The sequence below is a fragment of the Eublepharis macularius genome, chromosome 9, assembly GCF_028583425.1.
Source record: "Eublepharis macularius isolate TG4126 chromosome 9, MPM_Emac_v1.0, whole genome shotgun sequence".
Lineage (NCBI taxonomy): Eukaryota > Metazoa > Chordata > Lepidosauria > Squamata > Eublepharidae > Eublepharis > Eublepharis macularius.
The window spans coordinates 77,397,690-77,469,778 of record NC_072798.1 but is presented as its reverse complement, the minus strand read 5'-3'; the positions used below and the strand labels follow the sequence as shown (position 1 = coordinate 77,469,778).

Sequence of the window (72,089 nt, the reverse complement as noted above, 5' to 3'; positions counted from 1 at the left end):
CTCTTTTTGTTGAATTTAAATTGCCTTCATTTTCTCACTACTCTTTCCATTGGGAGTTCCCTTTTATTTACTTTGTTTCTCTTTTATGTTGATGACTCAGTGAATTCTAGCACCATGTAGTAAGAAAGAAAGGAAAACAAGTAGCCACTTTAGAGCAGAAACATGAGCTACCCTCTTACAGGAAGCCTCTTCTTTTTTATCTCTTTCTTCTTTCTTTATCTCTCCTGTCAGTTCTATTTTTCCAGACAACCAGGAAGAACCAGAGCTCTGATTGTGCTGCAGAATATTGTACATAAAATTATGATATATGGTTATTCCTGTATAAATAATGCCTGTCTCTGCTTTTGCACAAGGAAGTACAATGCCTTAAGTACAAGTATATTTTAAAAAGCTGTATTTACACTTTAAGCAACAGTGATATTTTGAACAGGAAATGGCAAAATGCTCAGTTTAAAATTTATGATTGTATGACCGCTATAAAATTGCGGAAAAGAAGAAATGTATTCACTAGAAACTTACCTCTCAAAACTTTTTGTTCAGAGTTTTGGCAGTGAGGCTGCAACTGGAGCCTCACTCACAAACAAAGCATGCATGTAGATCATGTTCCCACCGATGTTCATCAAACATATTGCTGACTGAGTTGGCAGTCCTGTCACATGTAAGCTACATATATTGTTGCTTTAATGTATTCTCTCACTACTTTGATAAAAAGCCTTAAGATGTTGCCACTAGTCCTTTGATATTTTCTTCTGATGTTAGTGTTCCTTTTTTCTTCACCTTCTTCCTCCAAAATTTCTATTTTACATAAACATGAGCTGGAGAGACAGTTCCAGTGAAGGGTAAAATCATCATGTTTTATCAGTCAGAAGACAAAAGATATGGAATATACTTTTCACTCATTTCACTAAGTCTATACAGGATAAGTAACATGCTTCTTGAAACTGTTTATACAATGTACAGCAAAAGTAATTATATATATATATATATATATATATATATATATATATATATATATATATATATATAATCACACACACTATTTATTTATTTTATTTTATTTATACCCCGCAGATGGGCTCAGGGTGGCTAACAACACACGCATGCACGCACGCACACACACAATCACATATATACACACACATACATATAATCATATTACCTGATTCTTGATGGTAGGGACAGAACTTATATGTATACAGGGGAGTCCAATTGTTTTGGTCCTTCTATAACAGATATGCATGCATGATGTTGCCTTATATTGAGTCAGGCTATTGGTCTACCAAGGTTAGCAGCATCTGCTCTGACTCGCAGTGACTCTGCAGTAGAGGTATTTCATATCAAGTCACATCATCATATCTGATTCTTGGTGATGGTTGGGACTGAACTTGAGATGGTTTGCATTCACTGACTGGGCAGGCCATGGGCCCCTGGCTCCCTGGACACTGCTGAGGGCACTGAGCCATCCAATGGGTCTCGGGTTGCCAGACTCTCCCTTCATGGGTGGGGCCCATCTCTATCTCCATGGCCATGTCAGCCACAGCCTCGCAATGCCACCCCATGCCAGTGTCGCACATTCCGCTAAACAGGGCCAGCCTCTCCCACCTTGCTGTGCACACATGGGCACAAAGGGGGTCACCTGCTCCCTGTTCCCACAAAGGATCTCTTTATACAGATGAGGGGGGTGCCCTGGTGAAAACTGCTCTTAGGCATGCCCTGCTGGGGAGCTGCTCACAGAGATCTTGCTCTGACAGTTGCTATGGCCACCCCGTGTCCTATCACCCCAGCTGCTCAGCCTTCTCTCTCTCCCCTGAAACAGCTGCATTGAGCAAGGCTCCTAGAGCAACTGCCTCTTTGGCAGGTATGTCCCGCACCCCCTGTGCTGGTGAGCCTCAATCACAGAGGCCACCATTAGGGGCCACTGGTGGGGGGAAGAGTGGGCTGGTGTGAATGAGCAAGCTAGGGCAGCCAGCTCTTCTGCTTCTTCTTACCTGTCAGTGCACCTTCACCCCTCCCTGAGCCAGGCCTTGGGATGACCTGAAAAGCAACTTGGGGCTGGTTATTAGTCAGACAGTCTGGACTTAGCTCTCATCCTGTGTGTACTCTCTGCTTCTCACAAAATCCCCCCAGCGCACTCTTGTCCTGCTGCTGTGTTCAATCTCCCACCTTGTGCTGTAAGTCCCCATGGCAGAGGGTTCTCAGGCACAGCCTCTGGCTGCATCCTTAGTTACCTGGGTTCGTGGGTGTGCCAGCCAGAGGTTATGTAGGGTGGGTGGGGGACTGATGGACTACCTGGGCGGGGGGTCAGCTGACACAGGGATGTGAGTGGATTGGTCACTGCAGTAGTTGGCATCTTATACTTTGCCAGGCCTACAATGGGAGCCTATGGGCTGTGCCATCATTTTTTGTGGCATAAGTTTCTGCTGCTGCAGGTGGTGTTCCCGTGCCCAGTATGGCTTAGGGAGTGGACTAACTCATGCATGTCCCCCAGTATATCCTCTGGCCTGCTGGCACAGGGACTTATACCCCAGTTATATCTGTGCCCAGCTGCCATAGCTAGGCATGACAGAAGACCTGGGCAGAGTGGTGCAAGGCTGCTGCTGCAGCATCAGTGGGGGGTTACGACAGTGTAAGTCCGAGATATGCTGACGTAACTCATAGTCAGCTTTCAGGGTGCTCCTCCCCCATTATGCTGCCTGTTTTCTCTACTAATTCCTAAAGCGGCCATCAAGCAGCAGCAAGCCAGCAGGAGAGCTTCAGCCAGCCACCAGCATGTAAGAAAACAAAGCCCTGTCTGCATTAATTTCATTTCTCTACTCTTACAGTGACTGATTTTTTTTTTATCTTTCCACTGAAAACTCTGCATTACCTTCCTTCCTTGATGTGGTTTGTTGTTTGTTTCCTTTCAGAAGGTGATGAAGGCTTCTGTTGCAAACTCTTTAGCCGTTATTGTACTTCCATTATTTTGTATCGGGAACTTCCATGGATGATGGAATTGTTTTTCACTCGAATGTCACCAAAATAGCAGAGGAGTGTCTTTTACCTGCCTTTAAAAAAATACCAAATTTCAAGCAAATTGGGCAAAGCATTTGAATTCTATGGGCCCCTGAGCAAGTGAAGGCTTTTCTACTTTTTCAAGGAAAAAAGGATAACAACAACAGCATTTGATTTATATACTGCCCATCAGGACAACTTAATGCCCACTCAGAGTGGTCTACAAAGTATGTTATTATTATCCCCACAACAACCATCCTGTGAGATGGGTGAGGCTGAGAGAGCTCTGAGAGAGCTGTGACTGACCCAAGGTCACCCAGCTTGCTTTAAGTGAAGGAGTGGGGAATCAAATCTGGTTCTGCAGATTAGAATCCTGCCACTCTTAACTACTACACCAAACTGGCTCTCAGTATCTCTCTCCAGCCCACAAGGATTGGTGAAGGAGTCAGGAGGGGGGGAAGGGGGCAAGCAGAATGGCAGCTCTCTACAATCGGATTGACTGGGAGTGTTCTTTTCTCCTCCCTTGCATCAATCTGATTGAAAGGAATAAATTGTCCAGAAAATAAATAAGATTCAAAGTGAAATGCGAGTTCATGCTGCATTGCTGGTGAATGCCAGTGCTTAGAAAAGAAAAAAAAAGGAAAATTATTTTTGTGATTTTATGGCTCATGATTTTCATTATGCACACACCTAGTTGTTATCCTATGGCTATCCCACAGAGGGTAAATCAGTGACACAAGACACCCATTGGTGAGGCTTATTGTATTTCATTAATGCACATATCTCCTTGTGCACATTGGTGTCATGGATGGGATCGGGAATGGGGATATAAGGTACCTGAAATCTGTGCAAAGTCTGGACATTTTAAAAGTGCAACAATAACAGACGGTGACTGTATTAATACTGCTCTGCAAACAAGACGTAGGCCTTTTCCATATGCTCAACTTTACAGCAGGTTTTCTGTGTAATCAGTTCAGGTGGATTGGATCTGCTTATCCATCAGTTCTGACCCTCATAAAGCTCCGCTTCTTTAATTTTGCACTTGAGGGAGTTGAACTAAAGTGGTGTCTGGTTTTTATTTCTGCATTAAAACCACCCCATTTCTGCTGCAGTCTTTCTGGGGGAAGACACATTAGCGGTTTTGTCAATGTGGGCTTTTGTTTTTTAGGCTATGTGTTGCAACACCCCGCTCCCCAATTTTACAACCTTTTACTTATTTTTTTGTTAAAACAGCAATATTGCAATGTTGTTCTTAATTTTTTTTTAAGGATAACCAATATGTCATCCTGATACCTTCTAGTGTTATGAGAATACGATTTACTACCAAGGTTAATTGCTGAGGTTAGCCTACACACACAAACAACAACATATTTTTTTAAAAAGGATTACTGTTGAGATTGGTGTGGGAAGGGAAGGAAAGGGTGTAGTTGCTGTTCAACCAATTAGGATGCAGGAGGATAAAGGGGAGGGCAAAAGGCAGGGCCAGGACTTAGGCAGGAAGAAAACATTCTGTGCTGCAAAAAAGCTGTCTCTATATTGTCACTTGATGTAAAAAAAACCCCAAACATTGGGATATGTGCTTGGGGGGAAAGACGCAGAAAACTTGCGGAAAGACCATTTCTGAATCGGAAGCAGCCTTTCACTGTGTAGAACACAAAAAAAGGCTGGGAAGCGGTTTGGAGACTGAATTGGGGTATTTTGACCATGCATGAAGAATTTGGAGGAGACATCAAAGCAGTATGGGGCCAGAACCTATGACAAAGCTCCGTGTGGAAAAGGTCATATTAAATCTACTAGAGCAAGATTATCTTCTCTGGAGCTTCACCTGGAGACATCAGTGTTAGCATTTAGATACCAGACAGATTCATGGGCTTTAGACATACCTGGTATAGAAGAGTATAAGATCTAGGAGACTCAAGTTTGAATACCCACTCAATTGTGGAAGCTTGGGCCAGTCACACACACTCAGACTAACCTCCCTTACAGAAAAGTTTTTGTGAGGATAAAATGGAGGATAAGAACCACTTTGGATCTCCATTGGGGAGAAAAGCGAGAAAAAATAGCCATTAGATTTAATATTATGGCTGCTGAAATAGGATTTTTAACGATGGTTTTTATAATGCTGATTAATTTAATGTATCAAATTTCTAACCTACCCTCCCTGTGAACAGGCTCAGGGTGGGTAACAACATTATTAAATAACAACAATAAATACAGTATAAATACAAGTACACAACTCAGTTTAAAAACCATAAAAACACACCCAACAGCAGCAAAGATGTTAAGATTATACACCTCTTCAGCAATCAGAGAGGGTAGGGCAGGCAGGTCATAGATGTTCAGATAGCAAGTTGCAACCGACCAAGGCCACACTGGTTGATTCCGCACCCGTTGGACAATGCACTTTCAATGCACTTTATCAATCATTTGAGGTGGATTTTTTGTTCCGCACACAAAAAATCTGTTCCAAATTATCTATAAAAAGGATTGGAAGTGCATTATCCAATGTGTAAAAAATTACTCCCTGATACCTTAATAGCTACGTGCTGGGTTTTTTGGACATCTTCTTAAAAAGTTTATAGATTGTAATTTTAATTAATGAGAGCTGCCCAAAAGTGAAAAGGTAGGACAGAAACACCAGTTAAAAATACTTCATTTCCCCATCCATGGAGAAATTCTGATGCAGAGTTTTTTATAAGCATGTTTAGTTTTTACCCATCACTTTTTTCTTACACAATTTCATAAAACATTCATGTCACTGATGCATGCTTGAGCCATTTGGAAACCAATGAGAGGGAACTCTGTTCAGCATTACAGCTTAAATCTTTATATTCACCATGAGTCAACACTTCCTTCTGTTTCTTTTCAAAATGGGTGATCAGGAAAGATTTTGCTGGCTGCAAATCTAAGACGGCTTAGAGTTTCCCATTTATATTGCTCTTCGTTTCATTCAAAGTTTATGAAGACTTTCTCCCAGGAAGAAAGTGAAGTGTTTTGGTGCGAGAGTTCATCTCAATCTATTCACTTGCTTGTCAAACACAAATGTCAAATCACTAGCACTAAAATGGTTTTTGAAAAGAGTATGTCTACAGCAATGTGAACAGAATCTTCGGAAGTGAAAATGAAACTTCAGTGGTTAACATGAAAGTTGTGCTTCAGGAATTGAAATTGTAGGTTAAATTTAGCTAACGTGGAGACTGAAGTGTTAACGTATAATGTGAAAAATTTTAATTTCTAACACAGGAGAACTAGACTTGCAAGTGTGGAAAGTTTGCAGTTCATATTAGTAAGGCTTCTTTATATTTTAGTATGTGTGCTATATTTTGAGTCTATGGGTATTCTTTATTTATCAGTCTCATTTGTATCTTAGCCTTTCTCTAAGACATTCGAGCATAGAGGGTTATACTGTTTCATCCTTACAAGGAACCTTGTATGGTAGGTTATGCTGAAAACTGATGACTTGACCAAGGTAATTTAGTCAGTTTTGCAGGTGACTAGAAATTAGAATCCAGGTTTTTCCAGTCCAAATCTTGTATTCTATCCATGGACCTTTCTCCCTGATAAGTTATGGGTTTTGTTTTTTCGGTCTGCAGGGAATTCTTATATGCAGGTAGGGCTGCCAACTCCAGGCTGGGAAATTCTTGAAGATTTGAAGGCAAAGTCTGGGAAGGGCAGAGTTTGGGGGGGGGGGTCAGCAGGGATTAGGGTTGTCAGGTCCCCTTACCCTCCCAGTGGGAAGGGGGAACCAGCACTCACCTTTTGCTTTCTTTTGTGCATGTGTTCCTGGAGTGGCACAATGATGTCACTTCCGGGAAATGATGCCATTGTACAGGGCTCAGGAGGAGCACTCCCACGCTTTGCAGCAGACCAATTTGGCTCCAAATTGGTCCACTGCAAAAGGCAAAAGTGCTCCCACAGTGGCACAATGACATCATTCCTAGGAGTGACATCATAGCACCACCCTTGGAGTGCACTCAGGGGGCCTGTTCCCCTGTCTTTTCCCCTGCAGGCCAGGTGAGTGGTGGGGGTGGTGGAGGGTGGGAGCAGGGGATCCCCACCCCCACTTGGAGACTTGGCATCCCTAACAGTGAGCTGATGCCAAAAGCAGAGTTACAACCTTCTAAGTCCAATTAAGTCAATTGATTTAGAAAGGTGTACCTTTGTTTAGGATTGCGCTACAGGTGTGCCAGAATATCATATACATTTTCAATAGGCACATCTATGTACATTTTCCATTATTTTGAAAACCGAAAATGACTGAAGCTGAACGTAAACCTAAGGAAGTTTTTAGAAAAGTTACTTACAAGTCCATTTTTAAAGAAATAAACTGAATTGTGTGCTAGATATTTGAAGCAGCCGATGAAAGGCTGTTTTTTAAACCTTAAGAGGATGCTTTGATAGGATGAAAATGTTTCTTCACAGAAATTTTTGTACCTCGTTCCATCACTCATTCTCCATCACACACATATAAGAAAGGAAACTGACCGAGCAATTAGGGTAACATCTTGGACTGTTTTGAAGGGTATGAATGAAAAAAAGAAAGGAAGGGAAGGAATTGTGAGGGGGTTAAACTGTGAGGAGAGTGGAAAGGCATTTGTAGTCTGTGGACCAGAAGTTAGAAAACAAAAATTGAAAGCTACTTTAAAATTAAAGCAACAACCTGTTCATTCCAGTCATTACGTTCTTCACTCCAGTGATCAGTTTTTACGTTTGTAACATGAGAAGTTTTTTCTCTTTGAAAAAGCTGAATCACTCCTTCTGCTTTATCCAAAATTCCAGCCAGGGTCCAGGAAGTCCTCTGAAGCCTTACTTCTCTTATTTTGCTCTCTCTTTCTAGATTTACACAAACTAATTAGCCATACATTATTCATTGTCAAATATTTAATACCCCGTTCCTTTCCCACTTGTTATTAGCAAGCTTTGCTTTCACTTCAAGAACAGGGTGTCTGTGAGGTGGTGCTGTTTTATAGGGGAGATTGTTTAAATTGCTGGAATCTAATCAATGCCGGTAGGTATCTGAAGAACCACTATTATATTTCCTCTGTCTACCAGTTAACTGATGCGACTAAACTCAGTTTAATTCCTTTTTTTAAAAAAAAATGCAGCATGTGTATCTCATATTGTTCACCTCTTATTTGGGAAATAATCTATTTTATGTCTCTCTAATTCATGTGTGTTACTCATAAAGCTGGCGAATTCTATTGCTAGATGTAGTCTGTGTTTGTGAGTATTATGCGTATTGTGAGCATATTATGTGTATTGTGAGCATATTTTGGCACATTTGCCTGTTCTGCTTACAGTAAAGGTTTAAGATGCAGTTTTGTAGTATATTACAGAAGTGTGATTTTTTAAAAAAAACACTACTAGAAAATACGGCTATTATGCATTCTTCTATTCAGATTAATTACTCCAAAATGTGTACCTAATGTCTTGATATTATATCGATCTACAGATTTGTCAGCAGAGAAATTCTTTGTTGTTTTAAAAAAATTATCCTAAAAATGTTAGCCGCATGTCATACCAACACTGAACCTTGAACTCTCATGTGTATTTTCATGTATTTTACTTACTAAGAACCAAACTTTCATATTTCTTTAAGATTAAGGGTAGTCTAATATTTAACTGTCGCTGGAAATGTGAAACATTTTTCAGTGTCCAAACTGAGAGATAGATCAAGATGGGTAGTCATGTCAGTCTGTCTGTAGCGGTAGAAAAGAGCAAGAGTCCAGTAGCACTTATCAAACTGAAAGATGTAAGCACTAATCACAGAGAACTGGTGTGTTGTAGTAGTTAGTGTTGGGCTATACTTTGGGAGGCTTGGGTTCAAATCCTCACTCTGCCCTGAAGCATGATGGGTAACTTGAACCTCTCTATTCCCTCTCACTCTGCTCTACCTTACACAACTGTTGTGTGGCTAAAATGGAGAGAGAACCATGTGATCTGAAAGCCCAGCATCCTGTGGCCCCTTCTTTTCAACATGAGTCACAGATTGAAAATCTGCAGCCCTCAGGTTCACTGACCACACCTTCCCAGCAATGCATCTGGACCATGGGTAAAACTGCTGCAGGAAGCTGCTTGACAGTCCACCTGGTTGATAGGACAGCCAGGGCTGGATCTACGGTTGCCGGCACCCAGGGCAACTGAAGACTGGCCACTTGCGCGCGTGCACAGTGCGCGTGCACAGTGCACGCTCTTCCGGCGCTGCGTGATGAGGGCATGCAGGGCGATGCACATGATGAGGGCACACAGGGTGATGCGTGCTGCCCCGTGGCAAGCCGGCTGTCCTGGCATGCCGTGGAGCTGGCGGCGACAGCATGAGTGGCTATGAGGCCACCCATGACATTTGCCTGCCCTGCAGGACAGGGGGTGGCTGGCTTGCCATGTGCCCCCTGTCCTGTGGGGTAGGTGAATGACATGGGCGGCCTCCCAACCACCTGCGCTGCCTTTTGCCTGGCCTGCAGGACCGCGTGCCCCCTGTCCTGCCACCCATGTGCTCCCAGGGCTGGCAGCTGCAGCTGGTGCCCCCTCTTTAGCGGCGCCGGGGGCAGACTACCCCCCTGCCCCCTGTCGATCTGGCCCTGAGGACAGCCAATCCTGGGCCCAAATACCCAATCATAGATGATTCTGCAGCTTAATGCTGGGATCTGGACATTCTTCCGTGCCCTTCTTGGGAGGTGGGATAAATGCACAATGTTCTTACACTGCAAGCACATTGACAAACACACTGTCAGTGCTATCATCTCCCACAACAATGGTCACCTATGAGAAAATATACTCTGTCCAAACTCCTCCCTACCCACCAAAAAGCTGACAAAAGCAAAGCTAACAGCAACAACAACAACAACAACAACAACAACAACAACAACAACAACAACAACAACAACAACAACAACTAGTGTGATTATCTACTACGTTTCTGGACAGATTAGTGTCACACTCAGAGCGGTGAACAAAGTCGCCCCGCAATTTCCTCTTTGTCTCACTGAAGGCTCTTTCAGTTATTAACAAACTCTCTGAGGAACGATCTTTGTCAGCTCTGTAGAGGGAGATGAAATTTAAAGTGTGCTTCACGGCTAACATTGTGTCCCTTTTCACTTGAGCATCCTTGTGTAATTCATCTCATGTGGTTTAGCTCTGAGAGGAGTAGCTTAACCAAGGACACCTGTAGAGTTCATGGCAGCTGTGGGAGTCGAATTATCAGAGTGCTGATTCGGAGCCTAGCCTGAAGGATGGTATATAAATCGGTTGTTGTTGTTGTTAACCACTATGCTACAACAACTCTTTTCTAAATCTAAAACTTTATTTCCCCTCAAAAGTTTCAGTTGCTTTAACAGGACCAGTTTATGTGCAATTCTCAAGTTTAAATTTTTAAATTCTAAAATCCTGGTCATGCTTTGACGATCATGTTGCTTTGCCACTTCTACTGGGAGTTTTGCTTTTAGATATTTTCATTGTTGATGCTTCCAGAAATGAAGCAGAAACTAAACTTTCACGTTTGCTTTCTCTTTCCAAACACAAACAGATTCTTTACATTTTCAGTTAACTGAATCGCAGTTTATGGTAACTTGGAAACCACACGTTCAAATATGTATTTTTAACATGGAGACCTCTTCTGCAGTGTTTGTTTTGTGTTTTTGGGGGTGGCGGGTGGGGAGGGTTTCTAGCTGAAGGGGCTGCTTCATTCCGCTGATCGCTTTACTGCAAATCCCTGCCTCCCACTTTGCCTTATTGTGATGTAACATACGTCACAAAATCTTATTGCTCATTTTACTTTGGTATTGATATCAAGATACTTGACTCATTCATATTAGAAGAACAACAGCACAATCCTAAAAAGAGTTACACCCTCTAAATCTGTTTAAATCTATGGGTTTAGGAGGATGTAACTCTATTTAGGATTTCACTGAAAGACAGAAACAATAACCCACTGTCACTTTATATCAGCGATCTGATTATATTTAAGAATTATTTAATGACCTTTAGCATTTAAACATACATTTCTCATCTCTCATTTCTAAATACAGACACCGCAGTCATGACATCGGCACATAGTTCACCATCCTGTGGACAGTTCTTTATTTCTGGCCATGTAATTTAGTCCAATTTACCTCTTGGGATATCATGTATTTATTTTATTTAGGTATCTATGCCCAATGTTTCTCCCCAACAGGGACTCAAAATGGCTTACAACTTTGTTCTCTGCCCTCCATTTTATCCTCATAACTACAATATGGTGTAGGTTAGATGGAGAGAATGTGAAGGGCCCGAGGTCACCCAGGGAGCCTCCATGGATGAGTGGGGATTAGGTTGCCAAGGTCCTAGTCTTGCGTCAGAGACATCATGTACTTATTTGAAGTATCTATGAGAATTACCTGTTGCATGTATAAAGAAAAAAACAAGCATACACTGAACGCAGATTGTATGTATATTTACTGTAACTTGTGAAAGGTGCTTCTGTGAAGTTGGTATGAGGAATACACATAAGAAGGGAGAGTGCACAGAGCCCTGATCAGAATTTGAACTCTGGTTTAAGGCTAATCACCAGTGCTGTCTAGTGGTTAAAGTGATGGACTAGTATCTGGGCAACCTAGGCTTGATTCCCCATTGTGCCATGAAAGCTCACTGGGTGACCTTGGGCCAGTCACATACTCTCAACCTAGCCTACTTCACAGGGTTGTTATGAGGAAAAATGATGTGAGCAGCTTTGGGTCCCCACCGGGGAGAAAGGCAGGGTATAAATAAAGTTAAAATTAAAAAATCTCATGAAGGAACCATATTGTTCTGAACTGAACAAAAATTGCTAGTTCAGTATTGCCTGTGTGTGTGTGAACACTGTTACATCTAAGGCGGAAACATAAATGCCTACAAATTTCCAGAGTGTTGTATGCATTACGAGATTGTCATTGACACATACGAGTGATTTTATTACTTTATGTATTTCATTTTTAAATCCCACCCTTTCTCCAGATGGCATACAGGGAGATACCCCATTTCAACTAACCTCAACCCTTGTTAAGCTGAGAGGGAAGAAGGAGAATAACTGGTGTAAGGTCATCTTACAAGCTTTGAGGCTGAGCAGGAATTTTCAACCCAGACTTTTTCAGACCGTCCAGCACTTGATTGACTTTACCATATTGGCATTTATATTGACTCAATAGCTCTTTGTGTGGGTGCCGTAGCATTGCAAGAGTCACAGTGTCTAAAGATAACTGTCCGTGAGCTACAATGGTTTAATAATGACTGACAGCTATAACAGAGAGAATGTAAAGGCTACCCTCATAAGATAGGATATTTTTAGAATATTGGTACTAAAATAGTCACTTAAATGGTAAGCTTTGAATGGCTTATGCTGTAAAAGAGGACGGAGGGATCATGAAAACAGTTGTTTCTTGAGCCTGTTCCCTTTTTGTTTAAAATATGTTGGTGAATATGATGTCAAAGGTTAACATCGAATTGAATGTAAAAAACTGTATTTCATGTCACATGAGTGTTTTGTTTTAACTTGAAAGCACACACAGTAATGTTTCTTCTAGGCAAGACAGATATTCTTCTGTAATTTCTCATTGTGTGTATGAATATAAAGGATGTTCTATAGTCATAGGAAAGGATCAAGAAAATAAACCAGTACTATGTTTTTAAAAATTAGCTATAATTATATATTATAATATTATATATTAGCTGCAGACGTTCCTGTCATCTACCGTAAGTCTTTTGTCTATGGGAAAATCTATTTCTTGAGGCCTGGAGCAGGAGAGAGTGGGGAGTTTCTTCTTGGAAAGCGGCCAAAGTGGTTTAGAACATAGCTGTTACACCATGGTGGTGGTATAGTGTTTAAACTCGGATATGAGAAATCCAGGTTTGAATCCTCACTGCAATGAAAGCTTGCTGGGTGACTTCGGGCTAGTCTCTCTCCCTCAGTCTAATTAGCTTCTAAGGATTGTTGTGAGGAAAAAATGGAGGATCAGTAAGTTATAGATATTAATTTTTTTAAGTTACTTTGGTGGCTTATGACATGGCAGCATGTAGAAGGTGAAACCACTGAGGGTGGTACAGTTGCTCAGGTTTTCACACTGGAATAAAAGCTGGACTCTCCATATATGGTAGGTCAGGGATCTCCAACCTTTTTGAGCCTGCAGGAACATTTATAATTCCAACACCATGTAGTGGGTGCAGTAACAATATGGCTGCCACAAAATGGCTGCTGCAGGAGACAGAGCCAGCCACAAAACGGCTGCTACAGCTTACCTTCAGTCACACAGTGAAAATCCTTGTGCTGTGGAAGCAGTTTCTGCAAAAGCAATGCTTTTAAAAATCTGCCCAGTCAATCAACACTCCAGTGGCCAATCAGAAGCCATACTTTTCAAAAGCCCTACCTGGCCAAGCTAGGGTTGTCAGGCCCCTCTCTCCTCCCACCAGGAGGATAGGGAAGCTGGCACTTACCTCATGTTGAGCAAGAGGTCCTTCTTCACGTGTGCACTTTGCATGCGCGCTCCCCAGGGCTCACACAGTGATGTCACTTCCAGAAGTGATGTCCCTTCGCTGGCTGCGCAAGCACTCAAATTGGCCCCAAACAAAGTGCAGGAATGCCCCCTTGGCCGGTGTAATGACATTACTTCTGGAAGTGACGTTGCCGTGCTCCCAGGGAGCGCATGCATGGCACATGTTTCCTGGGAGCCTGCCAGGGGCAGGCAACCTCCAAGGGATAACAAGTGAGTCATCGGCAACATGGTTTGCCTTTTATGTCTTAGGATAATGTCACAGAACTGGGCATGGTGTCTTTTTCCTCACCACTGAGAGTTTATAAAAAAAGAGAAACGTCTTGTTTCTTCTGTGAGCTAATTTTATATTGTCTGCTAAGCGTGGCATTTTTTGTTCTAGTGACAACTAGGCTGTTTTCACATGGCCATGTGCCTGGAAGATCGCGCAAAACTCATGACATAAAAGCGTCTTCCTAGTCTTCCTAAACAATCCTGTTTAATGGTGCTTTTTCTTATGCCATCGGGCCATTAAAGGGGATCGTGCCAGGATATCATGCTAGGAAGACAATTCATGCCATGAGTTTGCGCGATCTCCCAGGGCACATGTGAAAACGGCCCAAGTGACAATAGAGTATGGATGGACAGAGAGGGAAGTGAATCCCTACTCCAAAGAGTATGTCTGTTAAAATATTTATCAGTCACTAATCTTGGTAGCCAATTGAATATGATTTACATAGGACTGACTCATGGGAGAAATGATGCTGATCTTCAGCCACATTATAAATCAATGAAGCTTTTCAGAAGCCACCAAAGATGCATGATTACTTTCTTGCAATATCACCCAAATGGTGACTGAAATTTTTAATTTGTTTCCAACTGTCTTGTAAACACATCCTACTCTACTGGTGTAGTGCCATCCAGTTGTAACTGACTTGTGGCAAGTCCTGCTGGGGGGTTCGAGACAAGAGACTAACAGAGAAGGTTTGCCATTGCCTGACTCTGCATAGCGACATTCGTTGGAGGTCTCCCATTCAATTAGTAGCCAAGGCCAACCCTGCTTAGCTTCCAAGATCTGATAAAATCGAACTTGGCTAAGCTAACCAGGTCAGGGCTCTACTCTATTATATAGATGTCAAGCCGAAGAAAAGAGTTGTCAAGAGATGAGACAAAAAAACCCATAGGCTAGTAATTACAAAAAACAGAATCTTAACAAACTGTATCTGGAATGTGTAATACCTGATAAGACACCACCATGGAATAATAAAGGGAAATTACACAAGAGCAAAATGACCATGGGCAAATATTCACAAGAAATATAAATATATACAAAACAAGTGGTGTAGATAAATGATCCTTCTACGCTTGAATGTGTCGAAATTGTAAAATATAACCCACTCATATAAAACTAGTATGAAACAGAACCACTATGAAATCTTGGGCACACACTTCTCAATCCACATTATTTCTTCCAGCTGGTAACGTACTCTGTCATAAAGAGACAAAAGAAAAACTTGTGTGTGTATCTAACAAACCTTGGTTTTATCATTTTCAATAGTTTTTATTTGACATATTTTCATTGCTTTGGTGAATTATTCATTTGTTTCTTGTTTTATTTATGTAGGCATTTATCCAATCTCTGATACAGTGATATTTATGATAGTGGAAAGAGGGTAGTGATGCCTGATCATTCTGCCCTTTTCCCCTTTGTTATTCTTGAAGGACCACTGATTCCTCAAGGACCAGTGGCCTGCAACAAGAAGGGGAAGCTCCACTCCACAAAGTCCATGGATATTTGCATACATGCCATGCCATGCCATGCCATGGTTGTGGCATATTGGATTCTGATAGGAAAATTCAGCATGAGGAAACTGGTGCAAAAACACTCACGGTTTGTTTCTTTCCACAGAGAAACAAAATCAAAATGGGAATATTCAAATTGAGCCAGACAACTTTTAAAATCTGATCTCATTCAGGGGTAGGCAACCTTGTTTGATTAAGAGTCAAATCCAACTGAAATGTATTGTCGAAGGCTTTCATGGCCGGAGAGCGATGGTTGTTGTGGATTTTCCGGGATGTATAGCTGTGGTCTTGGTGTTGTAGTTCCTGACGTTTCGCCAGCAGCTGTGGCTGGCATCTTCAGAGGTGTAGCACCAAAAGACAGAGATCTCTCAGTGTCACAGTGTGGAACAGAAGTTGGCAGGTAATTTATATCTACTCAGGAAGGTAGGGTTCGGCTGAGTCATCCTGTAAGAGTTTCCCAGGGTGTGGAATGCTAATGGCAGGAGGCTTCACTGTATCCTGAGGATACAGGGTATCCTTCACTGTATCCTGAGGATACAATCCATATTCTTTTGCATATGGATTGGTGCTTGATATGCTAATCTTCTCTGCAGTGCTATTGTCAGGTATAGAGTATTTTGTTAGTCTGGTGTTTTTCAGGACTGGAAGCCATGCTCTATTCATTCTTAAGTTCTCTTCTTTCCTGTTGAAATTGTGCTTACGCTTATGAATTTCAATGGCTTCCCTGTGCAATCTGACAAAGTAGTTGGAAGTGTTGTCCAGTATTTTAGTGTCCTGGAATAGGATACTGTGTCCTGTTTGAGTTAGGCTATGTTCAGCCACTGCTGATTTTTCCGGATGGCCAAGTCTGCAGTGTCTTTCATGTTCTTTTATTCTTGTCTGGATGCTACGCTGTGTGGTCCCGATGTAAACTTGTCCACAGTTGCAGGGTATGCGGTATACTCCTGCAGAGGTGAGGGGGTCTCTACTGTCTTTTGCTGATCATAGCGTCTGTTGTATTTTTCTGGTGGGTCTGAATATTGCTTGAAGGTTGTGCTTTTTCATAAGCTTTCCCATCTGATCAGTGATTCCTTTGATATATGGCAAAAACACTTTTCCTGTGGGAGACTGTTTTTCCTTAGTTGTTTGATTTATCCTTGGTTTAATTGATCTTCTGATTTCAATGCTGGAGTAGCCATTTGCTTGAAGTGCATGGTTTAGATGATTAGTTTCCTCATCGATAAAGTGCGGCTCACATATCCGTCTTGCACAGTCTACTAATGTTTTTATTATGCCTTTTTTCTGTCAAGGGTGGTGATTGGAGTTATTGTGTAAGTACCGATCTGTGTGAGTTGGTTTCCTGTAGACATTGTGACCTAACTGAAAGTTTGTTTTGCGGATGACCAAGGTATCTAGAAATGGAAGTTCCCCCCGATTTATTTCTCCATGGTTAATTGTATGTCCAGGTGGATATTGTTGAGGTGGTTTAAAAACTCCATCAATTCTTCCTCACTGTGGCTCCAAATGATAAAGGTATCATCTATGAACTGGAACCAGACTGTAGGTTTGTGGGGTGCTGATTCTAGAGCTGTTCTAGAACTATTTTTTCCATCAGCATTCCACACCCTGGGAAACTCTTACAGGATGACTCAGCCCAACCCTACCTTCTTGAGTAGATATAAATTACCTGCCAACTTCTGTTCCACACTGTGACACTGAGAGATCTCTGTCTTTTGGTGCTACACCTCTGAAGATGCCAGCCACAGCTGCTGGCGAAACGTCAGGAATGACAACGCCAAGACCACGGCTATACAGCCCGGAAAATCCACCACCACCACCACCTGAAATGTTTGTGTATGAAGATATTGGTGTGCTGGCAAATGGAAGTGTGTGGAGATGAGGGCTGTCCTTGACCAAACACACCAGGAGGAAGGCGAGTCCTAGTGATTCTGTCAACACTTTAGAAGCTTGCCACATTTCCCTAGGTGGAGAACCAGACCTGAATGCCAAACAAAATGTTGTGGCATATACCACTAATAAATTGCCTATCCTGTTCTAATCTCTGCTTCAGGGATACCTTGTTCTTTAGATACCCTTCTTATGTTGCTCTGGCAATGTGAGAACTTCCCAGTAGTTCCCTCCTGTGCTGCTGAGGTAATGCAAAAAGCGGAGGACATGAGAGGGACTTACACTGTGATGAATCTTCATGTCAGTATTACCTCAGTTTAAGAAGAGATGAGAACTGGGAAGACCTGCCATGTGGGGTGCTCCTTCCTCACAGTGTCTTGGTCCACATTTGAAAGCCTCTAACTGGAAAAAATGATGATCCTGGAAATGTGCTTACTGACAGAATTCTAATCTTCTCTTCATAAGGCAGGTTCTCAATTTGCTTGGCTAGGTCTTAACAAACCAGAGAACCGAGGACAACGAAGTAGGGTTAAACAAGCATTTGTGCTGCTTGTTTAAACTGAGCCTTGCTTTTCATTGGCAAAACTACATAATGAAGAGCACTGTGTGCGTGTCTCATATTTAAATCAAAGAACATTGGCAGCAATCAAAGGTGATCAGTTTTATGGAAAGCATATATAAACTGGTGTGTATTAATCTCACTTCACTCCCATTTCATGTAGTTCTGAACACAGACATCCTATAATTTGATGGTCTTCAAACCTACATTAATTTATGTTTTATATGTATTTGCGATGAATCTGAAGCTGCTTATAACCAACAGGATTTTATGTAGAAAGTCAAATTCCTTGATTGTTTTGACATGGTTTGTTGGCTTCATTTCTTCATTTCAGGTTCCTTTTTTCCCCAGCTTGAAATGAGATTCTGATCATATAAATTGGTAGCTAAATCATAACATAAGTATTGGGACAAAATTGAAATTCATGTTGTTGAAGTTGAAAAAGTCTTAGCAATGACATGGTGTAAGAAACAATGAGCAAAAGTAAAACTGAAAAGCAGTTCGACAGGAGGTTGTTGCAAAAGATTGTCAGAAATGTACAACACAGGGGTTTTCCACCCAGGTTTTTTTCTGTCCAAACTGTCTCCATACTGCTCTGATTTATCCTCTGATTTCCACATATAGTTTTTTGCCTTTAGTTTTTGCTTCCAGTTTTTTTGGTTTATCCCTAGGTTTTTTCCAGTTCTTTTGAGACCATGGCTGTTTCCACATGGCTTACCTCTCTTCGTAATGTCCCAGTAGATCGTGAAAAAACATGGAAGATCGTGTTTCCTTGCGCGAGATTTGCACATCGTCACGTAACATCGCGCAAATCTTATGCGAGGAAATGCGATCTTCCGCAGTTTTTGCGTGATCTACCGGGACATTACAAAGAGAGGTATGCCGTGTGGAAATGGCCCATTTTTACCCCAATCTTTGTCTAGAAGCGGATTTTGAGTCCATTTCCCCCATCATGCATAATGTTTCTTTTGTTTTTGTTTGTCTCGCTCACCCGAACCCACCTCCAACCCAATTTTTGATGATTGGATATTCATCAAACCACTCACTCCCCCACCTTCCTTTCCCCCCTTCTGTTTTTCTATCTTTTTAATCATCGTTTTCATATTGATATTACTGTTGTAATAATAGATGCAGCAGAGTCTCTGAATTCTCACCTTTCATTTTTTTTTAAAAAAGGACATCTCTAGCCCCTTCCATTGCAGAGATGTTGTCACGCCTCAGTTGGGGTGAACCACCTTACGCTGCCACCACTCTGGGATTTAGGGTCCTTTGGGAAGGCCCAGAGTACCCTCCCAACCCTTCTGACCTCCGTAGCTTGGCCAATAAACAGGCGTGAGGACCCAGCAGAGTAACAACAAACAAAAGGGTTTCTTTACAAGGAGGTCAGTTAAACAAACAACAAGCAAACAAGCAAGCAAGGTGCCTTAGCAACAATAGACAGGTGAAAGCAAAATAAACAAAAGGCCCTAGTGTGACTAAACTCACTGTCCCTCTGTCTGCCAGTCCTGCCCTCTCAATCTACCTGGATGTGGGTGTCTCTCCCTAGCAGAAACCTCCTCGGGCCTGCTCCCTGGGAGAAAGAACCCAAGCCTTTTCCCTCCCAGACTTATATAGCACCAGCCCCCTGTGTTCTGATTGGCCAAAAAGGGTGCCAAAACGGCTCAGGGGCTTCTGGGAATTGTAGGCAGGCCTACTCCCACTGCTAACAGGCTTCTGAGAACTTGCTAGGCCTTGCTGGTACAGCCAGATCATGACAGATGTGTTTTACCATATTTCTCTGTAAGGGAAGGGACCAGGGACTTACCTTTTTGAAAAAGGAAGGATGGGAATTCAGAGAATTTGCTATGTCTGTTATCACAATGGTAGGTCAATACATTGATATGCAATTGATGATTTTAAAAAATTGCAAAAACTCTCGTGACACGGGAGAGGAAGTGGCAACTCTGGCATGAAAAAAGCAGTATGGCATGAAAGGGCTTGAGGTAAGATTGTAATGATCCCAATTCAGTGTGCTTGACAGATAGTTCCACTGGAATCTTAGAACGGGAATCCAAAAAAGTACATATTTCTACATAATTTTAAGGTAATTTTTATATACTTTTTAAAGATAATGTAGTTTAGATATTGTGGGCCAAAAGCCACTTACTGTATCATTCTACCCTCCTCAATTTAATCCTTAGAACAACAGCCCTGTGATATATGTTATACTGAGAAAGAGTGACTAGCCCCAAATCACCTAGCAAGGCCCGAAGGTGAAGCAGGGATTCAAACCTGGGTCTCCTAATCCTCTGACAATCTAACCATTACGCCACACTGCCCCTCATGTATCTGTCTTTTCCACAGAAACCAGTGTAATGTAAAAGCACTTAATTTTGGCTGGATTGTGTCCTAAATGAAATTTTTTTAATAAACTTCAATTAATATTAAGATGCTACAGAATCAGTCAAAATGTCGCTAATGTCATTTTGTGAAAGTATGTATGATATAAAGTAGAATAATATAATATTAAGGGATAAGTCTTTCCATTGTTTCAATGTTAAGGATCACTTAATCGATTAGGAGAAATTTGGCATTAGTCATACTATACCACGACAAGATAGCCAGAGGGTGAATGGGACAGTACAGACTTGTATAATCTGCGTCCCTGTAGTAGATAAATTGTAGGACTGTTTCATGGATCTCGACGGGAGTTGTTTGAAGTACTAGCTGTCCATCTGCACAATCAAAGGATGACCTAGACTTACTCAATTAACTGTTTTTTGGCATGACCACTTACATTATAAAGTCTCGCTGTCATCTCTAAAGCCTTGCCAGTCCTTAAAAGAGTTGCTGAGATGATTACATTGCTTAGGGTTGGTTAGCGATCAGCAAAGACAACATTTCTGGGATTGTTATTTGTATGGCACCAGGAAAATGCCTCATTTGACAGATTGCTCTTCCTATCAGGTGAGCTAGCTGACTGAAGTAGCAATTTGAATAGCGCGTTTAAAATCTGTTCCCTGTTTTCCTGTTCAAAAGCAGTAATTCAGTTATTTTATATTAAATGCCTGTGTGATGAGAAACGGTCTTTGATGTTTTTGTTCTATGTTTGTGTATTGTATAGGTTTCAGCTAAAAAGTGGCTTTAAAAATGTGATCTGCTAGAATACTCTGTTTTTGCTCTTCCCCATTTGTTTCTGTTGGTAGAATAAGTCTGTAACATAAAAAATTAATTTGGGGAACAGAGAAATTGAGAGGCTTAAAAATTTTCAAGACTGATATTCTGTTTACTGAAAAATGTCATATTGCTGATTTAGATGAGATGGATATTGAAAAAAACACAGCTTAGTTCAACTTACATGTTTACATTTCCATCTTAGGAATTGGTGGGGCATAGAAACATTTTAAGTGGAAGTAAAGTTTACCTGGTGTGTGGGTTATACTCTCAGAATTATGTTATCAAAAATAATCAGACATATCTAACAGAAATAGGTATTGATTCTCTTCTCTTTATAGGTCCAGACACACTTTGAAAACCCATCCAGATATCACATTCAACAAACGCCAAGGCAACAAGTCAAACAGTACTTGACTCTAGACACCAAATTGTCCAACCAATCCATATCACTGTCTCACTCCCACTCCGTCGGTTCTTCAGGAGCAACACCTATACTGAGGAGCGTGCAGATGCCTCCCGCCAGTGACATCAGTACTCCAGGAAGTCCAGGGACCAAGTTACTAGCACTTGGGGGAGAACATGAAAATGTGGTATGGTTTGTTGCTGTGACATATGTTGGTAGAAAAAAAGGGATTGCCAGTTTACAAGGCGGGCAATGCTGCAGCCGGGGACAAGGCTGGGGGTGGAGTCAAAGAGTCATAAGGGAAGGAGCACATTGGGGCATAAGGGGAGAGCGTGAGCATGGGCCAGGTTCCTCTCCAACAGCCCATGTGGTCATAACCATTCTTTGGGCAGCAGCAGAAAAGAAGGAGCAATTTCCCCTCCCTCCCTCCCGTGGTGTGCCTGGCGCATGGGGTGAGGGGATGTCACAACTTTAGGTAGTTTTGAGACATTGAGCCAAATCCACTGAGGTGAGTGTTGTGGACTGGGTAGCTCACACCACTTCTTTTAAGATCAGGGGCGAAGCCAAAGCTTATGCTCCTCGGATAGCCATTGCAGACTTCGCCATGGGAGGAGTCATCTGGCCATGCTGAGATGGTAGTACATCACCTGCCATACTATAGTGCCCAGCAGGTGGGCTGGAGAAGCAACCATCGAATGGCGGCAGGCTGTTTAATGCAGCGGATCCGTTTCCCTACGCCTTGCAAATGCTCCAATGGCTGTAATCAATCAAGTTGTGGCCCGTTACATCCAGCAACGCTGTGTGTCATGTATTCTTTGCCCAGGGCTCCAGCCTCACCACACAGATGCAAAGGCTTTTCAGAAATCAGAAAGGCAAACTATGTATCCCATGGAGATAGATCAAGAAAGGTCTGTCTGTAGGAGTTGAAAACAGCAAGAGTCCAGTAGCACCTATAAGACTAACAAAATTTGTGGTAGGTTATGAGCTTTTGTGAGTCACAGCTCACTTCAGATACAGCTAGAATGTGTATCCCGTGCAAGTACAGTGCCAATTTGTTAATCCTTTCGGTGCCACCATTTCCCCTGTTCACTGTTGCTACTTCTGAGCATTTTTTCTGTTAGTTACTGATTCTTTCATTTTTCTTAATTGCTCACATATACAATCCTATCATATATGATGGGACATCGTAATGCCATATAGCTAATCAGATTTGGCTATGCGATAATGTCACTGAGGGCAAACAAAAAATGAGAGTGAAGGAAGCCCTTTCTTGATTAATCATGGGGTCAGGGATCAATATTGTCAATATATTATGCAGCCAGACTCGACTGAGGGCAAAGTCAATTGAAAAAGGTAGAGAAGAGTAGGCAGTAATAAAGAAAGGTGAGTATTTACATCCTGAAAACAAATTGTGAAATGTGTAATGCAGTTGACAATGTTCCCAAAAATCAATGAGCAGCTTTTGACCCTATTGAATGCTTATAATAACTCAGCTGAATTGAGATGTAAAATAAAGCAGCTTATATATTTTTCCAAGGTGTTCTTCCAGCAAAGGAGCTTAAAGGACTAGAACTGCTTGAGTTCAAAGGCCTGTGCTGTCTTTTGGTAAAAGTGCATGCCACCACTAACCTTTACTTGTCAAGGATTTATTTAGTTTAATGTTGTCAAACCATTTATAGTGTATATTTCTCTGCTAACCAGTTCATCTACATCTATCGTTTTATTAGATGGATGATGTTATTGATGATATCATTAATATGGAATCAAGTTTCAACAATGAAGGACTGTGTTGCTCTGAAACACCTCTACTGATGCAAAGAACTGTAAGTAATTGTTGACTTACATCGTTATAACTGAAATAGAGAATTCAGCTGAGGACTGTAATTCTGGGATGTAAACTGGGAAAATGTGTACTCTGCCTTCTTCTTTATTACAAAAGTATTTAAGAAAATTATCCTTTGTACTAGCACATTGCAAGATTATGCTGTTAGCAATTAAATCAATATTGTTACGAAGTTGTCTACCTTAATCTAGAATTAATTTGGAATCATCACTATTGAAATTATGAATGCATCTTCCTCATATCGCAACATTCTGTGTTTGCACTGTAAAATATCTTTATCAATTTGTAGTTCAACATTTATTTTACTTGGGAAGCTCAGAGAATCCAAGTCGAACTCTTCTCTTTATATAGACCCCAATGTTTTACTTTACAATATACTTCTGCCAGAGAATCTGGCAGTGCCATCCTAAGCAGAATTGCACTTCCTGGTTTAAGCTCATTGATGTCAATGGAAGGGTATAACTGTATGTAGGGTGGCATTGTAACAGTGCATTCCTATCCAATGGGTTTAGGCTAGAGTAACTACGCTTGGGATTGCAGGTCTACATTTTGGAGATCAGTCAAAATCATGGTTTACAATCCACATGTTCAGAAATTAATTTCAATTGCCAAATTTTCTTTGAACACATTAATGTATTTAACCATCTGTTTGAAGAAAAATGCCATGAATCATAGAAAGAAAATAATGCAGAACTTCCCTGATACATTTTTTCAATGACAATTTCCAGGTACAATTTTTGTTAGTAAAACTAATATCCTGCCTTTCATCCCCAAACTACGCTTTCAAGCGAGCTCAAAAAAGCTCAGAGAGGAATTGTCAGTCAATAAAATGATAGCACACAGGTTGTCAATTGCATGCAAAAAAATGCACATTCTTAAATGTTGATTAGTTTAAAGCTAAATGCTTGTCCCTCCTGCACATACAACTACTGAGCTCTAGCAGCTTTGGCCTCTTAGGTTCATGTTCAGCTAGTTCTTATTATCTTAGCTAGTGTAGCCTCTCTGAGCAATTTGCAGCCAGTGTACAGTATCATCAACCATGAGGGCATCTTTGCTGGGGAAAGGCCCAAACTAAATATTAACAGCCCTGATCGCTTATCTTGGGCCGCTGAGAAACTCTGCACAAGACAGCATCAAGGCAAATACCTTTGTCAAGCACGTTTTATACCAGATTAGACAAAGTCCAAAGAAGACTCAAAGTTCATTTTTTGATGGGAGGGTCATCATAGCATTACTGAGTGATGTTTACCAAAAAAAAAATGATGTGATAGAACAGGCAAGCATCTTACCGCTGTGGAAAATATAGCTATTAAAAATGGAGCCGTCATGTTACATCACTGCGGTCCATATTAAAATACAGATGGAATGGGACTCCAGCTAAACAGCCAAGAATTTCCGGCCAATCTGGCCTCAGAGATTTATGCCCCTTCAGGTTAGGAGCACAATGGACTGATGATCGAAGTGCTGCATAGAATTAGGCCTGTGTTCCTTCCTGTTCCACCTATGCTGAACTGCTGCCCACTCAGCAATATGAAGAGGGGGGGAAATCATACCAAGACATAGGGGCTTGTATACATCATGCAGTGTTCACAGGGAAGGAACTCTCTCATGCTTGTGAATATTTATCAGAAAGGCTCATCATCACCCACCAACACAAGGTCTTGTTTGGAAAGTAGGAGGTTCCTGGTTTTGTTAGCTAGTTGAGTAATACTCTGCGCACTTAGTGGGGTTCCTTCCCCCATTGTATGCACACAGCACAAATCAACATAAAAGAGTATGGAACAGCCTAATAGAGACATAGAGCTCCCTCAGAAGCCTGCAGAGCTTTAAACTTGGCCCATTGAATTGAGGGTGAAGGCTACTCTATGTTTAGCATGTACATTGCATATATAAAATGGTTATCTGTTTCACTAACACCAGTGAGCAATGGAACTGCGATTCCTTTCCAAGGAAATGTATGCAAGTTTTGCAGTATGTAAGCGCAAGGTTATTATTATTGTTGTGGTGGTGGTGGTAGTGGTTCAATTACCGCTGTGAAAGCTGCTCTTTCAGTGGATTATAGAAAAGTTTGTAAAAAAAAATCCCATAAATGCCACTGGTTTTTTTTCCCCAGAGGAAGGCAACGACAAACCACCTCTGTTAGTCTTTTGCCATGAAATCCCCACCAAGGATGACTTGAGAGCACTCACTCACTCACTCACTCACTCACTCACTCACTCACTCACTCACTCACTCACTCACTCACTCACTCACTCACTCACTCACTCACTCACTCACTCACTCACTCACTCACTCACTCACTCACTCACTCACTCACTCACCTACCTTTTGATCTAGTGCTACTTTGGCTAATTTTGTGTTGCTTGAAAGGATTCTTCACTGCATGATTTTAGCCAATTAGGGCTCACGTTGTGAATAGGATGACATCATCACACCACATATCCAATCAGATTTGGCTATGTCACTGAATGAAGGGAAGGGAAAATATGCTTCAGTTGCTACGGCAACTATGTTGATGCTCTCTATATTCCTATGCTGAGCTGGCAGTTTCATTGCCTAGTCAAGCCGCACAACATGGCTTTCATCCTGATCAGCTCTAGTTGTGCAAAACTAGTTCAGGCAGAATGTGAAGGGGAATGTGCATCTAGACGAGCATACAAGTTGTCTCATATTTCCTCTCCAAAATCTGCCCGTATGAGTTATCTAAGTGCTGCTGAACCAGGGCAAGGAATTGTCAGCCCAGCTACATTTTCAAAGATAATTCCATCTCCTTTCCTTAAAACTAACCTGCATTTGTAGTAGAATACACCATGTATTTTGCATGGTTTGTGTGAAATTGTTGTGAAGTGCGAAACCTCATTACAAATCAACAGTGAAATAGCTATTAGTTGCCACTTTTAACATGCTGAAGTACATTGTCCATCTGTAGCATGTGAAGTGGCCCTAAATTCCACTGATTTCAATATACTTATTTTCAAGTACATAGGTTCACAGTAATCACTATAAAAATATCTTCTGTTAGAAACTATTCTGAGTAAGTAATGTTATTGGGGATTAGAGGTGGGCACGGACCAAAAAATGAACCTAAATTTGACACAGACTTGCCCTGTTCAGCATTAGTGAACAGGCGGCTCAAGGAATGCACGTTTTTCACGGATGCGACAACTTTTGGGTGGGTCTGTTGGTCTGTTGCTCCATGAACACAGATATCCTGGCACCGAGCAATCAATTCCCTAGGCAACATAGGAGCCGCCTTTTGAACACACCAATCTTAGCCCTGAAAACCTTGATAGGCAGCTCTGGCTGCCAACCAGAGAGCTCCCATTATTCTCTATGTGAGCGTTTAGGGCAGAATCACAGTTTCACTTTCCAGTCTGTAGTTACTGAGTGAGGAACTGCTTGTTACGGGAGGTTTTTTTGCATTGTGTGTTGTGAGAGGGAGGCTTGGGGCTTGAGCTGCAGCAATGCTCTGGGAGCATGCTTATTCTGTTATTGGGTTTCTTCAGCTGGGGGCTCACTCTTCTGTTTCATTTTTTTCCTTTCTATTCTTATTTGCTTGTGTGGTGCTTGCTCTGCCCTAACCCTGTCTCAGGGCTGCAGTCTTCCTATGCCCAGGTCTGCCTCCTCATGATGATTGTTCTCAGAATTGCTTCTTCTTGACTTCTCTCAGCCAGCCCGATGGGGACATTTCTGTTCCCCCAAGGAGATTCTCCTTTCCCCCAGGATTAAGCTCCCTTCATGGATCACCTCTGTCCTTTCCTGTTCTCCCCAAAGAACATCCACTCCCTCCCCTCAAATTTAACCTTCTCTCATAGATTCTGTCTGTTCTCATGTCCTTTAAAATAATTTTCCTCCTGCTGTCTCCCCCAAAACATCCCCTTGACTGTCTCCTTAAAAGGTATTTCTCTCCCTCCCCATTCCAGCCCAGAGCAGATTTTCTGCTCCCAGGAACCATCATTCCACTCTGGGGGCCATCATTCCACTCTCAGAGGAAGATTATCAACTTCATCTCACATTTTCGTTGCAACTTTTTGGTGCTGCAAGCCAATGCAAGTCAGTTGGTGCTTGCGGCTCCTATTCTATCTACTGGAAGTTTCCTGGGGGTGGTCACTTTGGGGGTCTGTAACTTGGACCTCCGAAATGAAATCTTGGCCAAACATGGAGAGTGGCTGGAGGAGAGTCTGCTGAAGACTTGCTGCGAGTTTGGCATCTGTGAGTGTGAGGGGGGCGGTCCCAGGGCCCCCGGAAGTGATGGACAACGGACCAAAGAACTGGTTTGCAAAGCAGGGCGGGTCCATGAATGGTTCGTGGTTCGTGAAATATTTTTTTTTTTTTTTTTTTGAAAAATTTTTTATTGGGTTAGAACATTTTTATTTTTACATTACAATCAATTTTCCCCTAATTTTTCGTTTCTAACCCCCTCCCTTTCCCCCCCTTTTGTTGACTTCCAACAGCTTTCCCACCCTCTGTCCCTTTTCCCTTACTTCTATTAAATTCCTCTGTCTAAAACAGATATACATTCTCCATTATATTAAGCAGTACATCATTAACTCCTTTAATTATTATACACCCAAACTATACGTCTTTAGATAAACAATTTATCCCATTTTCCAGTTTTGAATAGTTCTATATAAACCTATATATCATAAACCATAAAAATTTCCCACATTTAAATCAAACAATTTGATTTGTTCTCTATATATTACTCATTTCAACTTTTTATGGTAATTCTATATAACTCCTCAGATACTCAATCAATTTAACTCTTCTATACATTCAATTTGGTGCATATAAATCTTGTCAAAGAAAGAAAATATTGTTAATTAGTCAATCCTCATGTTTAAACCTTATCATTAATTATTCTCTATCAGTTGACTTATACATATCTATATATATCTCAATCAATTAATCTAACTGCTTATAAATTCACATTTCTCTTCCTCCCCCGGTAAAGTCACCCTTCTCTTTTACACTTTTATTATATTTCAGTAGTTCTCAAACTGCCACAGTTTTCCTCCCACCTCCCATTTCTTCTCCAGGTATTGTTTCAGCTTCTCCCAGTCTGTGTTGAACTGCCCTGAGTCCAGATCTCTCAGTTTTCTTGTCATCTTGTCCATTTCAGCCATATACAGCAATTTGTAGATCCAATCTTCAATAGTTGGTACTTCTTGTACTTTCCATTTCTGCGCATACAAAAGTCTAGCTGCTGCAGTCATATAAAAAATCAACGTCCTATGATGGGCTGGAATTCCCTCCATTCCCAAGTTTAGCAGCAGGAGTTCTGGGTTCTTATTTATTTGAAACTGTAAAATTTCACTCATTTCTCTTATTATTTCCCCCCAGAACTGCCTAGCTACCTCACACGACCACCACATATGATAGAGGGAGCCCTCATGTTTCTTACATTTCCAGCATTTATTAGAAGTATTCAAATTCCCTAGCGCAATCTTCTTTGGTGTCATGTACCAACGATAGATCATTTTGAAAATGTTCTCTTTAATATTGATACATGTCGTTGTCTTCATTGTAGTTTTCCACAAGTATTCCCATGCCTCCATTGTTATTTCTTTATTGAAATTTATAGCCCATTTCACCATCTGTGTTTTAACTATCTCATCCTCAGTATACCATTTCAGCAATACTTGGTATACCTTGGATATTCTTTTCTTGTCTTCTTTAAGAAGGGTCTGCTCTAGTTCCGAGTTCTCTGTTCGTATGCCCCCTTTTGCAAAGTCTGAGTTGTATAAGTCTCTAATCTGTCTATACTGAAACCAATCATAGTTAGGTGATAGTTCCTCTTGCGTCTTTATTCTAAGTTTAGATACTTCAATCTTAGTTATTTCTTTGTACGTTAAACATTGTTGTTCATTATCCACAGCTCTCGGATCTATCACCTCATATGGAACCACCCACAAGGGGGTTCCTTCTTGTAGGTAAGTTCTATACTTCTTCCAGATTGTAAATAGACTTCTCCTTACAAAATGATGCAGGAACATCGAGTTGACCTTTACTTTGTCATGCCATAGGTATGCGTGCCATCCAAAAATTTTTTTATATCCCTCTAGGGCTAATAGTTTCTTATTCTTTAATGTCATCCACTCTTTTAGCCAAACTAGGCAGATTGCATCATGGTAAAGTCTCAGATTGGGCAGTTGCATTCCGCCTCTCTCCTTTGCATCTTGTAAAACTTTTACTTTCACTCGAGGCTTCTTGCCTGCCCAAACAAAATCTGATATTTTCCTCTGCCATTTTTCAAATTGTTTAGAGTCTCTGATGATTGGTATTGTCTGTAACAAAAACATTACTCTTGGTAACACATTCATCTTAACTGCTGCAATCCTGCCCAACCATGACAGGTTCAATCTATTCCATTTGATCAAGTCTCTCTCTATCTGAGTCCATAATTTTTCATAATTATTCTTGAACAAATCTATATTTTTTGCAGTCAGCTCAACTCCCAAGTATTTCACCTTACTAGTTACTTCACAATCCGTTGTTTCCATTAACAATTGTTGTTTCTGCTTAGTCATGTTTTTGCATAATATCTTTGACTTCTTTTTATTAATGAAGAAACCTGCCAAATCTCCAAACTCCTTGATCTTGTCTATCACTTTTGGCATGTTCTCCAGTGGGTCTTCTACAATTAACATTATGTCGTCTGCAAATGCTCTGACCTTATATGAATAGTCCTTTATTTTTATTCCTCGTATTTCCTCATCTTGTCGAATTTGTATCATCAGAATCTCCAATACTAAAATGAACAACAATGGAGATAACGGGCAACCTTGTCTTGTTCCTTTACTAATCGTCAATTTTTTGGTCAATTCGTCATTCACTACAATTGCTGCAGTCTGGTCTCTATAGATTTCCTTGATTGCTCTGACGAATCTTTCTCCCAGTTGTAGCTTTTCCATAGTGGCAAACATAAAGTCCCAGTTTAAATTGTCAAACGCTTTTTCAGCGTCTACAAAGAAGAAACCAACCTCTTTGTCACAACGCTTGTCATAGTATTCAATAGCATTGATCACTGTCCTTAAGTTGTCTCTTATTTGTCTGTCTGGCAAAAAGCCTGCTTGTTCCTCCTCTATGACTTCCGAGAGCCACCCCTTCAATCTCTCCGCCAATATCTTCGCAAAAATTTTATAGTCATTATTGAGTAGTGATATAGGCCTATAATTTTTCACGCTAGTCAGATCTTGGCCCTCTTTTGGGATCAATGATATATTCGCTTCGCTCCAAGTGTCTGGAATTCTTTGATCCCTAAAAACTCCGTTCATCACCTCTTTTAGGAATGGTGCCAGTTCATTGGCCATTGTCTTATAAAATTTAGCCGTAAGTCCATCTGGCCCTGGCGCCTTTCCTAGATTTGCGGATTGTATTGCCATATTTATTTCCTCATCAGTTACTTCACTGTTCAGCTTATTTCTCCAAGCTTCCGAGATCTCTGGAAGTTTGGTTTTCTCCAAATATGATGCTATTGATTCTTTATTTACTTCTTTTTTATTATACAGCTTAGCGTAAAATTTATAAAAGGCTCTGCTAATGGTAGTCTGCTCCAAATACGTTTTGTTTTCTTCACAAATTTTATTTATTATTTTCTTTTCCCTTTTCTTCTTTAATTGCCATGCCAAATATTTCCCAGGTTTATTAGCACCCTCAAAAGCTTTTTGATTCAGTCTTTTAAGGTTCCACTCCAATTCTTTGTTACTCATTGCTGTTAACTGTTCTTGAAGAATTTTGATTTCCTGATGTATTTTCTTTTTCCCTGGTCTCTTTTTTAACTGTACTTCTTTGGCCTTTATTTTCTCCTCAATCTCTTGTCTTTTCTCCTCTTTCTTTTTCCTTGCTCTACCATTTAAGTCCATTAGTATACCCCTTACAACCGCCTTGTACGCGTCCCAAACTTTACTGGTTGGTACTTCTTTATTCACATTGTATTGTATAAAAAACTTAGTCTCTCTTCTCAGTGTTTCCATATTCTCACTTTCCTGTAACAGGTCCTCATTTATTCTCCAGGCTTTCCTTTTTCTCCTTTTTCCAAATTTCCACATAATTGGGTTGTGATCTGAGCCTACCATCGGCATTATTTCTACCTCCTTAGTCCATAGCGCTAAGTCCTTTGAGGCCCAGATCATATCAATTCTTGATAATGTAAGATGCCTTGCAGAATAAAAAGTAAACTGTTTGGTTTTAGGATATTCTCTCCTCCATACGTCTTCGAGAGTCTCTTGTTGAATCAACTCAAAAAAAAGCTTTGGCAATAGTCCTCTTTTCTTTTGTGCTTTTGTAGTCTTTTTGTCTAATTCCAAATCTGTCACTCCATTGAAATCTCCAGCAAGAATTATCTGGTCATATACAAGATCGTCTAGATGCTTCCTTAAGTCCTCAAAGAAGCTTTCCTTTGCACCGTTAGGTGCATAAAGTCCGACTACCAACACTCTCTTTAAGTTCCAATTACATTCCACTGCTACAAATCTAGCTTCCACATCTCTCATAACAAATTTTGGCTGCAGCTCCTCTTTTATATACAACACCACTCCTCTTTTTTTCTTGTTGGAAGCCGCTACAAATTCTTTGCCCAATTTTCCAGATTTTAAATATTTTACATCCTGTTTTCTAATGTGGGTCTCCTGCAAACAAACAATATCACATTTTTGTTTTAGTAGCCAATGAAAAATATTTTTTCTCTTATTCGGTGAGTTTAGTCCATTTACATTCCAAGATAATACTTTACACTCCATATTCATGGTTTTGTTGGTAAGTCTTTTTCATTGTCCTTGATAAATCTCTCCATCTCCCGCTCAGATCTGATGCGTTTTTTTGCCCCTCCAAACTCAAAGGACACTCCTTCCGGTAACTCCCATCTGTATCTGATATTCATGTCCTTCAAAGTCTGAATTAGCACTCTATATTTTTTCCTGTCCAGTAACACTGATCTGGGCAGTTCCTTCATTATAATAATCGTCTTGCCATCAATCTCCAATGGATCTTGAAATTGTTTGGTCACAATCCTCTCTTTCATATTTCTAGTTGTAAACTGCACAATCACATCCCTTGGTAGTTTCCTCTGGGTTGCAATTCTCGAGTTCACACGATACGCCACATCTAGGATAGCCGCAATTTCCTCCTCCTCCTTCCCCAGGTAATCAGCCAACACCTCAGTCATCTGTTCTTGCGCTGACTTCCCTTCCACTTCTGGCAGACCACGAAAACGAAGCTGCTTCTCCATGTGTTTAGTTTCTGCAACTGACATCCTCCCCTTCACCAGCCTCATCTCTGTTTGTTGCGTGTCTATTAAATTCTCCATCGCGTCTTCTACTGTTTTAACTCTCTGCTGCGTTCCTTGTAATTCACTGCTAATCGTTTCCACACCTTTTTTCACTTCTGACAGCTCCGACTTTACTGTCTGTGTAACTTCCTTGACCTCTTTAATAAGCTCCAATTTCGTGTCCTTAAGTTCTTTCATCATGTCTATAAGTTTTTTGTCCAAGTTTTCTATTGCCGATTGCCACTCTTTTTTCGACATCGTGGGGCTTGCTTTAGCTCGCTCCCACGAATCTGCTCTCTTCCTCAGCTCCGTGGCATATAATTAAACGTTTTCCTTTTTTTTAAATGTCCCAATCTTTGCCAAAATTAATTTTTTATATCCAAAATGTCGGGCGTCTTTTCTCTATGGTTTCTCTATGTTATTATAATCCAAGATGGCCTACTTCCTCTTCCGCTGAAGCCACGACCCTTCCACTTTCAAAGATGGCGATTCCCCACTTCCTGTCCTTTGGCAAGGGCCGCTTCCCTCCAGCCACTCTATTGTTGTTACGCACTTCCTGTCTCCCGTCTTCCCACAGCAGGTCTCGCGATGGTGTCTTTTTCCCACAGCTCCAAAACCACAGGTATTCAAAACAATAGTCCGATTTTTGTAATAACTTCTTTAAACTTAGTCTCTTTTAAAATACAACTCCTGCCGAGTCTTCACCTCCTTTTCGCTAGTCTGTTGCAGTTTAAAAGTCTACTTTCTTTCCTCTCTATTTTTGTCAATCTGTCCCGTTTCAAGAGATAGCGATCTTTACCTTCTCTCCAGCTTTCTCGGGTTGTAATCGCTGTTTCGATCTTAAATTCTCCTCTCGACTTCCCTCCCCGATCGAAGCTTGGGTATGTAGGTCTTATGCCAGCCGAATTGGCCCCAAAATTGCCGCAGAGATTATAGCCGACCCGTCGCAAGGTGGGACCTCAAGGATCGGGGGGGAGACTCCTTGTGTAGAGCCCCCCCTCGTCCGAGATCTAACTCACCCTAGGGTCTTGAGCGTTCTTTGCCTGCTCCCCGCCTGAGAGCAGTCGGCCGCGGGTTATTTTCACCCCTCCGGCCGGTTAAAACGGCAATCCGGTCAGCTCCACAAATGGAGCTGCGTTAGACCTCCATGAATCCCAAACCGGAAGTCCCGTGGTTCGTGAAATATGATGGATCATGGTCTGATGGTCCATGGGTTTTTCCCGGCCCATGCCCATATCTGTTGGGTATGCATGGCTTCCACTGACCAGTGCCTGTCCTATGTATTTCCTAGTAAATAGAAATGTGAATTCCTTGTTTTCCTACCAGCACTCCCATTCATTGGCTGCCACTGCTGGGGGGGGGGAGTGTTGGGGGGAGCTGAATGTGATGGAGGCACATCACATATTTCTTTTGGGAAGAGAAAGAGGTCAGCAGCAGCTCCATTAATCTATACTTGGACCAGAGGTGCTGATGGAAAAAATAAATGTTATGAGTTTTTTGCAATGAAATCCTACTATATAAAAGGCAAGCTGTATTGGCAATGACTCACTTTTTATCTCCACACTGGCAAACTCGCAGGCCCCTCTGTGGGGATAAAAAGTGAGTCATCAGCAACATCAGCTTGCCTTGGAGGCCCAGATGAGGCTGTTGTGGTGGCAGGAAGGCCTGGTGCACCGCCATGGCTGCTGCTAGGCCTTGGGAGGGCCACTGTGGGCCTTCCTGAAGCCTGTGCCAGGCCTCTGAGAGGCCACAGAAGTGGCAGGGAGGTCCAGTGCAGAGGTGCAGCCCCCCCAAGGCTGCACAGTGCCAGTGAAGGTGGTGTGGAGGGTCAGTGTGGTGCACAGCCCTCCCAAGTCCCAACTAGGGGTGCCATTCCCCCATCTGGGGTGGGGGATGCCCTGCTCCCACCCTTTCCCCACCCATTTTACTTAAAGAGGAATGTTGTTTAAAGCCCACTTAAGGTTTCCTCCAGAGGCAGGGTGGAGCGGAGCAGAAAGTTTTCTCCCATACTGAGATGCAGGTCTTCCCCTGCTCCATATTTACAAGCCAACTTGATGCTGCAGCCATATGCTTGTATATGGAAGCAAATTATGGGCAAAAGGCGGGTGAGGAGGGTGAGGAGTCCAGCTCCAGTCAGCACAGTGGCAAGTTCATTATCACTGGCAGTTGGCAAGGGTGTGTGTGTGTGTGCCAAGCCTACAACTGCCTCTGCTGACAAGCCTGAAGCTTCCACTGCCCCAAAGTCCCCTGCCAATCCTCGCTAAAGCAATTTTGGCAAGAGCAGAACTGTCAAATTCACAGATGTCAGCATTTGGAAGGGGAGGGGAATGACGGACAGCAGATGTACTACGCATGCACACATTTCTTTTAAAAAATGACGTGCATTGTGATTCCCCCCTAAAGCCCAAAACTGCACCAAGCTTTCTTTTTCAAAACAAGACACCAAATCGAAACTGCCTCTGATGGTGCAGAATGCAGGAAAGCCATGCAGAGTCTGTGTCGATTGAAGCGAATGCTCGGAATGGCCGGTTTAAAGTGACCGTGCATAAAACACACTACTCTACTCTACTTTCCTGGGTGAACTTGGGCCATCCTTTCATCCTTTACATAATTGGGGGGCACGGATTAATAAATTCCTTGAGCTATGAGAGACATTCTGGCGCAGTGGTTAGAATATATGATTGAGATCCAACCGATCTCAGTCAAAAGAGGGATTGATTTGAAACTGACTCAAATTCCTAAAAAGAGTAATAGAAACAGATTGCTGGATTTCCAGGAGAAATTCAGCAAAGAGGAATTAAGACAATTCCAGCACACTACTACGTTAGGCTGATAATGTGATATGGAATAAACTTTGTTCATAATTGTATGAAAACAGTGTTAAGTGTACGCCTTAGTATTCCATAGGTTCTGCTATCATTTTTGTTTGCAGGAGTTGCAGTGAAATCCTAAGAAGAAATATGCCCTTTTAAATTCATTGACTTCAGTGGGTTTAGAAGAGTATGACCAAATTTAGGACTGCACTATCAATCTACTGTTAGATTTCACCAAACTCAGACATAAGACTGTCCATCCCCAAGCTACAATGTATACTTATGATTGAGATGGCAATCCTAATAATAACATACTTTGTAAACCGCTTTGAGTAGGCATTTAGTTGTCCTGAAGGGCAGTATATAAATCAAATGTTGTTGTTATTATTAAGCAAGTCTACTCAGAATCATATTCCAGTCTATTCTATGGGACTCATAGAAAAATATTGTTAAGATTAAGCCATACATAATGGTTTGATTTTCTGAGGGTTATATTGAACACTTGAAGATACCAGAAAAGACTGCGTATTTAGTATTTAGTGGGTTGAGCTACTTTGTAGCTTTTCCATATAGGCCTTCTGAAGAGTCTGGAGAATATATATGTAGTGAAGTGAATTCTGTGGCAATTTAGAAGGAACTGAAGGAAGGCTGTTCCCTTCCATCCTGTTGAGCTCTCTGCCTTTGAAAGGCAGGTGAAAGCCATGAAGGGAAGCATTCCCTGCTGAAGTGTTCAGAATTTTCTCTGGAGCTGCCAATCACTTATAAATAGAAATGCGTTGGGACTAACCAAGTCACATTGTACATTAAAGACGGTGTGTAGAGAAGAGGGAAAAGGAGTTTGTTAATCTTTTATTAAGTATTTCCCTCAAAATACTCTACAAGTGTGTGCTTCTAACTCGCTATCATGTTCTGTTACATGCTGCACATGATGGACAGGGTAGTTTTAAATATATATATATATATATATATATATATATATATATATATATATATAGAGAGAGAGAGAGAGAGAGAGAGAGAGAGAGAGAGAGAGAGAGAGAGAGAGAGAGAGAGAGAGAGAGAGAGAGAGAGAGAGAGAGAGAGAGACTATTTTTCTTCTCCATTTTATCTTCACATCCTCAAAAACCTTCAAAGAATCATAAAGTTAGAAGGGCCCTTACAGATCATCTAGTTCAATCCCCTGCTCAATGCAGGAACAGCCTAAAGCATCCCCAACAAGTATTTGTCTAGCTGCTCCTTGAAGACCACCAAGGAGAGGGAACACACCCCACCTCTAGGCAGCCAATGCCACTGTTGAATTACTCTTAACGTGAAAATTTTCCTCATGTCCAGCCAGTACCTTCCGTCTTGTAGTTTAAACTCATTATTGCAAGTCCTATCCTCTGTTGCCAACAGGAACAGCTCCCTCCCCTCCCCTTAGTGACAGCTTTTTAAAAACTCAAAGAGAGCAGTCATGTCTCCTCTCAACCTCCTCTTCTCCAAACTGAACGTTACCAGGTCCCTTGGTCTTTTTTGTAGGGCTTGGTCTCTAGGCCCCTTATCATCCTGGTTGCCCTCCTCTGCACCCATCCCAATTTGTCCACATCCTTTTTAAAGTTAGGCCTCCAGAACTGCACACTGTACTCCAGGACACTATCAAGGTGGTATATCGTGGGACAATGACATTCTGTGATTTGGAAGATATGCCTTTGTTGATACCCCTCAAAATTGCATTTGTCTTTTTTGCTGCTGCATCACGCTGATTGCCCACCCTCTTGTACCCCTAGATCTTGTTCACGCACACTGCTACCCAGAAGTGTATCTCCCATCCAGTATGCATGCTTTGCATTTTTGTTACCCAGCTGCAGAACCCAACTCTTATCCTTGTTAAATTGCATCTTATCCAAATCTGCCCCTTTTCCAGTATGCTCCAATCTCATTGAATTCTATCTCTGTCTTCAAGGGTGTTTGCTACTCCTCCCAGTTTGGTGTCATCTGCAGATTTAATGAGTAATTCCTTCCCACCCTCATCCAGATCATTTATAAAAATATTGAAAAGCACTGGGCCCAGAACCGAGCCCTGTGGCACTCCACTGGATACCTCCCTCCAATCAGATGTAATGCTATTGACAACTACTCTTTGGGTGTGGTTAACCAACCATTCTCTATCCATCTTACCATCCTAGAGTCCAGTCCACAGTCCTCCAGTTTGCCCATCCGAACATCACGAGGAACCTTGTAAAAAGCTTTACTGAAATCCAGATAAACTACATTGACAGCATTCCTGCGATCCTGTAAGCCTGCCACTTGATCATACAAGGAGATGAGATTGGTCTAGCAGGACCTGTTGGGGACAAATCCATGCTGAATTCCCTGATCACCATGTTGTCCACCAAATGCTTGCAGATTGACACCTTTAATATCTGCTCCAGTATCTTCCCTGGGACAGCAGTCATGCTGACTGGCCTGTGGTTTCCTTAATTGTCCTTATTCCCTTTTCTTGAAGATTGGGATAACATTTGCCCTCCTCCAGTCTTCTGGACATCACTTGTCCTCCAAGAGGCCTGGAACATGATTAACAAAGGGTCTGAGAGCTCTTTTGAAAGTTCTTTATGCACTCTCAAGTGCACCCCATGTGGCTCAGGAGATTTGTACACATCCAGTGCAGCACGGTGCTTCTCCACAACTTATCTATGCATGTCAACCAACAGCCCCAAGGCCATGCCCTGCCTACTACTATCTCTAGGTGGGCCTGTTCTCTCCTTCAGGGAGAAAACTGAAGCAAAATAGGCATTGATTCTTTTTGCCTTCTGTCTGTCCTATGTTAGAGTTTCTCCATTTCCAGCCAGCAATAGGGATATCGCCCCCTTTACCTTCCATTTGCTCCTCATGTATCTGAAGAATGCCTTTTTGCTGTAGCAAGCCCCCCTGGCCAGTCTCAGCTCATTCTGAGCTTTGGCTTCTCTGATGGCTGCCCTACAGTGCCTAGCTACTCTTCTTTAGATGCATTTCCTTTCCTCCATTTCTTGAACATCTCCTTTTTATTCCTTAGCTCATCACAGAGCTCTGTTCATCCACATTGGCTTTTTAGATCCTCTACCATGTCTTCATCTTACTGGAATAGTGATGACTTGAGCCTACAAGAGCTTTTCTTTTAGGAGATCCCACCCTTCTCTTTCTCCTTTCCTTTCCAGCATTCCTGTCCATGAGATAATTCTCATCATATCTCGAAGTTTATTAAAGTGTGCCCTACTAAAATCTAACATGTGCATTTGGCTACAAAGTCCCTTTGTACCCCACGGCAATAGAAATTTTAGGACGACATGATCACTTCTCCCTAAGGTTCCCATGACCTTTATCCCATCAATCAACTCTTTCTTGTTGGTTAATATCAATTGCAGTATGGCCAAGCCCCTCATTGCTTCCTCCACCATTTGAGAAAGAAAGTTGCCAGCTAGGCTGGTCAGGAAGTAGCATGACCATGGACATGTCACAGAGTTTGTCTTCCAGCACACAGCAGGGAAACTGAAGTCTCCCATAACTACAAACAGTCACCAGCTACAAATATGAGGCTGTTAGACTGAGACAGAGTTAGTGGCTGATCATCACCCTGCAAGCTTCTAAGCTGCTAGTGTTTCAATAGGGAAAAAGGCAGGCAGGCAATCTGCCACTTGTAGAGCGGGATAACCTGCTTTTAAACAAAATGGTGTAAGTGGGTCACAGGAGTTCAATCCTGCCTCTTCTTTTCCAATCCTTTGAGTATTTTCCTCTCCCCTACTGGTTAACTTCTGGTGTTGGAGCTAGGCTGGAAGCAATTGCTGCCTGAAAGCACTTAGATTGCAGTGAGGGGAAAAGGAGAAGGGGTGGGTGGGTCAGATTTTAGCTGCCATCACCAACATGCTATCTTGTTTTTTAAACAGCCCACTAAAATTAAGATTCCTGGCTGAAATGAGGAGAAAGTCACAAGTCAATGTTGTCACATCTCCCTGTGCCCATTTTGTACTAGGGTTGCCATTCCCCCGCTTGGGTAGGGGATCTCCTCCCCCCAGCCCCTCCCCCCACAGCTCACTTGGCTGGTATGGGGGGAAGGCACCTGGGATGACACACATGTGCAAAGCTGGTCCACATCATGCTGGAAAATAACATCATTTTCTAGCTGGAGGAGGAAGCTATGAGTTGTACTGGGGGGATGAGTCACTAAAAATTTCCTCCAGACACTAAATTTGAGTGTGGTTTTTAGGAAATTAACCCCTGGTGCAACCCCTAGATTCTGCATTGTGTCAAAAAATGATGTCATTTTCCAGTGCGATGGGTGGTGTTCGGGGTCTGAGGCTCAGTCCCCAGACTTACCGAGAGGAGGGGATGGGGGGTAGCCAGGAGACAGCTACCCAGCCACCCCGACAGTCACCCAGGCACTGCACAGGCCAGCAACAGAGGGGAAAAAAGAAGCACCCAAGCAGCAGAGGATCAGAAGGGGTAGGTGGAAGTCAGCTAGCCCCACCCTCCAGTGGCAGGCTAAGAGCCCAGGCAGGGGGAGTGAGGACAGCCAGGAGGGGACTGGACCAAAGGGAGAGGGCACGGGAGATAAGGACAGACAGCCAGACAGCAACCTTACCAGCAGGGGAAGAAAGGCAGCAGAAGCAGCACAGAGCCATGCCCCAACCTGCAAGCAGGGTGGAAGGGAATAGCAAGGGCCAGGTGAGGCTGGGAGCAAGGCAGCCTCATGTGGAACTGCCTGAGGCAATCAGCCATGGGAGCCTGGCAGCCAACAAAGGAGGCACAGGTGTGGCTGGCCAGAGCAGCCAGCAGAACAACACCAGGTGTGGCTGCCTAGGACAGCCTGGGCCTTGGCTAGAGTGCTGGGGGGGCATGGCTGGCAGGTGGAGCCAGGAATGGGTGAAGGGATATAAGGAGAGTCCACCCAGAGGCTGGGGTGGGTTGTGAAGGAGTGGTGGTAGAGAGGTGGAGAGTGGTGTGGGAGTGGAGAGTTTAGGAGGCAGAGGCAGAGGCAGAGGCAGAGGCAGAGGCAGAGGCAGAGGCAGAGGCAGAGGCAGAGGCAGAGGCAGAGGCAGAGGCAGAGGCAGAGGCAGAGGCAGAGGCAGAGGCAGAGGCAGAGGCAGAGGCAGAGGGGAGCTTGACAGGCCAGCGGGTGGTAGAGAGGGAGCAAGCATGATATATACCTCCCCTCCTTCCACAGAGCTGGAATCTGTGTTGTCCCTGTCCATGCCTGGGAGCTGGAGTTCAGGCCTGCTGGCACCCTGCACAGCTGCGCCCCGGCTAATGCCTGATAGGTGGGTGTGGAGGTAATTACCTGCACCTCACTGCTGCCCTTGGAGGACCCAACAACCTTATTCTGCAAAGCAGATTTAAATTTCATATGATAAAATGCAGCTCTTCTTTCCTATTTCTCTGCAATTTGACAAAGAACATCTACTGGGTGAACAGTATAATCTATGAGAATTGCACCCCAAAGTAATCATAAATGTGTTTTTAATTGAAACCGATTGTCAGAATCCTTAGATTGACAAATTAGTATGATTAATTTGGTAGTGGTATTTTTTAAAACTTAAAAAGAACCAGCTATAAATATGAGGTGGCATTTGCACATCCCTGTTACAGATGAGAAGGTTAATCTGTCCATAAAGCAGATATATTCTGCTAGAAATAAGGAAGACACAAACATTATTAGGTACCAGGCACTCAGATGCCCCACCACCATTCTGTACTCCAGTATGGATCCTGTGAGGTCCAATAATCCAAATAGTGATTAATAGGAGTTGCCTGTTCCATGTTGGGTTTTCCCCATAAAAGTAACATGGCCACAGTAGCACATCACTTGATTGGACTATTCGTGTATCCTAACTTCTTGTGAGAACTCATCTTCAGATAATTCTTAAGCCATACTGAGCATAAACCTGCAAAGTAGAGCTTTCTCAGTAATAAATGGTAAATGTTGAAGAAATTGCTTATAGGTTGGCAGTTAAATTACAAAGAATTAAGAATGGAGAGCTTGTCAAGGCAGCTTGCTAGAGACTGCTCTTAGTGTCGTGTTTTCATGAACAGTTTTGGTGTGCGAGGCCAAATTCAAGCGACTTGTGAAATAGTACATTTCCCCCTTCAATTTAGGAGAGGAAATATCTTTTGACAGATCAGATATCATTGTGTAAGGAGCTTGAGTAGCAATGGATCAATGTGTATTAAGCAAACAAAAGTCAATGTATATTTTCTAGTTCATCTGCAAACTTCACAGATAAAACTAAGCCATGTTGGCTAGTTATACTGAGTAAAGCAAAAAGTAAATTATAAGAAAATGAAACAAATGGTGAACAAATTGTATTTTAGTTAATATAGGAAATGACAGAGAATTTAAGTCTCATTTCAGCGACTCACTTGACAGATGAAACTAGCGCAATTTTTAAACTTTATTAAGTTACTGCCAGTGATGGTGGCACTTAATATCAATCAATACAGTTGATGTTTAAGTTGAAGATTGCTGATACGCTTTTCTTTCTCCGGGGCAATTTTCACTGAACCAAATGTCCTGTTGCCACCCAAACAGTGTGTGTGATAAATGTGATAATGTGTGATAATGTGATAAAATTGAGCTCTGAGAAATTCTATGCTGAAATGATGTGTGTCTGTTTTGTCTGTTATGACAGTAAACCAGCTAATTTGGAATGTTTGGATTAATGCAATTTGAAGCCATGTAGAAAGGCATTCTTGATGGCTGCTTAGCAGGTGTTGGACACGTTCTTGATGGAAAACACAAATCTTAGGGGATGATTTCACACATGTATGTACGTGGCTTGGTGTTTCATCTCTGGCTGATTTATATTGTGAAGTGGTGACTTACATATGAAAGCACAGAGTGTCTCTATTGATAGGTTTATCTTTGAAGCAATTCCTGGTGCTAAGACAGATTTGTCTGCAGGCATTCACCTAGGATGCTCCGGTTGTGGCAACAAAAAGGACATCAAGCGCATTCCACTTTCCATTGCTGTGAGAAAAACAAAAGCCCTGTACTCGACAAGGGCCAGTATGGGAATGTGGCAGAGATCTGCCGTCAGATATTTACTCATGAAAACTGGCACTAGATCATCCCTTTTCCATCATACATTTAGTATATTCTGTCCAATTTCTAAAATCAATGATAATCTCCTCTTTTAGAATCCAGCATGATATGCTTCAGTTTGAGTGGTAGCAGCTGCTTACGAGGGTGCTTCCAAGGAAACCTTAGCCCGAGGGAACTCCCAGGAAAGAAGGTCCCCTTGGGGAGAATGGTGAGCTAAGAATAGGGGTGCCATTCCCCCACCTGGGGTGGGGGATCCCCCTGCTCCCACCCTTCCTCCCTGCAGCCACTTACTTGGCCTGTGAGGGGTGCACTCCCTGGGGCACTCCCCAGGTGGCACGGCATACCCCCAGGTGGCACAGCATGCACCCACGCCCACAGTGGCCCGATTCAGGCTGAAATGTGTCTCACAGTTGGCCCATTTTGGGCTGAATCATGCCCCACAGCGGGTCAATCCAGCCCCTTGGTGAGCTCAGAAGCACTCCCAGGCCGCCCTTTGACCCACACAATGATGTCACTTCCCAGAAGTGACATAAAGACCCAAGGGCACAGTAAAGTAAGTGCCAGGCTCCCAATTTCCCACCAGGGGAGTCAAGGGACCTAGCAACCCCAGCTAAAAATAAAGTAAAACAAAACAAAAACATTAAGAGGCAGCCACAATATGTTGGGCATGAGTTCATGCACACACACAGTGAGTCAGATTAGGAACCTGGTACTGGAAGAAAGAATAGTTTTAAGCTCTTTCCCCAGTGCCTGCCATTGTCCCACTCATGCTGCTATCGACTGGAATGGGAGAAAAAATACTATATTGTCTGTACCTATCTGTTTCTGACTACAGCTAATATCAACTTGGGCATTTAACAAACCCTTCCAGAAGCACCACATTCCCTGATCCAATTCCCCTCTGCCATACCTTCAGTAGTTTTTTTAAAGTACTAAATATGTTGCAAATACTTTACTTTCGTCCCAAATCCATCCTGAGTATCTAACTTCTGAAAGTGTTATGAGATGTTCTTATTAAATCTTGGGGTCATGGGGCACAAACAGAAAAAAACCCGAACATGGTGTTCATTGTTTGTTGCCATCCACGAATAACGAACAACAAACGCTGACAAACATGACCTGCTCACGAACATGGTCATTGTTCGTTGTTCGTGGGGGCCAGCAGGCTCTCCACCAGCCATCAAGATCCCTACCTCACCACTTCCAGAAACCCTACCTGAGCAGGCAGCAGGAAATGTACCAATAATAAATAATAGCTTGGCCCCGGAGCCTGGCAGCAGCCCTGGAACCTGAAGGGGTAGTTCCCTACCGCACCACTCCCAGAAACCCTACCTGAGCAGGCAGCAGGAAAGGTACCAGTAATAAATAATAGCTTGGCCCCAGAGCCTGGCAGCAGCCCTGGAACTTGAAGAGGTAGATCCCTATCCCACCACACACAAAGAAAATTCAAGCTCCAATGCACTCTCCCTGTCTCTCTCTCAAAATGACAACAGCAACTGTTTCTCCCTCACTGTCTGCAAAACCAGAGCTGGGAGCCCCCCTCCCCCCTGCTCTTTGCTTCCTTGTAACAAATGTGGAGCTCCACACTTGAAAGGAAGACCTGCCTATCCAGCTAAATCGGGCTTAGATTGGGGTTTACAGGGCAACAGCAGGAGTTCAGACAGAGTTCTGGCAGTCCCTGCCTCTGGTTGCCAAGGGAATTGATTGCAGGTGCCAGACTGGCTTGATGAACAGCAATGACCACCTGTTCATTTAGAATGGGACCTCATGAACAGCTTGTTTGTGAACAGCTGATTGGGCTGTTCCTGGCTTTTTAAAGTTTGTATTGCTGTTCGTGCCCATCTCTAGACATAGCTCAGTGACAGAACATCTACAGAAAGTCATATGTGCAATCCCCAACATTTCCAGTTTAAAAGTGCCAGGTGTGATGTGCACTTCTGTTCATGACTCTGGAGAGCTGCTGCTAGTCTGAATAGACATTAATGATCTTGTTGGACCTATGGTCTGAGTCAATATAAGGCAGCGTCATGTGTTCATGTGACCTTGTTTCTAAGAGTATCTTAGAAGTATATAAAACTATGTAGTCTTGGAATTTTATTGCTTAAATGTTTATATCTTTATATCTTTTGGTTCTGTATATTGTTTCTTGTGAGCCATTGAGATAGGAAAGGATACACAGAAAGAAAATTGAATCAAGTTAGTGAGATTAATCCAGTTTATCTCTCAGTACTCTAATTTAACGGATACATACAACAGTGAATTGAGGCCACATTCATGTCAGGAGAGTTCTGTATCTCATAAAAAATTAAAATGATACTCCGATGTAGTTGCAAAAGTCTTGTGATCATCTTTTCACAAGTTCCCCTGGCCTCTTCCCAAAAATAAATGCGATGTGGGTTGGCTGTGGTGGTTTTTACTCACACTTTGGGGACAGGGTATAAAGGAAGTTGTAGATCAGCTCATAGAACTTGATTAGTTGCATTCTGCTTTCCTTAACTTTTCTTGGAGCTACAGTGTGTATGCACTTGTACCATCTTTGTGCAGCTAGTTAACTATTGGCTGTGTTAATCATTTAGTGTAGTGCGGCACTGAGTGAAATGATTTACAACAGGGGTGTGTGTGAAAGGCAGAGAGGGGAAAGAGAAAGGGAGAGATTCACATTGATCAATAGTCATTGGAAGAAGGAAGACAGCCAAATGTACTGAACTGAAAGGTACCATCTATCTAAATATATCTGCTTGCATGTATGTGTACAAAAAATGTCTCCCGGCCTTAAATGAGTAACTGACAGTTGAATCTATCATGTCACCTGCAAAATTTTCTTCATACTAGTTTTGATTGAATGAGAGGTTTCCAGGCTCAAGCTGTGAACTCTGACCAGCCTTTTAAGGAGTTTAAATATATGGCCAAACTACATATTATATGTGTTTACTTTACAGCAGTTCTGTATATGGAAGTGTGTTTGCACCCGCCATGTGACAGAAGAACCAGCACGGTTGGAGCATGTAATTCTTTCCCACACAAAACTTGCCAGCTCTAACAGTGCAACCCTAAGTAGATTGAAGTGATTGGGCTTAAAATTGCACTGTAAATTGCTTTTAGGTGGGAGGGGGAATATACAGGTGGGTTCTCTCCTACGAGGATTTCTCTGGTTTTTGTTAGGTTTGCTCCTTTAAAAAAGGGTTAAAACCCAGAAGTGAAATGTAGTGAAAACTTAGGAGTGAAAAATGAATTGTACAACATGGAATCTTGATCTGGATTCCTTCTGAAATTATCTGGAGAACACTCACAGAAGGCAGAATTCTGCTATGTATATGTTGCAGCTGTACTGGAATGCACAGTTCCAATTGTGTATTCTAATACAGCTGCTAGTGCTGCTGGCAAATAAGACACGTACACACGTGTTCTGGGATAAAATTGGCCACACTTTTATTCATTACAGCCATTGGACCATTGGTGCAACGTAGGGCACAGATCACAGCATTGAACGACCATCCTGCTATTTGATGGTAGGTGGCCTCAGCCTGCTGGGCACCAAACATGGGATGGCAGAAGGTTTAGTGCCCTGCACAGGGCATGGCCCTGGCAACTCCCTGCCATCTAGGGTGAATCCTAAAAACTGCCCCCAAACTGGGCTCATCCCCTTTGGCTTCCTCCCAGATCCCTTAAGGGATCACCCAAAGGGGTGAGCCAACCAGTCAGTGCCAGCTCACCCCAGTGGATCTATCCGAATGCTCCATAACTGCTGAGTAAGTTGTGACAAGCAACCCTGGGCAGAGCTGGTAACATAGTGTGTGAAGGTGAGTGACTGTCTCACCACCAACCACATGTGGAATGGCAGTGAGACCTCAGGATGCTGCAAGCCGCACAGCCAGGGTCCACCTGCCCCCAGCAGAGCACAGGAGCCTGGGAAGCCCCATGCTCCACCTCCATAGTGGGGCCTGCTGCACTGCCAAGGGAGAGGCTCTCCACCATGCCTCACCCACTAGAAGCAACAAGGCCCAGCCAATAAGTTTGGATGAGTCCCTTTTTATTGAAGAAACCAGCTCATGTAGCTCTTCCCATTCTCCCCCCTTCGACTCATGATGACAGGATTTAGTTTCATCTTTGTTTCACCTTTGCCACAGACATTTTACAAACAAACAAACACACAAACAAACATGAACGAACGAACGAACTAACTAACATGACTAGCACAGCTGGAGAGGACTGAGATTACTGGAAGTCTTTACTGGCTCTTTAGGTGAGCAAAGTTTTAACCCGGTAACATCTTAAAGACCAACAAGAGTTCCCAGGGTATAAACATTCGAGAGTCAAGCTCCCCTTCTCAGATACGATTCGTCAGATTCCACCGTCTCACAATAATTGCTGAGCAACCTTAGCAGCAGATATCAAATGCTATGAGTGTGTGTGTGTGTGTGTGTGTGTGTGCCCCCTCTTTCAGGCAGAATTTCTTAAAGTATTCCCCAAGCCATCTCTTTTTTCAGCGATACTGTTAGAGACAATGGATGAAAAAAACTGGCAAACACCCTAATTCCAGTCCCTAGATGGCCCTGCTGCTGGCTCTCCTATGGGTATTATCAATGAATCTTGTAAAGCTGGGCTTAGATTGAGATGGGGCTCCCCATGCTTATATCCAGTTCCTGCTTTCGACAGTAGAGAGAGTGTGTATTTTGAATGTGGGACATAAGACAGGGCTTTTATGCAGAGTGCATTTGCCTTCTTTCCAAAAAAAGATGCTACTATAGAAGTTACCAACTTTTGTGTGGCACAGCTGGGCACAAGTCAGTCTGAAGTATTTACTGTTGTAGTAGTTGTGCTGTTGTTTCTGCTATTGTTCCTATTACATTTGTATCCTGCTTTTCCTCTAAGGCCCTCAAGTCAGTGCACGTGAAACAAGTCTGTTTTATCCACATAACAAGCCTGTGAGGAAAGTTAGGTTGCCAGAGAATGACTTGGTTATCCAAAGGACTGTGTCCAGGGCTCTGTATCCTTCACCCCTTTGGCTCACAGTAAGAGACAGTGCTACTTTTGTATAGCAGTCTTCAGCCTTTGAATATCCAGGAACTACTGATCTGCAAGCATCTGATAGGAATGCACTTGACAGGAAGAGGGAGTTATAACTAGACATGGGCACGAACAGCATTACAAACAGAAAAAACCCACAAATAGCCCAATCTGCTGTTCGCGAACAAGCTGTCCGTGATGCCCCATCCTAAATGAACAGGTGGTCGTAGCAAGCCTCATTCGTTGCCTTCAGCAGCCATTCAGCAAGCCAGACAGTCTGGTACCGGCAATCAATCCCCTTGGCAACTGGAGGCAGGGACTGAACTCTGTCTGAACTCCTTCTGGCCTTCCTTCTGGCTTTAACCTTTCAAAGTACTTCCAGCAGAGAGTCCCGTTTTTGCCACTGTGAAGAGAAAATGACAGCCAACGGGGAAACCCATGGATCATGCCTTTCCCGGGGTGCAATCTCTCTGAAACATGGGGGGTCTTCAGAGGACAGTGAGGACTATGTCTCCTGAAAATTTGGTGGGTATTGGGCTTTGGGAAGGTCAGTTGGTAACCCCTCAAAGTAGCTGCCAGCAGACACTGCTGTTTTTGCCAGGGCAGGGCCCTTTAAACTATCAGCTGGCAGGCGGCAGGGAGGAATCCTCCCCTGCCGCCTGCCAGTTGATAGTTTAAAGGGATCTTTAAAGGGCCAGGTAAGTGGGTTTGAGGGGGGGCTAAGTGGGGTGGAGGTTGGGGTGGGGGTGGTTCTGGCCCCTAAGAACAACGAACATGTCCGGAAACAGTTCATGTTCATCCACGTTTGTTGTTCGTGGATGGCAACGAACGACAAACAGGGTTTTTTTTCCGTTCATGCCCATGTCTAGTTATAACACCTCACCATTGCTACAATGAGATAATGGGTTTCCCAGCAAGAGAGCTGCAGATAGGAAAAATAAGGCAAGCATCAGGAGGAGTTCTGTAGTAAGGAACAAGCCATAGGTCAGAGCCATGAAAGAGTCATTTCCACCACTGTGTAACCTTTCCTCACTGCTCCTTCAAATGTGCATGTAAACAGAGGCAGGAGATGTGGCTTTCTGTGCATACATATAGAAAGACCTAACAGTAAGACTGTCGAAAGGGCAGCATTAAAAAAGGTAGAGGTACACTGAGAGTCTCTCTACCTGAGACGCCTGGGCATGTGTTCGTCAAGTGTAGGGAGATGCAATGGTAGCCGGAAAGCGTCGTTTAAAAATACAGAGCCAGAGGAGATCGCTCCTCAGAGGGTTTGTTAATTTCATCTCCCCCCAATGAAAGTTCTGTCAATTTCACCTCTTCTGTCTAAAACTGTGTGGGATCAGAACCCGAGGACAGAGAGAAATGGAAATAGACTGGAGTTGTCTTCCAGTGCCAGGCTTGGACTGGTTATAATGGGCTGAAGTTTTGCTTCTAGCATTTCACAGCTCCCTTCACACAGCCCCAGTGTATAGCAAAAGCCTTTGCCCTGCCACTGGCTCTGTCTTTTTAAACTACCCTTCCCAGATAACACTGCATCTTCCGATGCATGTTCTTCAGATGTCAGATGTCTCGTGTAGAGAGACTGAGTTTACATTCCAGCAGATAGAGTTCTGTGACTTATGGTTGAACACTATGCAGTCTCATGGATAGGAGTGTGGGATCCAGGTCCTGGATTTGGGAAAAATCTTGAATTTAGCAAATCCAGCTAAATCCAACTTTCTCTGAACAAATTAGAGAATCCCAAATCTGATCTGGAACCCTGGATCGAGATCCCTGGACAAATCTGAGTTAATCCAGGTAAATGCGAGCACCACAGCTTTAGCTTCTTGGCTGGCTGTTTCTCCTGGCATCTCCCATATTTTTCCAAGAGGGGAGGGTGGAGGAGTGAGGGGGAGTGAGGCAGAGGCAGGAGGAAGGGTCCTGGTAGGAAATGGGAAGAGAGTGACCAATCCATGCAGGAGTCTCTTTGTCCGTCTGGCTTCTTTGAGTAACCCTGGTTCAGCTGGGCTAAGTTGCAACAATGTCCCTTACTGTAGTTTGCTTTCTGCTTTGACATGATTCTCTGGATTTCTGCTTTGACATGATTCTCAGGTTTGATGTTGGTTCCCTTGATTCACTTTGGTTCTTCTTGCTTCAGTTTGGTTTGGCTGGAATTAACCCAGATTTATCCAGAGGCCTTGATCCAGGGTTCTGGATCATATTCAGGATTCTCTAATTCAGTGACACCTTACAGAAAAACAAGATTTTCAGAATGTAAACTCCCTTCTTCAGGAATGGAGATCCCTGAGTATTTATATCCCAGCAAAAGGTGGGCAAGGTGTTGCAAGGCAGGGCATCAGGATGTAAAGGTATAATGCAGCATGATTACAGATTGGCATCTAGTGAGATAAGAATTCTAAGGCTCTGTTCAGCCCCAGGGGACCCATTATTCTGAATTTGTGAACAAACTCTATTTCAGCAATCTCACATTGTAATCTCCCCTTGAAGTTTCTCTGTTTAAGGTCAGCCACTTTTAGGTCAACAATGGTGTGTTTGGGATGGTGATTGGAAGCACGTAGATGTTTGCCAATTGGTAGGCTTCCGGTATAAGGTGGTTCTTAAGGATACATCATGTATTTGTACAGCTATATCTAGAAAATATACTTCCTGTACAGATTGATTCATGGTCAAGTTGATGTTGGGGTGGAAGTTGCTGAAGGCATGGTGGAATTCCTTTAGTACTTCTTTTCCAGATGATGAAAATGTCATCAATAAATCTTGGATACAGGAGGAGTGTTAGCAGGTAGGAGCTGAGAAAGCGCTGTTCCAAGTCAGCCATGAAAACATTGTTGTGGTACCATGTGAGCAACCATAGCTGTGCTGTTGATTTGAAGGAATAAATCTTCACCGAATCTGAAGTAATTGCAAGAGAGGACAAAGCTTGGTAGCAAGGTCAGCTGTGGCATTGTCAGTGATGGTGTTCCTAACGGCTTGTAGTCCATCTTTGTGGAAGATGCTGGTGTTTAGAGATTCAACATCCATGGTTGCCAAAATAGTGGTATCTTGTAGTCTGTCGTGTCTCGCATATAACTGGGGGCATTGGTGGCATAGAGTCTTAGAATGGAGTTCATGTATCCGGACACCTCAACAGTTATTGTCCTTATGCCTGAGACAATAGGACATCCTGGGTTGCCAGGCTTATGTATTTTGGGCATTTTTTGTATTTTGAACTCTTGAATGCTTACACTCTGAAAATCTTGTTGGTCTCTATGGTGCCACTGGATTAAAATCCTGTGGTTCTTCTGCAGACCAGTACGGCTACCCATCTAAACTTTAGACATGGGAATGTTAAACTAAATCTAGCTTCAGGGAGATAGAATACCTGTGTAAGACCAGGAAAGTTCAATTATCTTTCTAAGTTGCATTTTTAGATAATAAAATCAGAAAACTTTTGTGGATTGTGAGTAGTAAATGGATAGTTAATTCCCAATTAAAGTATTCTAATATAATAAAGAAAATGACAGAACATGATCTTTTATGAAATTAACAGCTGGCATCACTTAGTACTATATTTTCTTTGACCTGAAAAGTAAAGAGAGTAAAGCCAAGTATGGCCATACGTATATTCCTGTCTCTGCCGGGTTGCTGCCTGAAATCCCGTCTAAAGAATGTAAAGGGAAAGCAAATACTTGGAAAATTTCCATGGATATCAGTTAGAATTACCTTTCAAATATTTGTGAATGACTGAGGTGCAAGTTGCTGATGTGCACAGCTGAAATGTGCAAGTCTGTCACAAACTAAATGCTGTGTCTCACACAGTTTGTCATATCTGTTTTATATATGCTCCTCTTAACAGAATAGCATATTTCAACAGACTAGCATCTCTCTGTAGCCCAGAAGCTGCTGTGGAACTCTAGTATTTGCTGAAAGTTGTTAGCACTAGCTTCGGTCATGCCAATGTTCTGTGGATGGCTAAATCCCGGGATATTTTTGTCTAGTTAGATACTTACCAACTGTTTGATGCATGCTATTGGTACCAAGTTTTACTCTAATAATTCTGAAGACTTTTTTTAATGTATAGAGGTTATGTTTTGTCTCTTGCATTGTCAACTCTTCATTTCCCCAGTCTATTTAATTTAATAAATGTGTAGTATGTACCCCCCAAAAATTGTTTGTTGTTGTATTTTGTGCGGCATTGCTCAAGGCCTGTGGGTAATCATTAAAGTAATTGAACACTATTGCTGTAGCGTAAGCTACCACAGGTATGTAGCCCTCTCCTCAGTTCCCGTGCCTACCTTTGTATGATTCGGTCTCCATGACAGCTGTAATGATGATGTTGTTAGAAGAGGGTGCAAGAGAAAAAAATTAATTTATTCTAGCTCTTGTGTATTGAGTTAGAACTTTCTTTGCCTTGTACACATTTAATGTTCAGCAGCAGCACATAACAAGCAAAGAAAAGGGAAGACTTGCTGCGCCAGAAGATTGGGTGGTTGGGGGGGAGAGAAACAGATTTACCAAATTGCAGTTTGACACACACTACAGAGAGTTTTCTTATTTGGTTAAACAAATGCCTTTGTGCGTGCTCTGCTTCTGTGTAAAAAGACTTGCATTAATAACTATAATTTCCCCACTAGGCCAATGGGATTGACTTGTATAAAAACATGATTGTTATTGAATTGTTATTGTTCTCAGAGGCATTAAGTATGGAATCTAAGTAACTAAGAAGATCATAAATCTCATATAGTTTTTTTATTGTTTCGGTATCTTTTTTTCATTTTATACAAGTATCAAGCCAGAGTGGTCTCCAATGTACATCTAAATTCAATTGTCATCGTTCAGTTAAGGACTGAGTGGAAAGGAGGCAGAACAAAGGGTTTTTTTTTTTTTAAAGAAAATTATGAGCACAAAAATACATTTTGGCTTACTATTCAGGAGTGAAATAATGGTACTTCTGGTGTAAATGAGCATAGCTTTCAAATCCTATATATTAACTATAGCTTGTTCTTGAGTGATATAGAACTGAATTCTGAACATCCTTTACAATCTATCTCCATTAAGATATAAAACATATAAGTGAATGTTCTGAAAGTGACAATATAGAGACATATAGGGGTTCGAATTGGCATTCATATTTTATTTTAAAGTATAGTGTTGATGGTATTTGTCTGCACTGCAGTTTATGAACTGGTAGCATAGAAGTTTTATTCCATATTCTATTCTTAAGGATAGCATTGTCTGTTTACTTATTAGAAGTCCCCCAAGTAGCTCAGGAGATCAAACCTCTCATTCCCCACCTCTTGTTTTTCACACATCCATTCTGTGGAGTGAGTTAGGCTAAGAAGTAGAGACTGGCCCAAGGTCAACTGAAAAACTTCAGAATTTAACAGAAATGCCACTTTCCTATTCTGTGTAAATATTTCAACTTTTGGTATACATTGAGAAAGTTTAGAGACAGAAAACAGAGTAATAGTAGAATCACAGAATGAGAGAATCATAGGGTTGGAAGGTACCTCTAAAGTCATCTAGTCCAACCCCCTGCACAATGCAGGAAATTCACAACTACCTCCCCCCTCACTCCAACTAACCTTTGCTCCATGCCCAGAAGATGGCAAAACACCATCAGGATCCCTAGCCAAACTGGCCTGGGGAAAATTGCTACCTGACCCCAAGGTAGTGATCAGCATTATCCTAGGCATGTAAGAAGGGCCACGAGAATAAGCACTGATGTAACCCTTCCTGCCCTCCCTCTCATGGTCTGCCTAAGTTCACAGAATCAGCATTGCAGTCAGATGGCCATCTAGTCTCTCATTAGAGATAGGCACGAACCAGGAAAATGGTGGTTTATTGTGGTTCATGGTTCATCGTGTTCACGAACCACAAAACACAACCCCCCATGAACTTGCCCGGTTCTTCATGACCCAGTTTGTTTGGTTCATATGTACATTACCTCCAGGGCTGCAGAAGGTCTGCAAAAAGCCCATCCCTTCTGTTCCCTAGGTAACAGATTGATCGGCGCCAGTCTGCCTACGGTGACGAACCAAAAAATGAACCAAATGAACTGCTCTAAAAATCATAGCAGTTTGTCATGGTTCGTCAGAAATGAGCTCCAATGAACTGCTGGTTCGCGAACCAAAAAACGGCCCAGTTCATGATGAACTTTGGTTCATATTTTGGTTTATGCCCATCTCTACTAGACAGTAGCCTGGCCGCTAGTCTAACAACTAACCTCTACACTACATTGCTTCTGATGTAGATTGTGAAGGACCGGTGATGTATTGAGGGTATCTGGGGGCACACAACTTATCATTCCACTAAGATGGTTGGCATCCCGGACTTGAAGCAGAAAAACCTATGCCCCTGCAGGATGTTGTCAGGGGTTTCATGAGAAACTGTGGAATACATACATAAAAAATTTGAAATACTATGAAAAATTCCAAATATCCCTCAAGATATCGTGGTTATTAAGGTTGTGTAAGAGGACTTCATTTATATCTATAGAAAAGCTCTTTACAAATACATTTTCTTAACAGTAATTCAACAGCAATTGAATTGCATTCCCTGCCATAAACTTTTTCTGTTCTATAAATGTTTTCATTTGTTGGGAAACACTGTCATAGATTGATGGAACCATATTGAATATCAGAAATGCACATTGATGGTGGCCAAATAACAGACTGTTGTGATTTATAGTCTTTCTTTCAGTATGAGCCAAACTATATGAGAGCCAGTTTGGTGTAGTGGTTAAAAGTAGACATGGGCACGAACCAAAAAAAATTAATGAATCCGCAGTTCGTGGTTTGATGCGGCCGCCGATCCCGAGATCGCGAATTGCAACGAACATTTTCCATTGCCAAACCGGTTCACGGTTCATGGGGTGCGGAATGGCCCCTGTGGCACTTAGAGAGCCCATATTCTCAGGGAGTGTTTTGCAGGCTCTCCTACAGCCATCATCCAAGTTTGGACAAGATTGCAAAAGGGATCTTGGAGTTATACCCTCTCCAATCCAAGGCCCCCAGGAAACTCCCACAAAAATCCAAGCTCAATTATACTCTCAGTCTCTCTCCCCAAAGGCTAGCAAGTGGCAAGCAAGAGCTCTGTCCCACTTCACTGCTCACTTAAAGGGAAACCCAGCCTGGGAGCCCAGGGCTATTTATAAGCACAGGTCCCATTGAGCAATGCAGGATGTCTGTGTTTGGCCGTCAGAGCTGCCTATCAGGGTTTGCAGGGATGAGATTGGAGTGCCCATGGCTACAGAACACCCCCTTCCCCCTCTCTCCCCTGGGTGTCTTCTCCCAACTTGTAACCACTTTGCAGCTCCATGGTTGGAAGGAAGACCTGCCGATCAAGGTAAGCTGGGCTTCCATTCGGGTTTCCAGGGTGACAGGAGCACAGACAGAGTTCAGGCATTCCCCTGGCTCCGTTGCCAGGGGAATTGATTGTTGGTGCCTGACTGTCTGGCTTCCCTAACCTCAGCAGAACACACCGAACCAGGCTTCTTCTGAACGCAGGCTCATTGGCGAGGACAATCTCAAACCGCTGGATCGCGATCACGCGATCGCCAATTTAGTGGGTTTTTGAAGTTCGTAATGCAGTTCGTGCCCATCTCAAGAGCATCAGGATTCTTATCTGTAGATCTGGGTTTGATTCTCCCACTCCTCTGCTTGAAGTGAGCTGAGTGACCTTGGGTCAGTCACAGCTCTCTGGAGCTCTCTCAGCTCTACCCACCTCATAGGGTGATTGTTGTGGATATAATAATAACATACTTTGTAAACAGCTCTGAGTGGGCAGTAAGCTGTCCTGAAAGGTGGTATATAAATCAAATGTTGTTATTGTTGTTGTTATGATGTTGTCCTGAAAGTTGGTGTATAAATCAAAATGTTGTTATTGTTGTTGTTATTATTATATGATACCAGTTTTATCAGTAACTGTTTTGAGGCTTTAAAGATTTCACAATATGCTCTAGAATGAATGAATATAAATTCTGTGGGTTGGATCCAGAAGATAAAATTTCCCCTGATAGAGAGGATTTCTGTCTATAAAGTTGGACTTGCTCCCCCACCCCACAGGCTAAAATGTCCCTGAAATCCTGCTCCTAGGGGACAGCCCCCTCCCGAACACCATGAGAAGGTAGTTGGTGGTTTGAAAGATTTCTATTTCAAAAACAAAATCCAACGGGAAGCTGCTCAATTGGAATTCATATGTAAATTTGACTCAGTCAGGCTTGGATTGAATAGACATTATGAATGGTTATCTCATTACCAAAAGAAACTGCCTTCAGGCATTCTATTCAGATTCTGCAATGGAAGGGAGGGGGCACACCCAGTCTGGATTGTGAATTCCACCACTTTCATGAATTTATTTCCATGACCCTGACTCCCTGCACCCTCTCCCCCCCTTCTCACCACCTATATCTCTCTGGTCAGTTTCTTCATACCCTCTATGCATCTGACTAAGAGAGCTGTGGCTCTTGAAAGCTTATGTTACAATAAAGTTGGTTAATCTTAAAGGTGCTACTGGACTCTTTGCTATCTTGATACCTTATGTAGCTCATGCTACAATGCTTTGTCCAGACCCATTTTAAAATATTTGGAATCATTGCTTCTCTTCTTTTTAAAATGTATGAAGCATAAACAAGAAAGAGGCAGTTAAGAATTCACTTGGGTCTCAGGTAAGACCTGCAAGGTTATTTTCCCTTTCAACTTGATTCATATTTCAAGTGTAGTTGCAGTAATCCTGTTATTGGAAAATATGCTATGGCATTAATTCAAAATCAGACATCAGGAGCCATAACCAGGCATCATTCTGCATATGAAACTCACATCAGCCTTGCTCAAGTTTTTGCATATGGAACAATGGCAATCTTTGACCCTTAACATTTAATTTTATTTTATACAAGATAAGGGCAAAGTCTGTCTTTAGATGCATATTTGCTGCTCCTGCTGCAATTAAGTCATGAATACGCATCTGAACAGGAATTTTGCTCTTAAGTGCCTACATATGCTGTTCACCTTACCAATCATGAATTAATTCTGTTTCTTTTGCCCTCTAATTTTTGTCTCTCTCTCTTTGCTCATCTCTCCTTATATTTTCCTGTTCTTGTAGCTTTCAGGTAGCATTCTGGATATATACAACAGCGACCAAGGAATGCCAGCTGCAAATATGGGTCTCACCAATGCTTCCTGTCCATCTAATTTGCCTGTGAAAACGGAAATCACAGGTAATAGATGTTGGCATCATGCAATCATTTTGAGAATCGTTGTACTTGCTTTTCAAGAACATTACAATGGAATGGTTGTGATATATTTAAAAGCAAATGCAGGCCTGTGTTCCAAGAGTGGTGGAAGCAGTTTGAATACCCAGGCTTGATCCAGAAAACAATGACTTTGAAATGCAGTGAATGCACATCAAATCATTTCTGCCACACTTTAGAACATCTGCCTGTTTGGTCTGTATAATACTAACTAGCTGCAATGTTTGATGAATTCCTCTATTTTACAGCCACATTTTGAGGTATTTAATTCTTTTTGACCCTTAAATCTCTAAATGGCTTTCCCCCTATACACTTAAGGGCCTGATCTATCTCACTCCGCCCAGTAAAAACCCTGGGGTTTTATTTTCATCAATCCTGTTTTTTCCCTTTGTGGCTTTAATTTTAATTTTGCTGATGGTAGTTTTAATGAATACAACTGATGGCTTTTGAAATGTTTTGTATATTATAATTGATTTTAATAGGTTAGATCCTGTGGAAGGTTTCTGGTAGTGAAAGGGTTTTGAATTTTTCCAATTACCCTCTTCCAATGCAAACCGCACACTGGTTCCCCTCTCATGCTCTTCTTAGGGATCCTTGTTGCCTGGGAACAACATTTTGGGGATCATTTTGGGATGCAGCCAGAAAGCAGAGGTCAGAAAGCCCTATTCTTCTGGTGAAAATCCCTTTCATTGGTGGAGATTTACCATAGGATCCAACCCATAGTTTCTAGGTTTGTTTTTCTAATTTATGTTATTGGTGAGTGAAATTTAAGTATGGCGGAGCAGGTGGCAATGCCAGCCCCCCAACTTCACCCAACTGGGATCAGGAATGAAGCAGGTGGCAATGCTCACCCACAGCATTCACTAAGTTGGGATCAGGCGCAGAGCAGGTGGCAATTCCCACCCTCTGTCTTCACCCAGCTGGGATCAGGCATGGAGAAGGGGGCTATGCCCACTATGCTCATGTCCCGCCTTCACCCAGCTGGGATCAGGAGCAGAGCAGATGGCAATGCCAGCACCCCCTTCATACAGCTAGGATCAGGAGCAGAGCAGGTGGCAATGCCCACCTGACACCTTCAGCCAGCTGGAATTAGGCATGGAGAAGGTGGCGATACCTGCCCCCAGCCTTCACCCTGCTGGGATCAGGTGTGGAGCAGGGAATGATATCCACCCCCCACCTTCAGCCAGCTGGGATCAGGAATGGAACAGTTGGCAATGCCCATCCCTGCCATCACCCAACTGGGATCAGGAGCAGAGTAGGTGGCAATGCCCACCGCCACCTTCACCCAGCTGGGATCAGATATGGAGAAGGTGGCAATGCTAGCCCCCCTTCACCCAGCTGAAATCAGAAGTGGAGCAGGTAGTAATGCCTGCCTGCAGCCTTCACCTAGCTGGGATCTAGTGCAGAGCAGGTGGTAATGCCTGCCCCCCAAACTTTACCCAGCTGGGATCATGCACGGAGCAGGGAACGATAACCCCCCCCACACACACACCTTCAACCAGCTGGGATCAGGAGTGGAACTGGTGGCCCACTGCCTTCACCCAGCTGGGATCAGGTGGCAATGCCCCCTCCCCATCTTCTCTTCCTCCAGGATGAGATGCGGAGCAGAAGGCAATGCCTGCCCCCTTCATCCAGCCTGGATTAGGCACAGAGCAAGTGGCAATGGCCGCCTCCCTTCACCCTGCCAGAATCAGGTGTGGAGCAGGTTGCCATTCCTGCCCCCCCTTCACCTGGCCATGATCAGGCATGGAACAGGTGGAAATGCCCCCCCCCCCTTCAACCAGCTGGGTCTGCTTCACTTACAAAACCCTACAGGTTCACTTCAAAAATCGTACATGTGAACAGTAGAAGTAAACTAAGGATTAACATGCTAGAAATGATTTTGAGTGTGCCCCTGAATTGACTGTTCCCCAGCAACACAGCCTTTTCTCCTGGTAGTCCATGAAAGCATGAGCCAGGTTATGGGTCTAATGTCATAAAATCATTATTTTTTGAGCTGCTGTTTCAGAGCTGAAAATAAGCACAGAGCTGTAAGTATCAATGATAGCAAACTGCAAGGGTGTGGCAAAGTGATCCTTTATCAGTCGGGAAGCACCCAGAAATAAAGCCTTTCCTGAAAGCTTCCATGAAATAAAATAGGTTCATGGCAACACTTTCTGGGCTTCTGTTAATACTATTGTGTTTATATTTTGCCCTTCCTCCAAGTGGCTTAGAACATGGGTTGTTTCCCATTCAGATGCTAATAATGCAATCCTAAGCACTACATGCTACTGCTAAGTCCATTGAAGTAAATAGCTTTCGAAGGCTATAATTCTGCTTAGCATTATCCTGTAGCTGGGCAAAGACTGACTCATTTCGATAGATGGATATTAGGTGATTTCAGACCAAACTGCTGGGCATTTTAAACACATATTGATTTTAGGGTTTAGTTTATTTATAGCCTTAAATAGATATCAAAATATGAATGAAATTAACTGTCTTTCCTTGAACAATTACCTTTTTAGCAGCATGATGTTCAAAAAAGATCACTGCTTAGAAGTTGTGCAGAAAGAGAACTCTACCGTATCTCAAGCATCAGACATTATACTGGACATTCCATCTTGGTGAAACTGGAGATGACTTCATTACCTTCTTTACAATATCCCCTACAGTGAGAGATACTTGAGTACTGTTCTCTATATGCAAAATTCCTGAATAGTGATTTTTCTGAATATCACACTACTAAAAAGTCTAATTATTTTATGAAACAGCTGATTTATACATATTTTTGGTTTCTGATCAATGGTATAAATACATTATCATCTATTAAATTTCTTCTAGGTTGCCACAATTTGCTTTCTTTAAAGATCACAATCCAGCTATTCAAGGAAAATATCCGTATTAATGGATTAACATTAAAAGTTACATTCAGTTAATCCAATGAATTCTAACAATCGTGTACAGTGTATCAGTATAATTCTAATGGAACAAAGAGGGGTTATCTCCTCTCATGCAAGTATTTCAGAAATTTGATTATCTTTTGCATGATGGGATACGGAACTCCAATTCACTTTAATTCAATTCATTTTCCTCTCCAGAGTAAAGTACAGAAAATTAGAAAATTGTTAAATGCTGAAGTTATCTTTTTCAGTTTCCAAAATTAAAAATGCAAGGCCATAGTTACAATCCTCCCTCCAAAACCGTCAACTGAAAACAGCTGTAAAGATCAAAGTTAGGAAACTGCAAGGGCGTGGCAAAATGATCCTTTATCGATCAGGGAGTATCTAGAAATAAAGCCTTTCCTGAAAGCTTCCATGTAATGAAATGGGATCATGGTAACACATGGAAATTTCTGGAACTTTAACCAAAGAATGTTTAAATAGTGTTTAATTTCTGTCAGAAACAGATACACGAGCAATGGCCAAGGAGAGGCAAAAAAAGGATAACCATAATCTCAGTGAGTATATTCTACACTTTTGTTATCGATTATTGTTGTTAAGAGCTCTACAAGAATAAGACGTTTGTTCCTATTGAAAAGAGGCTGGCATGTTTCTTTTCCAGGGAACATATATCACAAGAAGCTATGTATACAATCACCAACCAGCCTCCCCGCTGCCCACAGAAAAAATCCATAAATGAAATGTACAATTTTATTTGCATGTCTATAGAATGTTTGCCTTCTTTTCATCTACTTTTTGAGAACCTATTTGTACAACTCAGAGTGTATTTATACATTCTGTCCATGTTCAACACCACCAGACATTATCAATGCATATATATTTTATTATTGCACATAACACCCACTTTGGACAGATTCTTTCACAGCTGCTTGGATTTTCACTATCCTGAATAATTTGCTATCGTATGCAAACATGGCCAGATCACAGCTCATCACTGAGTCTAGTCCATTTATGATTAAATTAAATAGAATCAATTCTAGTTCAGGCTTGTAGAAGTCAAAATATATAATGTGGGGCAAATCAGCAATTTTACATGTGAGTTCTTTAAGGATTAGGATTGCTACTGCTAACTCAGGTATTGAATGTTTTATCTGCATTTGACTTAGTTTTTTATATGTGTTCTTTGAACAGAGGTCCATGTCTGGGTATCTGTTCAAAACAGTGAAGACTTATTCAAAGAATGTGTTCAGTTTTGCTTAGTCTCCCTATCCTCTTTTAGCAATTCTTTTATTTCTCTGTCATCTGACAATCCAGCCACTTTCTTGGCTGATTAGCTACTTCTCATTTATTTGCAGAGATCTTTATTGTCTGAAAGTCTTTAGCAATATTCTTTTCAAATTCTCTTCCCCCCCCCCCCCCCTTGCATATAACTGTAATCATGACGCGTGATTGCTGCTGTAAGATCTCTAGTTAGGATAGGCCATTGTAATGAGGACAGGTAAATTAAAAATGTGGACAAAATTAAAATAAAGCCACATCTTACAGTTACAGTTTCCTAAATCAAATAAATGCATCTATGCCTCTTCCTGTGAGGCCAGGGTGCAATTCGTTTCTAACCTTTTTTGTACTGTAATTTTTAAAATAATAAATGGAAGCTTATAATAAATACTGAGGTTTGCAAGCTGAGAGCTTAAATATTTCAGTCTGGAAGATAATGGATAGATAGGCTCATTTTCTCTTTCGTGCTTCATAGAATAATTTTCCTAACATGAAAAAACACAGAGGCCATGACAATTTCTTCTCTATAAACCTGCCTGATCTTTGAGAACTGCAACAAAACTCCTGCTCCGAGTTCTCTCTCTATATGAGATCAGGCAAGTGATGACTGGAGAAAGAGTGTTTTCAGTAGAATCAATAAGACAAGACAGGTTTGTGGTTTACAGCACAACCCATCTATTCAAAATCCCACTGCAATCTATTCGATGAGGCTTTCTCTGAAGAGTGTGTTCTTAGGATGGCATGGTTAATCTCATTTAGGTGCTCACTTAAAACGTTCTAATGTTCAAGGGCTTTTATGAACTGATTTATGGCTTGCTTATTACGGCAAGTTTTACTAATATTCTGATTTTATCTGTTTTTTGATGTTTTGATGTTGTGACTTATTATATTGCTTTTTGCTGTTTCATATAAAGTTTTTGATTTCAATGAAAGCTGCTTTGTGGATTTTTGCTGGAAAAGGGGCATAGAAATGTTTTAGACAGCAATGCTTTTAGTTCCATACCTTCAGATTATTCATATTTAGCATAAGTATAATAAGTATCTACAGTGCTTTTTTTGTTTAAAAAATTCCAGGACTCATCTATAAGGTTGCACCAATTTCTACCAATTTCCCGCTCCCGTTTCAAATCCCCAGTTAGGGTTGCCAAGGGTCCCAGGGTCCCAAGTGGGGGTGTCGGAGGCTGGGGGGGCAGCAGGGTACTAACCTCCTGTGCACATGCATGCACCGCAATGCCTTCCTTCATCCCAATGAAAAATGAACAAGATGGAGGAGGGAGAGCAACTCCTTCCTCCTCCATTGTGCTCATTTTCCAACAGGAAGAAGGAAGGTTGTGGTGCACACTGAAGATAAGCTGGGTGAAAACTGCCTCCAAGAGGTGGTTTTCTTTCAACTCTGTTTCTATGCACATGAGGATTTCTCTGTGAAGGGGGAGTGCAGGAGCACATGTCTCTCCCCCCCCCACTGGCCAGGTGAGTAAGGTTGGGAGTGGCAGGTGGGGGTGAGGGGATGGCAAGTTTATCCCCACTAGGGTCCACTAATCCATAGGAACAAAACTTGGGGGGCTGCGTAGGCTGCAGCAAAAGAGGGGGATCACTGCTGCCCCCTCTTAAGAAAAGAGAACTTAATTTTTCTTCATGGTGTGGTTGGATACAGGATCTGGTAATCCTCACGACAATCTTGTGCAGTAGATTGGGCTTATTTTATTTGAGGTGCCTGAGACTGAGAAGCTATGACTTGCCTAACCTAAGGCAGACAACCTGTGAGTTCAAAGTTGTAATCAGAGTGGATCTGGGGATATTCAAGCTTCTTGTCCCCACCCAACTTAGATGCATCAACTTGTGGCACACCAGTGTTCATTCACCCAGATCCATATCCACCACATCTTGACTCATGGTGAGCCCAGGGCCATAGCGGCTAGGGTGGCTGGCCATGCAAGCCTGGCAGCTCTGGGCATGCATGCCCCAGCCTACTTCCTCTGTCTGAATCAGGTGAGTGGGTACATAAGAATCAGAACTTGAGAGAGCCCCCCAAAAGCTGCAGTAACCTTTTTGAAACATTACAAAATTAGTCCACTATCCCTTGTCTAAAAACTGTTGTTGTTGTTTTTGGCATCATCACATTTCTCTGAGAAGCTATGTGACAGGACCTGTTCTTTCTACTAAAGAATTTTTAGATGAGGTGATTTTCTGGGGATGTTTGAAAAAAAGAAAGCTGCTTTGAAATAATATATCCCCAAACTTTTCCAATATCTTCAAATATAATTACATTTCGTTGTTATCACCACCTCTTGTTTTCATAGTTGAAAGAAGAAGGAGGTACAACATTAATTATCGGATCAAGGAGCTTGGAACACTTATCCCAAAGTCTAATGATCCGTGAGTTCAACTGTCATTCCTGTCTTTATTTCTACAACTAAAACACAAGAAAAGAGGAAAAGGATAAAACTGATTTGTCAGATGTCAGGTTTGAACTGGATATTCTGGTTTCATGTTGGTTTTTCTTCTAGCAGGCCTCTAGAGGTAATTCTCTAAGTTTATCTCTGTTGATATGTGGTGACTATTACTCCACATAATTCTACTGGTCTCAGTGATAAGACATACTAAACATTAAAGTTGTGTGGTAGAGAACTTGCCATATTCCGAGCCACACTCACCCCAATTGGGATGGAAGGCAGAAGCCTTCAAAAAGTGTGAGAAGGAAGCTGCTAAATCCTGGAAACAAAGAAGATATCCAGTCCTTGACTTTGTTGGACCAAGTGCAGGAAAGCACCCACATGAACTGCAATTAGAATGAAGCCCTTTATATATTCTATGTATTTTATTTTATTTATTTTTATTTATGTCATTTATAGTCAGCCTTTCTCACTGAGACTCAAGGCGGATTACATAGTATGAGATCAGTACAATCAGTAGCAAGGACAAGGGTAGGCATTTCCATACAGTATCAAGGACATTTCCATAAACAATGTCATAGGGTAGATGAATACAAATTTACAGAGACATAGCATTAGCAAGGATCCAATACGGGGTTGAAGGATTTCTGAAAGAGAACATAATCCATTCTAGGATTGACATTACACAACATGAAGCACAAGCAGTATATACAAGTACATATTCAAAGCAACAGATAATATGTAAAACAACATAATGGTGGAGCCCATGGTTCCCAGCTCATTGGCGAGACCCCCTCCCTACAATACTGACCTATCTGAGTAAAAAAGCCTAATTGAATAATTCAGTTTTGCATTGTTTGTGGAAAGCCAAGAATGTGGGAGCTCTTCTGACCTCCTCAGGCAGGCTGTTCCATAGGGTAGGGGCCACCACAAAAAAGGCCCATGCACAGGCTGCAGTTGATTTTCCCATGTGCAAACTGGCACCTGCAAGAGACCCTGTTTGGATGAGCAAAGCTGCCATGGAGGGACATAGGGAGGAAGGTGGTCCCGTAGGTATGTCAGGCCAAGGCCATGAAGAGCTTTGTATGTAATAACCAGTACCTTGAATTGAGCACAGTAGCTGATAGGTAGCCAATGGAGTGACTGTAGAATGTGAGTGATGTTCATGCTTGCTCCTGCTAACAGTTGAGTTGCAGCATTTTGCACCAATTGGAGCCTCCTAGTTAACTTAGATGGAAGACCAATAAATAATGCGTTACACTAGTCAAGTTTTGATGTTACCATAGCATGGATCCAGGCAGCCAGGTTGGCTGTGTCAAGATAAGAAGCCATCTTCCAGGCTAGAGTGAGACTGAAGAAAGCATTTTTTGCAGCTGCCTTAACTTGTTTTTCTAGTAGTAGAGCTGAATCCAGTATAACCCCTAGGCTCTTAACTGACTCTACAAGGGTCAGACAAACTTCATCGAAAGTGGGGAGTACAATAGCTTTCAGGATATCTGACTTCCCAGCAAGCATCACTTTGGTCTTGTCTGCGTTTAATTTCAATTTGTTATTTTTCAGCCATTTCAACATGGCTGTCAGGCAATGATCTAAGATTTCTACTGTATCCTGCGGGGACCTGGATAGCGAGATATAGAGCTGGGTGTCGTCTGCATATTGATGACATCCAACTCCATAGCTGCGAATGAGTTCTCCTAAAGGTTTTACATAGAGGTTGAATAACATGGGAGATAGGATTGCGCCCTGTGGAACCCCACAAGATAGTTCCCATTCTGGAGGTAGCTGATCTCTGAATGGGAACTATCCTGTGGGGTTCCATAGGGTGCCTTCCTTTTGGCATTCTTGATATAATTTTAGGGTGATCCTAATTACTTTTCTACGGTAAAGCTGCCATCTTATGTACTAATTAGATGCCTTTATAATAAAAGCATCTACTTCTCTGTGAAAGCTCATAAAAACCAAATTCCAAAAACTGAATCAGGATGGGGGGAGTTTGCCCCTCACTACTAGTGATCTGGTTTAATGGGATTACAAAGGATAGGAATTACAGTAAAATGAATGCCCTCACACTGCCTTGCACAGGGTAGCACAGAAACTGTTTCTGCGTATCAGCTATCTAGATTTTGAAAAAGTGTTAGGGATAGAAATGCATGCACTACAAAAATAAGCTTTGATTCCCTGCATGGAGATTGGCATAATTGCAGTAAACACTGTGATTTAAAAGCATAAATATTAACTGTTGGCTTTATTAATTACTGTCTAGTAGAGATGAGCACGAACTGAAACACGAACCAGAATTCATCACGAACCTGGCTGGTTCTTGGTTCACAAACCAGCGGTTCATCAGAACCCATTTCTGACGAACCGGGATGAACTTTAGAGAACCCCCCCCCCAAGTGTTTTGCATAGCCCTTTGGAAACAAAGTGGCAGGGAAGCTGCTGTTTTTTTTTTCTCTTTGCAAAGCCTGTAATATGCCTTGGAGGGAGGGAAAAGCAGCTATTTAATCCTTTCCTGGCTTTTAAAGCCAGGAGGAAAGCGCAGCAATGTTACAATGTTGCAATGCTACAATGTTACAACATTGCTACACTTTCTTGCTTTGGGGGGGAAAAAGAGCGAGGTGTGCATACCCCAAAGGAGGAAGGGAAAACCAGCCACTTAGCCCTTTCTTGGCTTTTAAAGCCAGCAGGGAATAAGCAAACTTCTGCAAACATGGGAAGCAGAACAGCCGGCAGCTTTTTTCAGCTGATGGGGATTCCCCTCCCATCAGCTAAAAAGCAGCTGGCATTTTAAAGGGGGAAACCGGAAGCTCACACCCTTATTCTGCAGACCTTCTGCTGCCCCTGAAGTGAAATTTTCACGAACCACATAAACTGGTTCGGGAACCAGGGCAAATTCATGAAAGCTCGTGGTTCATCGTTCGTGAAACTATATGAACCTTGAACCTCCTGGTTAGTTTTTTGTCCATTCGTGCCCATGTCTACTGTCTAGGCTTTTATCTCTGCAACACTGCATCATAGAGCTTAAATAGTATGGGTCATTTATGACTGACATGTCCACGTAACTGGAATACTGTACTTTGCATTTAGTCATTTGCAGAGTCTTCCTTGATGTTTTGGATGACATATCTGTTGACACTTCAAACTTTTTTTTCTCCCCAAGAGCTAATAAGTGTTTGACTGAATTAAGGATTTTTATAACAATATTGAAAGCTGTTCAAGACTAGCAGAAATGCAAGCCACTTTGAAAGAAATCATCAATGCCATCTTAGTTGGCCTTTCTAAAGAATAACATTTTTCACTTATTTGACCATATTAGCCTAAAATAAGCTAATCTCCATTCTGTTAGTGATGCTGCTGATACGGCCTCTGGAAGTGCCTGTTCCTATAATGCAAAAATCATCCCTAAATCCTGAACAAGATTTTGTTCAGATTACTTTAGAAATCCTGAAAAATATTACACTATAAATTAAACATGAATGGCCTTCTATCCATTGCAATACAGATCCAGCAAAACTTAGATTCTCTCTACATGAGATGCCGGGGTGCAAATGTCAAGAGATGCAATGTTAGCCTGGAAGCGTAGTTTTAAAAGGCAGAGCCTGCAGAGATCACTTCAGAGGGGGCAGATTCTTTTATTCCCCGTTGCCGCTTCTGGCATGCAGGACTGTCTCCCCTTCCAGAGCTTTTACCCTGCTTCCCTTGCTGCTTAAAACTTTGAACTAACCGAGCCTCAGTAGGGCAATGGCTCCAGAAGAGGAGATGCCAGAGGTGGTGAAGGGATGTGAGAGAATCCATCTCCTCTGGAGCGATCTCTACCAGCGTTCTAAGTGTTCAATGGAGACCAGCAGTTTAAAGTTAAGGGTTAATAAAGAAACCCACATAATTTGTGGCTGTCTTTATTGCCTTGTGTCATATTTGGGGTGCTGGGGCAAAGCCCTAGCAAACCAGCAAGTCTTGAGGTGCCTCCTGAAGATCTCAATGAAGGGAGTTGTCCTCACCTTTTCAGGGAGCCCATTCCACTGAGTGGGAGCTTGATGGAAAAGGCTCAGGCTCCGATATTTGCCGTTGATGTAATGTGCACAAAGACAATAGACAGGCACATTGCATAACTAAAATGAGGATTTCTTTTAGTGCTGCTCTCTCCTAGAGGTTTTATAATAACACACGGAATGGTTGCAAAACTCTGGTTTCTGTGTATCTTTATCAGTGAGGTTCAAAATTAAGTAAGATTTTTTTTCTCTAATAAGCATAAAAGCATCCTCATTAGAAAGTCTGGTAAAAAGCGAAGTATATTTGAAATGATCTTTAAAAATTTAGGCTTAAATTCTCAGTAATGTATGTTTCCTAGTTCATTAATGCAGAAATACTGCACATAGATTTTAATCTTAGAGTTAATAATAAAAGCAATTTTCACTAAAAATATAAAAACTGTAATGGTAGAATCATGATATTGCATTTAGCTCTCCCACAAAAAGTCACTTTATTACTTTCTTTTGACACTTATTTTCATTCTGGGATTAATTTTACTATATAAGGGCTTCTTAACTATTCTATTAAAATTCCCATTCAGAAGCAATAATATCTAAGACTGAATAATGGTCATGTAAATCATTATTTCATATTAATGTAAAAGATTTTGTACGTTCTTATGAATTTTGCTGACATGCACAATTGTGAAAAGGTTATCTCTACTTTCTGCAGTGATATGCGCTGGAACAAAGGAACTATTTTAAAAGCATCAGTGGAGTATATCAAGTGGCTACAAAAAGAACAACAAAGAGCCAGAGAATTAGAACATAGACAGAAGAAATTAGAGCAGGCTAACAGGCGACTTTTACTACGCATTCAGGTTTGTGTAGGAATGTGTTCATTCAGGGCAATGCTTGTCTATCATCACATTTTATACAGCAACATTTTCTGTTTTGTCACCTCTTCTGAAATAACTTTTGCATTAACGGGTTAATTTTTCGGTATCCTTACACCTTCATATTTATTGCATTATAATGGCAGTAAAATAGCAAGGCTACTAAGTGTATTCTGCAAGGTAATGCACTTTTAAAAATGTGATCACATGCAGCTTTCGAGTATATTGTAGGAAGAAGGATTTATTTGTTCGTCAAAAGCAGTATTTGGGCAGTGAAGATTCCAAGTTATGATTTTACACATTGAAAAATATCCATGACATTGTGTTACCATGGGTATGTTGTGCCACATTAAATTAAATCACACATCGTTTTCTCTCCGCTTACTGTAACGGAGCAGACATGATTTACACCATATTTAATTGGGTAAGGTATCTGGTCTGAATCCCTGAATTTTGGTAGATAATTAGCCAGTAGACAAGCCTGCAGAATTTTCTTATCACTTTGCAGTTTCTAATACAGGGCACTATCTAGTCAAAGTTAAGTATTTTGGAGCCCTACTCTTTCATTCATGTCAAAGATGCGGAGAATTTTGAAATTAACATGACAAGTATTCAGACTTACTACTACTGAACTTTTTATTTACACGTAATTTGATCCCCTCACTGGATCACCTTGATGTTTTTGCTCTAAATGTAAATGAACACCATTTTGAGCAATGTTGTACTTGGGCAGTAGCAACTTCTACAAGCTTTTCTGTGTATGTTGATTCATATGCTATAGGGTCTTGGTACAGGTGGCTAATCGGAACAGATCTTTTTCATAATACAGGACAAGAATCACGTGGTTCTGAATAGGTCTTCCCTTAAAAATAACTACAAATCTCCTGTGGCAAGCTCAAAATGTACATGGGTCAATTATTCTTGATATGCACATTGCGCATGACTTTTCTATTAACAAACACCAGGCATCATGTTCTTGGCAGGCATGATGGGCCAAGAATGCAATGGGTTTCTTTTTTTAAATAAAAAGTTCACACCATTTCAATGCACCTTTTTGATAGTTAACCAAATTTTAACAACTAGAGTTTGGCAGGTTTGGGAGGAAGAATGGGGGGGGGGGGAAACCTACACTTCTTATGAAATGGAATAAGAATGAACATGTGTGAATGGATTCATATGCAACCTTTGCCATTTGCCAGCCTTTGATGTTAATGGTCATAGAGTCAAGCAGAACACAGGGATACAGCTTGCAGATTTAAGTCATGAATTGTGCAGACTTAATGTTTTCTGTACTTAAAGAATGTAGCAAACAGAGGCAGAGAGACAGCATTGGTGACAGAAGTGGGGGTCAGACAGGGTAGTTGTGGGAAAGCATTAATATGTAATCTTGTATGTGTAATACTATATTCTGTGTACGATTAGTATATGGAAACAATTCATATACACGTAACTGGTTGTTGAACATTCAACTGTGCTTATTGCAGTTGGTGAACAGCTCTCAAACTGAAATGTTGATCAATTGATTAAAATTAATATGACTCCCAAATACCTACTAATAACAATAATAATAGCATTCAATTTACATATCACCCTTCAGGACAACTTAATGCCCACTCAGAGCGGTTTACAAAGTATGTTATTATCCCCACAAGAAAACACCCTGTGGAGGTGGGTGGGGCTGAGAGAGCTCTGGAAGAGCTGACTGACTCAAGGTCACCCAGCTGGCTTCAAGCGGAGGAGTGGGAAATCAAACCCGGCTCTCCAGATTAGAGCCCCGCTTTTAACCACTACACCAAACTGGCTACACCCTAATTTCAGTTGGCTGTGCCGATAATGCAGAACCCTGCCAAAGGTTGACATTCTTGAGACCAGTTGACTGAGGCTGAAATTTATATATGTGGTTAACAAGGCAACCCTAACCAAAATTAAATCATTCTAAGCCCATTTAAATCAATGGGCTTAGCAGGATGTGACTTTGTTTAGAATTACACTGTACATTTCTAATCGAGCTAATAGGATTTAACAGTACATAACACTAGTTGAGCTAAATTCATAATGTAATAGTCAGGGCTTTTTTTCAGGGGGAACGCGGGGGAACAGAGTTCCGGAACCTCTTGAAAATGGTCACATGGCTGGTGGCCCCGCCCCCTGATCTCCAGACAGAGGGAAGTTTAGATTGCATTCCACGCCGCTCAGCGGCACGGAGGGCAATCTAAACTCCCCTCTGTCTGGAGATCAGGGGGCGGGGCCACCAGCCATGTGACCATTTTCTCCGAGGGCAACCCACTGAGTTCCACCACCTCTTTTCCCAGAAAAAAAGCCCTGCTAACAGTGAATATCCAATGTAAAATGCCCCCAGTGCTCCAGGTAACAACAAATGGGTCTGATGGAAATATTGAGGGATTTGGGGGGGGGGGCTCTTGTGACCTTAACGAATCTGATGAAGGGACCTTTGACTCCCAAAGGCGAATACCCTGAAGTTCTTGTTGGTCTTTAAGGTGCTACTAGACTCAAAACTTTCTAGACCTTAACAGCAACAACAACAAAAGACAAGCAGCAAAGCAATCTGCGTCAGATATTCCAATGGAGTATCCATGTTAGTAAATAAATGTATCCTGGCACCTGAAAGACTGACAAGTTTGTTTCTAGTATAAACTTTCAGTGACTAGAACTCACTTTGTCATTTACCATCATTTCGCTCAACATCATTGTAATTATATGTCCAGAACGGTATCAAAATTGGTTTTAGAATTATTATTGATGTGTTATCAAGATATCATTTATTTATATAATTTATAGTTCATTCTCCCCGTCATTGTCATTTTTACACAGCATGCACTGAAAATATTAAATGGCTTTCTAGAATGATGGTCTGAATCTTCTTGTCTCAAACCACAGGAACTAGAAATACAAGCACGAGCTCATGGCCTGCCAATTTTGTCTTCAGTCAGTGCTGTAAACTTAGCATCCCCTGTCCTGAAACAACAACACACATACCCAGAAGACAATTCCACTGACTATTCTCAGCATCTCGCGGTGACCCATTCTGACCTCGGAGATACACCTGCAGCCTTTTCCGATCCACTCTCACATTTTACAGATTTGTCATTCAGTGCTGCGTTAAAAGATCAAAAAATCGACGACATCTTATTGGATGATACAATATCACCGTTTGGGACAGATCCGCTCTTGTCTTCCATATCTCCTGCCATATCCAAAGGGAGCAGCCGAAGAAGTAGCTTTAGTACAGATGAGGGGGATGAACTATAGTATGGAAAAGGTTGCGTTCCTGGGTTTTGTTTTACATTATTTTGGTGCTAAGAACTGGGGTATGTATTTACATTGCTCTTCAGCCTAGTTCTAAAAAAATCAGTATTGCTTGTCAACAGAAACGATTGGGGGAATACGTGCAGCTGTCATAGAAAAATAAACAAAAGAATTTAAGATATGCCTTTGCTTAGAACTGATTGCATTTGAACTTCATCGTTGATATAGCATTGAATTCAACCAGCTTTGACCATCAAAAAGGTTATGTTGGGAATTATGGGACCTGCATGAACAAAAAGCATGTTCAACAGAGGCTGGAGTAAGGAAGGTAATTAGGTGAGATTGAGAGAAAAAGCCAGCTTTACCCATATTGTTAACACTGATAGTCATTTAACCTATGGATTAACCTTTTGTTGCTATTTTAAGGCAGTATCATATTACTTCAGAAAGCTAAACTGCACATTTTTCAGGGTTGTGCTGGGTCCATGGGCAACCATATCCAAGTCTAGCCTAGTATATTTTTCAGTTCGAATAATCTGAAATCAGTTTAATGAAGCTGGGGCGTACGTCCAAAAAGGGGAACATAGCATTATGTTGATGACCTGGCAAAAGCAGAATGCCGATCAGGTTCTGTTTACAAGGCTTGATAAATCCCAACGCATCCTACTGCCTGCAGTTACAAAACTTGATTTTGCATACCTAAACATATATCGTTCCTACCAGCATACTAGGGGAGTTTTCAGCCTCAGGCTTGAGGTGCCTAAGCTCAACATTAGGAAGGCCTGACATAGCTCAAGATGATATTTCTTATTTGTAAGTTAAACTGTATATTCCATAAAAAAGAAGGAATGTGTTACCAGGAAATTTTACAGAATTTATTACAAATATCCTTCAAATTGTAAGGCTAAACATATTGGATTTAA

The 72,089-nt window shown here is 42.0% G+C and overlaps 1 protein-coding gene across 2 annotated transcripts; it reads left to right on the top strand.

Moving 5' to 3' along the window:
- The first annotated feature begins 21,399 nt into the window (after nt 1–21,399).
- Nucleotides 21,400–71,205, top strand: TFEC (transcription factor EC). Of its 2 annotated transcripts, XM_054988729.1 has the most exons (9): nt 21,400–21,461; nt 23,002–23,060; nt 48,895–48,910; nt 49,881–49,904; nt 56,338–56,452; nt 59,865–59,921; nt 62,943–63,018; nt 67,737–67,884; nt 70,798–71,205. In XM_054988729.1, exons 2-9 carry the CDS (start codon nt 23,002–23,004, stop codon nt 71,167–71,169), a joined length of 867 nt encoding a protein of 288 aa, XP_054844704.1. In that variant the 5' UTR covers nt 21,400–21,461; the 3' UTR covers nt 71,170–71,205. The 2 variants fall into 2 exon arrangements, with proteins under 2 accessions (XP_054844704.1, XP_054844705.1); XM_054988730.1 differs by lacking the exons at nt 21,400–21,461; nt 23,002–23,060; nt 48,895–48,910; nt 49,881–49,904 and adding an exon at nt 44,941–44,962.
- Nucleotides 71,206–72,089: the final 884 nt, after the last annotated feature.

Bases quoted from the DNA above. Each gene is read 5' to 3' on its own strand.
- TFEC (XM_054988729.1), top strand. From the start codon at position 23,002: ATGGATGATGTTATTGATGATATCATTAATATGGAATCAAGTTTCAAC. The intron at 56,453-59,864 runs GTAATAGATGTT...AATTTCTGTCAG, and splicing joins TGTGAAAACGGAAATCACAG to AAACAGATACACGAGCAATG. The intron at 59,922-62,942 runs GTGAGTATATTC...TTGTTTTCATAG, and splicing joins AAAGGATAACCATAATCTCA to TTGAAAGAAGAAGGAGGTAC.